Source organism: Pan paniscus, chromosome 8, assembly GCF_029289425.2.
Source record: "Pan paniscus chromosome 8, NHGRI_mPanPan1-v2.0_pri, whole genome shotgun sequence".
In the NCBI taxonomy this organism is placed as follows: Eukaryota; Metazoa; Chordata; class Mammalia; order Primates; family Hominidae; genus Pan; species Pan paniscus.
Genome location: NC_073257.2, coordinates 10,878,145 through 10,950,233, shown reverse-complemented (window position 1 = coordinate 10,950,233; position 72,089 = coordinate 10,878,145).

Sequence of the window (72,089 nt, the reverse complement as noted above, 5' to 3'; positions counted from 1 at the left end):
TTTATACAGATGGCAGTGTAGATATTTCCAAGTTTATACAGATAGCGGTGTAGATATTTCCATGTTTATACAGACTGCGGTGTAGATATTTCCATGGTTTTACAGATGACTGTGTAGATATTTCAACGTTTATACAGATGGCGGTTTAAATATTTCCATATTTACAGAGATAGCCGTGTAGATATTTCCATGTTCATGCAGATGGCGGTGAAGACATTTCCATGTTTATAGAGGTGGCAGTGTAGATATTTCTATGTTTATAGAGATATCGGTGTAGATAATTCCATGTTTATAGAGATGGCGGTGTAGTTATTTCCATGTTTATAGAGATAGTGGTGTAGATATTTCCATGTTTATACAGATAGCGATGTAGATATTTCCATGTTTATACAGATAGCGGTGTTGGTATTTCCATGTTTATAGAGATAGTGGTGTAGATATTTCCATGTTTATACAGCTGACGGTGTAGAAAGTTTCATTTGTATACAGATGGCAGTGTAGATATTTCCATGTTTATACAGATAGTTGTGTAGATATTTCCATTTTTAACCAGATGGCGGTGTAGATAGTTCCATGTTTATGGAGATGGCGGTGTAGATATTTTCATGTTTATAGAGATGGCGGTGTAGATATTTCCACGTTTATACAGATAGCAATGTAGATATTTCCATGTTTATACAGATAGCGGTGTAGATATTTCCATGTTCAGAAAGATAGCGGTGTAGATATTTCCATGTTTACAGACATAGCGGTGGAGATATTTCAATGTTTATACAGATAGCGATGTACATATTTCCATGTTTATACAGATAGCGATGTATATATTTCCAAGTTTATACAGATAGCGGTGTAGATATTTCCATGTTTATACAGATACTGGTGTAGATATTTCCATGTTTATACAGATTGTGGTGTAGGTATTCACATGTTTATAGAGGTAGCGGTGAAGGCATTTCCATGTTTATAGAGAAAGCGGTGTGGATATTTCCATGTTTATGCAGATGACGGTGCAGATATTTCCATGTTTATACAGATAACGGTGTAGATATTTCCATGTTTATACAGATGACTGTGTAGTTATTTCCACGTTTATACAGATGTCGGTGTAGATATTTCCATGTTTATAGAGATAGCCATGTAGATATTTCCATGTTTATACAGATATCGATGTAGACATTTCCATGTTTATAGAGATGGCGTTGTAGATATTTCCATATTTATACAGATAGCGGTGTAGATATTTCCGTGTTTATACAGATAGCAGTATAGATATTTCCATGTTCATACAGATAGCGGTGTAGAGATTTCCATGCTTATACAGATCGTGCTGTAGATATTTCCATGTTTATACAGATAGCAGTGTAGATATTTCCACATTTATACAGATAGCGGTGTAGATAATTCCATGTTTACAGAGATAGCGGTGTAGATATTTCCAAATTTTCACAGATTGCGGCATACATATTTACATCTTTACACAGATAGCGGGTTACAAATTTCCATGTTTACACAGATAGCTGTGTAGATATTTCCATGGTTTCACAGATAGTGTTGTAGACATTTCCATGTTTATAGAGATAACGGTGTAGATATTTCCATGTTTATAAAGATAGCGTTCTAGATATTTCCATGTTTATAGAGATAGCGGTGTAGATATTTCCATGTTCAGAAATATAGCGGTGTAGATATTTCCATGTTTACAGAGATAGCGGTGGAGATATTGCACTGTTTATACAGATAGCGATGTACATATTTCCATGTTTATACAGATAGCGATGTATATATTTCCAAGTTGATACAGATAGCGGTGTAGATATTTCCATGTTTATACAGATACTGGTTTAGATATTTCCATGTTTATACAGATTGTGGTGTAGGTATTCACATGTTTATAGAGGTAGCGGTGAAGGCATTTCCATGTTTATAGAGAAAGCGGTGTGGATATTTCCATGTTTATGCAGATGGCGGTGCAGATAATTCCATGTTTATACAGATAACGTTGTAGATATTTCCATGTTTATACAGATGACTGTGTAGTTATTTCCAGGTTTATACAGATGTCGGTGCAGATATTTCCATGTTTACAGAGATAGCCATGTAGATATTTCCATGTTTATACAGATAGCGGTGTAGACATTTCCATGTTTATAGAGATGGCGTTGTAGATATTTCCATACTTATACAGATAGCGGTGTAGATATTTCCGTGTTTGTACAGATAGCAGTATAGATATTTCCATGTTCATACAGATAGCGGTGTAGATATTTCCATGCTTATACAGATCGTGCTGTAGATATTTCCATGTTTATACAGATAGTGGTGTAGATATTTCCACATTTATACAGATAGCGGTGTAGATAATTCCATGTTTACAGAGATAGCGGTGTAGATATTTCCAAATTTTCACAGATTGCGGCGTACATATTTCCATCTTTACACAGATAGCGGGTTACAAATTTCCATGTTTACACAGACAGCTGTGTAGATATTTCCATGTTTTCACAGATAGTGTTGTAGATATTTCCATGTTTATACAGATAACGGTGTAGATATTTCCATGTTTATAAAGATAGCGTTGTAGATATTTCCATGTTTATAGAGATAGCGGTGGAGGTATTTCCATGAATATACTGATAACGATGTAGATATTTCCATGTTTATACAGATAGTGGTGTAGGTATTTCCCTGTTTATACAGATTTCGGTGTAGATATTTCCATGTTTATACAGTTAGGGTGGTAGATATTTCCATGTTTATACAGATTGTGGTGTAGGTATTTCCATGTTTATAGAGATAGCGGTGTAGATATTTCCATGTTTATACAGATGGCTTTACAGATATTTCCATGTTTATACAGATGAAGGTGTAGTTATTTCCCTATTTGTACTGATGACTGTGTAGATATTTTCATGTATTTGCAGATGGCGTTGTAGATATTTCCATGTTTATACAGATAGCGGTGTGGCTATTTCCACGTTCATTCAGATAGCAGTGTAGATATTTCCATGTTTATAGAGATGGCTTTGTAGATATTTCCATGTTTATAGAGATGGCGTTGTAGATATTTCCATGTTTATACAGATATTGGTGTGGCTATTTCCACGTTCATACAGATAGCAGTGTAGATATTTCCATGTTTATAGAGATGGCTTTGTAGATATTTCCATGTTTATACATATGGCAGTGTAGATATTTCCATGTTTATACAGATGGCAGTGTAGATATTTCCATGTTTATGCAGATGGCGGTGCCGATATTTCCATGTTTATACAGATAGCGGTGTAGGTATTTCCATGTTTGTACAGATAGCGGTGGAGATATTTCCATGTTTATACAGATAGCGGTGGAGATATTTCAATGTTTATACAGATGGCAGTGTAGATATTTCCAAGTTTATACAGATAGCGGTGTAGATATTTCCATGTTTATACAGACTGCGGTGTAGATATTTCCAAGTTTATACAGATGACTGTGTAGATATTTCAACGTTTATACAGATGGCGGTTTAAATATTTCCATATTTATAGAGATAGCCGTGTAGATATTTCCATGTTCATGCAGATGTCGGTGAAGACATTTCCATGTTTATAGAGGTAGCAGTGTAGATATTTCTATGTTTATAGAGATATCGGTGTACATAATTCCATGTTTATAGAGATGGCGGTGTAGGTGTTTCCATGTTTATAGAGATAGTGGTGTAGATATTTCCATGTTTATACAGATAGCGGTGTAGATATTTCCATGTTTATACAGATAGTGGTGTTGGTATTTCCATGTTTATAGAGATAGTGGTGTAGATATTTCCATGTTTATACAGCTGATGGAGTAGAAATTTCATCTGTATACAGATGGCAGTGTAGATATTTCCATGTTTATACAGATAGTGGTGGAGATATTTCCATTTTTAACCAGTTGGCGGTGTAGATAGTTCCATGTTTATGGAGATGGCGGTGTAGATATTTTCATGTTTATAGAGATGGCGGTGTAGTTATTTCCACGTTTATACAGATAGCAATGTAGATATTTCCATGTTTATACAGATAGCGGTGTAGATATTTCCATGTTCAGAAAGATAGCGGTGTAGATATTTCCATGTTTACAGAGATAGCGGTGGAGATATTTCAATGTTTACACAGATAGCGATGTACATATTTCCATGTTTATACAGATAGCGATGTATATATTCCCGTTTATACAGATAGCGGTGTAGATATTTCCATGTTTATACAGATACTGGTGTAGATATTTCCATGTTTATGCAGATTGTGGTGTAGGTATTCACATGTTTATAGAGGTAGCGGTGAAGGCATTTCCATGTTTATAGAGAAAGCGGTGTGGATATTTCCATGTTTATGCAGATGGCGGTGCAGATATTTCCATGTTTATACAGATAACGGTGTAGATATTTGCATGTTTATACAGATGACTGTGTAGTTATTTCCACGTTTATACAGATGTCGGTGTAGATATTTCCATGTGTATAGAGATAGCCATGTAGATATTTCCATGTTTATACAGATAGCGGTGTAGACATTTCCATGTTTATAGAGATGGCGTTGTAGATATTTCCATATTTATACAGATAGCGGTGTAGATATTTCCGTGTTTATACAGATAGCAGTATAGATATTTCCATGTTCATACAGATAGCGGTGTAGATATTTCCATGCTTATACAGATCGAGCTGTAGATATTTCCATGTTTATACAGATAGCGGTGTAGATATTTCCACATTTATACAGATAGCGGTGTAGATAATTCCATGTTTACAGAGATAGCGGTGTAGATATTTCCAAATTTTCACAGAATGCGGCGTACATATTTCCATTTTTACACAGATAGCGGGTTACAAATTTCCATGTTTACACAGACAGCTGTGTAGATATTTCCATGTTTTCACAGATAGTGTTGTAGATATTTCCATGTTTATACAGATAACGGTGTAGATATTTCCATGTTTATAAAGATAGCGTTGTAGATATTTCCATGTTTATAGAGATAGCGGTGGAGGTATTTCCATGAATATACTGATAGCGATGTAGATATTTCCATGTTTATACAGATAGTGGTGTAGATATTTCCCTGTTTATACAGATTTCGGTGTAGATATTTCCATGTTTATACAGTTAGGGTTGTAGATATTTCCATGTTTATACAGATTGTGGTGTAGGTATTTGATGTTTATAGAGATAGCGGTGTAGATATTTCCATGTTTATACAGATGGCTTTGCAGATATTTCCATGTTTATACAGACGAAGCTGTAGATATTTCCCTATTTATACTGATGACTGTGTAGATATTTTCATGTATTTGCAGATGGCGTTGTAGATATTTCCATGTTTATACAGATAGCTGTGTGGCTATTTCCACGTTCATTCAGATAGCAGTGTAGATATTTCCATGATTATAGAGATGGCTTTGTAGATATTTCCATGTTTATACAAATGGCGTTGTAGATATTTCCATGTTTATACAGATATCGGTGTGGCTATTTCCACGTTCATACAGATAGCAGTGTAGATATTTCCATGTTTATAGAGATGGCTTTGTAGATATTTCCATGTTTATACATATGGCAGTGTAGATATTTCCATGTTTATACAGATGGCGGTGTAGATATTTCCATCTTTATGCAGATGGCGGTGCCGATATTTCCATGTATATACCGATAGCGGTGTAGGTATTTCCATGTTTGTACAGATAGCTGTGGAGATATTTCCATGTTTACACAGATAGCGGTGGAGATATTTCAATATTTATACAGATGGCAGTGTAGATATTTCCAAGTTTATACAGATAGTGGTGTAGATATTTCCATGTTTATACAGACTGCGGTGTAGATATTTCCATGTTTATACAGATGACTGTGTAGATATTTCAACGTTTTTACATATGGCGGTTTAAATATTTCCATATTTATAGAGATAGCCGTGTAGATATTTCCATGTTCATGCAGATGACGGTGAAGACATTTCCATGTTTATTGAGGTGGCAGTGTAGATATTTCTATGTTTATAGAGATATCGGTGTAGATAATTCCATGTTTATAGAGATGGCGGTGTAGGTATTTCCATGTTTATAGAGATAGTGGTGAAGGTATTTCCATGTTTATACAGATAGCGGTGTAGATATTTCCATGTTTATACAGATAGCGGTGTTGGTATTTCCATGTTTATACAGATAGTGGTGTAGATATTTCCATGTTTATACAGCTGACGGTGTAGATATTTTCATCTGCATACAGATGGCAGTGTACATATTTCCATGTTTATACAGATAGTGGTGTAGATATTTCCATTTTTAACCAGATGGTGGTGAAGATATTTCCATGTTTATGGAGATGGCGGTTTAGATATTTTCATGTTTATAGAGATGGCGTTGTAGATATTTCCACGTTTATACAGATAGCGGTGTAGATATTTCCATGTTTATACAGATAGCGGTGTAGATATTTCCATGTTCTGAAAGATAGCAGTGTAGATATTTCCAGGTTTACAGAGATAGCGGTGGAGATATTTCAATGTTTATACAGATAGCGATGTACATATTTCCGTGTTTATACAGATAGCGATCTATATATTTCCAAGTTTATACAGATAGCGGTGTAGATATTTCCATGTTTATGCAGATAGTGGTGTAGATATTTCCATGTTTATAGAGATATCTTTGTAGATATTTCCATGTTTATAGAGGTAGCGGTGAAGGCATTTCCATGTTTATAGAGAAAGCGGTGTGGATATTTCCATGTTTATGCAGATGGCGGTGCAGATATTTCCAGGTTTATACAGATAGCGGTGTAGATATTTCCATGTTTATACAGATGACTGTGTAGTTATTTCCATGTTTATACAGATGGCGGTGTAGATATTTCCATGTTTATAGAGATAGCCATGTAGATATTTCCATGTTTATACAGATAGCGGTGTAGACATTTCCATGTTTATAGAGATGGCGTTGTAGATATTTCCATATTTATACAGATAGCGGTGTAGATATTTCCGTGTTTATACAGATAGCGGTATAGATATTTCCATGTTCATACAGATAGCGGTGTAGATATTTCCATGTTTATGCAGATCGTGCTGTAGATATTTCCATGTTTACACACATAGCGGTGTAGATATTTCCCCATTTATACACATAGCGGTGTAGATAATTCCATGTTTACTGAGATATCGGAGTAGATATTTGCAAATTTTCACCGATTGCGGCGTACATATTTCCATCTTTACAGAGATAACGCGTTACAAATTTCCATGTTTACACAGATAGCTGTGTAGATATTTCCATGTTTTCACAGATAGTGTTGTAGATATTTCAATGTTTATACAGATAACGGTGTAGATATTTCCATGTTTATAAAGATAGCGGTGTAGATATTTCCATGTTTATAGAGATAGCGGTGGAGGTATTTCCATGTATATACTGATAATGATGTAGATATTTCCATGTTTATACAGGTAGTGGTGTAGATATTTCCCTGTTTATACAGAGATTGGTGTAGATATTTCCATGTTTATACAGATAGTGTGGTAGATATTTCCATGTTTATACAGATTGTGGTGTAGGTATTTCCATGTTTATAGAGATAGCGGTGTAGATATTTCCATGTTTATATAGATATCGTTGTAGATATTTCCATGTTTCTTGAGGTAGCGGTGAAGGCATTTCCATGTTTGTAGAGAAAGCGCTGTGGACATTTCCATGTTTATATAGATGGCGGTGCAGATATTTCCATGTTTATACAGATTGCGGTGTAGATATTTCCATGTTTATACAGATGACTGGGTAGTTATTTCGATGTTTATACAGATGGCGGTGTAGATATTTACATGTTTATAGAGATGGCATTGAAGATATTTCCATATTTATACAGATAGCGGTGTAGATATTTCCGTGTTTATACAGATAGCGGTATAGATATTTCCATGTTCATACAGATAGTGGTGTAGATATTTCAATGTTTATACAGATCGTGCTGTTGATATTTCCATGTTTATACAGATAGCGGTGTAGATATTTCCACATGTACACAGATAGCGGAGTAGATAATTCCAGGTTTTCAGAGATAGCGGTGTAGATATTTCCAAATTTTCACAGATTGCGGTGTACATGTTTCCATCTTTACACAGATAGCGGGTTAGAAATTTCCATGTTTACACAGATAGCTGTGTAGATATTTCCATGTTTTCACAGATAGTGTTGTAGATATTTCCATGTTTATACAGATCACGGTGTAGATATTTCTATGTTTATAAAGATAGCGGTGTAGATATTTCCATGTTTATACAGACTGCGGTGTAGATATTTCCATGTTTTTACAGATGACTGTGTAGATATTTCCATGTTTTCACAGATAGTGTTGTAGATATTTTCATGTTTATAGAGATGGCGGTGTAGATATTTCCACGTTTATACAGATAGCAATGTAGATATTTCCATGTTTATACAGATAGCGGTGTAGATATTTCCATGTTCAGAAAGACAGCGGTGTAGATATTTCCATGTTTACAGAGATAGCGGTGGAGATATTTCAATGTTTATACAGATAGCGATGTACATATTTCCATGTTTATACACATAGCGATGTATATATTTCCAAGTTTATACAGATAGCGGTGTAGATATTTCCATGTTTATACAGATACTGGTGTAGATATTTCCATGTTTACAGATTGTGGTGTAGGTATTCACATGTTTATAGAGGTAGCGGTGAAGGCATTTCCATCTTTATAGAGAAAGCGGTGTGGATACTTCCATGTTTATGCAGATGGCGGTGCAGATATTTCCATGTTTATACAGATAACGGTGTAGATATTTCCATGTTTATACAGATGACTGTGTAGTTATTTCCACGTTTACAGATGTCGTTGTAGATATTTCCATCTTTATAGAGATAGCCATGTAGATATTTCCATGTTTATACAGATAGCGGTGTAGACATTTCCATGTTTATAGAGATGGCGTTGTAGATATTTCCATATTTATACAGATAGCGGTGTAGATATTTCCGTGTTTATACAGATAGCAGTATAGATATTTCCATGTTCATACAGATAGCGGTGTAGATATTTCCATGCTTATACAGATCGTGCTGTATATATTTCCATGTTTATAAAGATAGCTGTGTAGATATTTCCATGTTTATAGAGATGGCTTTGTAGATATTTCCATGTTTATACAGATGGCAGTGTAGATATTTCCAAGTTTATACAGATAGCGGTGTAGATATTTCCATGTTTATAGAGACTGCGGTGTAGATATTTCCATGTTTATACACATGACTGTGTAGATATTTCAACGTTTATACAGATGGCAGTTTAAATATTTCCATATTTATTGAGATAGCCGTGTAGATATTTCCATGTTCATGCAGATGGCGGTGAAGACATTTCCATGCTTATACAGATCGTGCTGTAGATATTTCCATGTTTATAAAGATAGCAGTGTAGATATTTCCACATTTATACAGATAGCGGTGTAGATAATTCCATGTTTACAGAGATAGCGGTGTAGATATTTCCAAATTTTCACAGATTGCGGCGTACATATTTCCATCTTTACACAGATAGCGGGTTACAAATTTCCATGTTTACACAGATAGCTGTGTAGATATTTCCATGTTTTCACAGATAGTGTTGTAGATATTTCCATGTTTATACAGATAACGGTGTAGATATTTCCATGTTTATAAAGATAGCGTTGTAGATATTTCCATGTTTATAGAGATAGCGGTGGAGGTATTTCCATGAATATACGGATAGCGATGTAGATATTTCCATGTTTATACAGATAGTGGTGTAGATATTTCCCTGTTTATACAGATTTCGGTGTAGATATTTCCATGTTTATACAGTTAGGGTGGTAGATATTTCCATGTTTATACAGATTGTGGTGTAGGTATTTCCATGTTTATACAGATATCTTTGCAGATATTTCCATGTTTATACAGACGAAGGTGTAGATATTTCCCTATTTATACTGATGACTGTGTAGATATTTTCATGTATTTGCAGATGGCGTTGTAGATATTTCCATGTTTACACAGATAGCGGTGTGGCTATTTCCACGTTCATTCAGATAGCAGTGTAGATATTTCCACGTTTATAGAGATGGCTTTGTAGATATTTCCATGTTTATACAGATGGCGTTGTAGATATTTCCATGTTTATACAGATATCGGTGTGGCTATTTCCACGTTCATTCAGATAGCAGTGTAGATATTTCCATGTTTATAGAGATGGCTTTGTAGATATTTCCATGTTTATACAGATGGCAGTGTAGATATTTCCAAGTTTATACAGATAGTGGTGGAGATATTTCCATGTTTATACAGACTGCGGTGTAGATATTTCCATGTTTATACAGATGACTGCGTAGATATTTCAACGTTTATACAGATGTTGGTTTAAATATTTCCATATTTATAGAGATAGCCGTGTAGATATTTCCATGTTCATGCAGATGGCGGTGAAGACATTTCCATGTTTATAGAGGTGGCAGTGTAGATATTTCTATGTTTATAGAGATATCGGTGTAGATAATTCCATGTTTATAGAGATGGCGGTGTAGGTATTTCCATGTTTATACAGATAGTGGTGTAGATATTTCCATGTTTATACAGATAGCGGTTTAGATATTTCCATGTTTATACAGATAGCGGTGTTGGTATTTCCATGTTTATGGAGACAGTGGTGTAGATATTTCCATGTTTATACAGCTGACGGTGTAGAAAGTTTCATCTGTATACAGATGGCAGTGTAGATATTTCCATGTTTACACAGATACTGGTGTAGATATTTCCATTTTTAACCAGATTGCGGTGTAGATAGTTCCATGTTTATGGAGATGGCGGTGTAGATATTTTCATGCTTATAGAGATGGCGGTGTAGATATTTCCACGTTTATACAGATATCAATGTCGATATTTCCATGTTTATGCAGATAGCGGTGTAGATATTTCCATGTTCAGAAAGATAGCGGTGTAGATATTTCCATGTTTACAGAGATAGCGATGGAGATATTTTAATGTTTATACAGATAGCGAAGTACATATTTCCATGTTTATACAGATATCGATGTATATATTTCCAAGTTTATACAGATAGCGGTGTAGATATTTCCATGTTTATACAGATACTGTTGTAGCTATTTCCATGTTTATAGAGATTGTGGTGTAGGTATTTCCATGTTTATAGAGGTAGCGGTGAAGGCATTTCCATGTTTATAGAGAAAGCGGTGTGGATATTTCCATGTTTATGCAGATGGCGGTGCAGATATTTCCATGTTTATACAGATAACGGTGTAGATATTTCCATGTTTATACAGATGACTGTGTAGTTATTTCCACGTTTATACAGATGTCGGTGTAGATATTTCCATGTTTATAGAGATAGCCATGTAGATATTTCCATGTTTATACAGATAGCGGTGTAGACATTTCCATGTTTATAGAGATGGCGTTGTAGATATTTCCATATTTATACAGATAGCGGTGTAGATATTTCCGTGTTTATACAGATAGCAGTATAGATATTTCCTTGTTCATACAGATAGCGGTGTAGATATTTCCATGCTTATACAGATCGTGCTGTAGATATTTCCATGTTTATAAAGATAGCAGTGTAGATATTTCCACATTTACACAGATAGCGGTGTAGATAATTCCATGTTTACAGAGATAGCGGTGTAGATATTTCCAAATTTTCACAGATTGCGGCGTACATATTTCCATCTTTACACAGATAGTGGGTTACAAATTTCCATGTTTACACAGGTAGCTGTGTGGATATTTCCATGTTTTCACAGATAGTGTTGTAGATATTTCCATGTTTATACAGATAACGGTGTAGATATTTCCATGTTTATAAAGATAGCGTTGTAGATATTTCCATGTTTATAGAGATAGCGGTGGAGGTATTTCCATGAATATACTGATAGCGATGTAGATATTTCCATGTTTATACAGATAGTGGTGTAGATATTTCCCTGTTTATACAGATTTCGGTGTAGATATTTCCATGTTTATACAGTTAGGGTGGTAGATATTTCCATGTTTATACAGATTGTGGTGTAGGTATTTCCATGTTTATAGAGATAGCGGTGTAGATATTTCCATGTTTATACAGATAGCTTTGCAGATATTTCCATGTTTATACAGACGAAGGTGTAGATATTTCCCTATTTATACTGATGAGTGTGTAGATATTTTCATGTATTTGCAGATGGCGTTGTAGATATTTCCATGTTTATACAGATAGCGGTGTGGCTATTTCCACGTTCATTCAGATAGCAGTGTAGATATTTCCATGTTTATAGAGATGGCTTTGTAGATATTTCCATGTTTATACAGATGGCGTTGTAGTTATTTCCATGTTTATACAGACATCGGTGTGGCTATTTCCACGTTCATTCAGATAGCAGTGTAGATATTTCCATGTTTATAGAGATGGCTTTGTAGATATTTCCATGTTTATACAGATGGCAGTGTAGATATTTCCAAGTTTATACAGATAGCGGTGGAGATATTTCCATGTTTATACAGACTGCGGTGTAGATATTTCCATGTTTATACAGATGACTGCGTAGATATTTCAACGTTTAAACAGATGGTGGTTTAAATATTTCCATATTTATAGAGATAGCCGTGTAGATATTTCCATGTTCATGCAGATGGCGGTGAAGACATTTCCATGTTTATAGAGGTGGCAGTGTAGATATTTCTATGTTTATAGAGATATCGGTGTAGATAATTCCATGTTTATAGAGATGGCGGTGTAGGTATTTCCATGTTTATAGAGATAGTGGTGTAGATATTTCCATGTTTATACAGATAGCGGTGTAGATCATTCCATGTTTATACAGATAGCGGTGTTGGTATTTCCATGTTTATGGAGACAGTGGTGTAGATATTTCCATGTTTATACAGCTGACGGTGTAGAAAGTTTCATCTGTATACAGATGGCAGTGTAGATATTTCCATGTTTACACAGATAGTGGTGTAGATATTTCCATTTTTAACCAGATTGCGGTGTATATAGTTCCATGTTTATGGAGATGGCGGTGTAGATATTTTCATGCTTATAGAGATGGCGGTGTAGATATTTCCACGTTTATACAGATAGCAATGTAGATATTTCCATGTTTATGCAGATAGCGGTGTAGATATTTCCATGTTCAGAAAGATAGCGGTGTAGATATTTCCATGTTTACAGAGATAGCGGTGGAGATATTTCAATGTTTATACAGATAGCGATGTACATATTTCCATGTTTATACAGATATCGATGTATATATTTCCAAGTTTATACAGATAGCGGTGTAGATATTTCCATGTTTATACAGATACTGTTGTAGCTATTTCCATGTTTATACAGATTGTGGTGTAGGTATTTCCATGGTTATAGAGGTAGCGGTGAAGGCATTTCCATGTTTATAGAGAAAGCGGTGTGGATATTTCCATGTTTATGCAGATGGCGGTGCAGATATTTCCATGTTTATACAGATAACGGTGTAGATATTTCCATGTTTATTCAGATGACTGTGTAGTTATTTCCACGTTTATACAGATGTCGGTGTAGATATTTCCATGTTTATAGAGATAGCCATGTAGATATTTCCATGTTTATACAGATAGCGGTGTAGACATTTCCATGTTTATAGAGATGGCGTTGTAGATATTTCCATATTTATACAGATAGCGGTGTAGATATTTCCGTGTTTATACAGATAGCAGTATAGATATTTCCTTGTTCATACAGATAGCGGTGTAGATATTTCCATGCTTATACAGATCGTGCTGTAGATATTTCCATGTTTATAAAGATAGCAGTGTAGATATTTCCACATTTACACAGATAGCGGTGTAGATAATTCCATGTTTACAGAGATAGCGGTGTAGATATTTCCAAATTTTCACAGATTGTGGCGTACATTTTTCCATCTTTACACAGATAGCGGGTTACAAATTTCCATGTTTACACAGATAGCTGTGTAGATATTTCCATGTTTTCACAGATAGTGTTGTAGATATTTCCATGTTTATACAGATAACGGTGTAGATATTTCCATGTTTATAAAGATAGCGTTGTAGATATTTCCATGTTTATAGAGATAGCGGTGGAGGTATTTCCATGAATATACTGATAGCGATGTAGATATTTCCATGTTTATACAGATAGTGGTGTAGATATTTCCCTGTTTATACAGATTTTGGTGTAGATATTTCCATGTTTATACAGTTAGGGTGGTAGATATTTCCATGTTTATACAGATTGTGGTGTAGGTATTTCCATGTTTATAGAGATAGCGGTGTAGATATTTCCATGTTTATACAGATGGCTTTGCAGATATTTCCATGTTTATACAGATGAAGGTGTAGTTATTTCCCTATTTATACTGATGACTGTGTAGATATTTTCATGTATTTGCAGATGGCGTTGTAGATATTTCCATGTTTATACAGATAGCGGTGTGGCTATTTCCACGTTCATTCAGATAGCAGTGTAGATATTTCCATGTTTATAGAGATGGCTTTGTAGATATTTCCATGTTTATACAGATGGCGTTGTAGATATTTCCATGTTTGTACAGATATCGGTGTGGCTATTTCCACGTTCATACAGATAGCAGTGTAGATATTTCCATGTTTATAGAGATGGCTTTGTAGATATTTCCATGTTTATACATATGGCAGTGTAGATATTTCCATGTTTATACAGATGGCGGGGTAGATATTTCCATGTTTATGCAGATGGCGGTGCCGATATTTCCATGTTTATACAGATAGCGGTGTAGGTATTTCCATGTTTGTACAGATAGCGGTGGAGATATTTCCATGTTTATACAGATAGCGGTGCAGATATTTCAATGTTTATACAGATGGCAGTGTAGATATTTCCAAGTTTATACAGATAGCGGTGTAGATATTTCCATGTTTATACAGACTGCTGTGTAGATATTTCCATGGTTTTACAGATGACTGTGTAGATATTTCAACGTTTATACAGATGGCGGTTTAAATATTTCCATATTTATAGAGATAGCCGTGTAGATATTTCCATGTTCATGCAGATGGCGGTGAAGACATTTCCATGTTTATAGAGGTGGCAGTGTAGATATTTCTATGTTTATAGAGATATCGGTGTAGATAATTCCATGTTTATAGAGATGGCGGTGTAGGTATTTCCATGTTTATAGAGATAGTTGTGTAGATATTTCCATGTTTATACAGATAGCGGTGTAGATATTTCCATGTTTATACAGAGAGCGGTGTTGGTATTTCCATGTTTATAGAGATAGTGGTGTAGATATTTCCATGTTTATAAAGCTGACGGTGTAGAAAGTTTCATCTGTATACAGATGGCAGTGTGGATATTTCCATGTTTATACAGATAGTGGTGTAGATATTTCCATTTTTAACCAGATGGCGGTGTAGATAGTTCCATGTTTATGGAGATGGCGGTGTAGATATTTTCATGTTTATAGAGATGGCGGTGTAGATATTTCCACGTTTATACAGATAGCAGTGTAGATATTTCCATATTTATACAGATAGCGGTGTAGATATTTCCATGTTCAGAAAGATAGCGGTGTAGATATTTCCATGTTTACAGAGATAGCGGTGGAGATATTTCAATGTTTATACAGATAGCGATGTGCATATTTCCATGTTTATACAGATAGCGATGTTTATATTTCCAAGTTTATACAGATAGCGGTGTAGATATTTCCATGTTTATACAGATACTGGTGTAGATACTTCCATGTTTATACAGATTGTGGTGTAGGTATTCACATGTTTATAGAGGTAGCGGTGAAGGCATTTCCATGTTTATAGAGAAAGCGGTGTGGATATTTCCATGTTTATGCAGATGACGGTGCAGATATTTCCATGTTTATACAGATAACTGTGTAGATATTTCCATGTTTATACAGATGACTGTGTAGTTATTTCAACGTTTATACAGATGTCGGTGTAGATATTTCCATGTTTATAGAGATAGCCATGTAGATATTTCCATGTTTATACAGATAGCGATGTAGACATTTCCATGTTTATAGAGATGGCTGTTGTAGATATTTCCATATTTATACAGATAGCGGTGTAGATATTTCCGTGTTTATACAGATAGCAGTATAGATATTTCCATGTTCATACAGATAGCGGTGTAGAGATTTCCATGCTTATACAGATCGTGCTGTAGATATTTCCATGTTTATACAGATAGCGGTGTAGATATTTCCACATTTATACAGATAGCGGTGTAGATAATTCCATGTTTACAGAGATAGCGGTGTAGATATTTCCAAATTTTCACAGATTGCGGCGTACATATTTACATCTTTACACAGATAGCGGGTTACAAATTTCCATGTTTACACAGATAGCTGTGTAGATATTTCCATGTTTTCACAGATAGTGTTGTAGATATTTCCATGTTTATACAGATAACGGTGTACATATTTCCATGTTTATAAAGATAGCGTTGTAGATATTTCCATGTTTATTGAGATAGCGGTGTAGATATTTCCATGTTCAGAAATATAGCGGTGTAGATATTTCCATGTTTACAGAGATAGCGGTGGAGATATTTCACTGTTTATACAGATAGCGATGTACATATTTCCATGTTTATACAGATAGCGATGTATATATTTCCAAGTTGATGCAGATAGCGGTGTAGATATTTCCATGTTTATACAGATACTGGTGTAGATATTTCCATGTTTATACAGATTGTTGTGTAGGTATTCACATGTTTATAGAGGTAGCGGTGAAGGCATTTCCATGTTTATAGAGAAAGCGGTGTGGATATTTCCATGTTTATGCAGATGGCGGTGCAGATATTTCCATGTTTATACAGATAACGGTGTAGATATTTCCATGTTTATACAGATGACTGTGTAGTTATTTCCACGTTTATACAGATGTCGGTGTAGATATTTCCATGTTTACAGAGATAGCCATGTAGATATTTCCATGTTTATACAGATAGCGGTGTAGACATTTCCATGTTTATAGAGATGGCGTTGTAGATATTTCCATACTTATACAGATAGCGGTGTAGGTATTTCCGTGTTTATACAGATAGCAGTATAGATATTTCCATGTTCATACAGATAGCGGTGTAGATATTTCCATGCTTATACAGATCGTGCTGTAGATATTTCCATGTTTATACAGATAGCGGTGTAGATATTTCCACATTTATACAGATAGCGGTGTAGATAATTCCATGTTTACAGAGATAGCGGTGTAGATATTTCCAAATTTTCACAGATTGCGGCGTACATATTTCCATCTTTACACAGATAGCGGGTTACAAATTTCCATGTTTACACAGACAGCTGTGTAGATATTTCCATGTTTTCACAGATAGTGTTGTAGATATTTCCATGTTTATACAGATAACGGTGTAGATATTTCCATGTTTATAAAGATAGCGTTGTAGATATTTCCATGTTTATAGAGATAGCGGTGGAGGTATTTCCATGAATATACTGATAGCGATGTAGATATTTCCATGTTTACACAGATAGTGGTGTAGGTATTTCCCTGTTTATACAGATTTCGGTGTAGATATTTCCATGTTTATACAGTTACGGTGGTAGATATTTCCACGTTTATACAGATTGTGGTGTAGGTATTTCCATGTTTATAGAGATAGCGCTGTAGATATTTCCATGTTTATACAGATGGCTTTGCAGATATTTCCATGTTTATACAGATGAAGGTGTAGTTATTTCCCTATTTATACTGATGACTGTGTAGATATTTTCATGTATTTGCAGATGGCGTTGTAGATATTTCCATGTTTATACAGATAGCGGTGTGGCTATTTCCACGTTCATTCAGATAGCAGTGTAGATATTTCCATGTTTATAGAGATGGCTTTGTAGATATTTCCATGTTTATACAGATGGCGTTGTAGATATTTCCATGTTTATACAGATATCGGTGTGGCTATTTCCACGTTCATACAGATAGCAGTGTAGATATTTCCATGTTTATAGAGATGGCTTTGTAGATATTTCCATGTTTATACATATGGCAGTGTAGATATTTCCATGTTTATACAGATGGCGGTGTAGATATTTCCATGTTTATGCAGATGGCGGTGCCGATATTTCCATGTTTATACAGATAGCGGTGTAGGTATTTCCATGTTTGTACAGATAGCGGTGGAGATATTTCCATGTTTATACAGATAGCGGTGGAGATATTTCAATGTTTATACAGATGGCAGTGTAGATATTTCCAAGTTTATACAGATAGCGGTGTAGATATTTCCATGTTTATAAAGACTGCGGTGTAGATATTTCCATGTTTATACAGATGACTGTGTAGATATTTCAACGTTTATACAGATGGCGGTTTAAATATTTCCATATTTATAGAGATAGCCGTGTAGATATTTCCATGTTCATGCAGATGGCGGTGAAGACATTTCCATGTTTAAAGAGGTGGCAGTGTAGATATTTCTATGTTTATAGAGATATCGGTGTAGATAATTCCATGTTTATAGAGATGGCGGTGTAGGTGTTTCCATGTTTATAGAGATAGTGGTGTAGATATTTCCATGTTTATACAGATAGCGGTGTAGATATTTCCATGTTTATACAGATAGCGGTGTTGGTATTTCCATGTTTATAGAGATAGTGGTGTAGATATTTCCATGTTTATACAGCTGACGGTGTAGAAAGTTTCATCTGTATACAGATGGCAGTGTAGATATTTCCATGTTTATACAGATAGTGGTGTAGATATTTCCATTTTTAACCAGATGGCGGTGTAGATAGTTCCATGTTTATGAAGATGGCGGTGTAGATATTTCCACGTTTATACAGATAGCAATGTAGATATTTCCACGTTTATACAGATAGCGGTGTAGATATTTCCATGTTCAGAAAGATAGCGGTGTAGATATTTCCATGTTTACAGAGATAGCGGTGGAGATATTTCAATGTTTACACAGATAGCGATGTACATATTTCCATGTTTATACAGATAGCGATGTATATATTTCCAAGTTTATACAGATAGCGGTGTAGATATTTCCATGTTTATACAGATACTGGTGTAGATATTTCCATGTTTATACAGATTGTGGTGTAGGTATTCACATGTTTATAGAGGTAGCGGTGAAGGCATTTCCATGTTTATAGAGAAAGCGGTGTGGATATTTCCATGTTTATGCAGATGGAGGTGCAGATATTTCCATGTTTATACAGATAACGGTGTAGATATTTCCATGTTTATACAGATGACTGTGTAGTTATTTCCACGTTTATACAGATGTCGGTGTAGATATTTCCATGTGTATAGAGATAGCCATGTAGATATTTCCATGTTTATACAGATAGCGGTGTAGACATTTCCATGTTTATAGAGATGGCGTTGTAGATATTTCCATATTTATACAGATAGCGGTGTAGATATTTCCGTGTTTATACAGATAGCAGTATAGGTATTTCCATGTTCATACAGATAGCGGTGTAGATATTTCCATGCTTATACAGATCGAGCTGTAGATATTTCCATGTTTATACAGATAGCGGTGTAGATATTTCCACATTTATACAGATAGCGGTGTAGATAATTCCATGTTTACAGAGATAGCGGTGTAGATATTTCCAAATTTTCACAGAATGCGGCGTACATATTTCCATTTTTACACAGATAGCGGGTTACAAATTTCCATGTTTACACAGACAGCTGTGTAGATATTTCCATGTTTTCACAGATAGTGTTGTAGATATTTCCATGTATATACAGATAACGGTGTAGATATTTCCATGTTTATAAAGATAGCATTGTAGATATCTCCATGTTTATAGAGATAGCGGTGGAGGTATTTCCATGAATATACTGATAGCGATGTAGATATTTCCATGTTTATACAGATAGTGGTGTAGATATTTCCCTGTTTATACAGATTTCGGTGTAGATATTTCCATGTTTATACAGTTAGGGTGGTAGATATTTCCATGTTTATACAGATTGTGGTGTAGGTATTTCCATGTTTATAGAGATAGCGGTGTAGATATTTCCATGTTTATACAGATGGCTTTGCAGATATTTCCATGTTTGTACAGACGAAGCTGTAGATATTTCCCTATTTATACTGATGACTGTGTAGATATTTTCATGTATTTGCAGATGGCGTTGTAGATATTTCCATGTTTATACAGATAGCTGTGTGGCTATTTCCACGTTCATTCAGATAGCAGTGTAGATATTTCCATGATTATACAGATGGCTTTGTAGATATTTCCATGTTTATACAGATGGCGTTGTAGATATTTCCATGTTTATACAGATATCGGTGTGGCTATTTCCACGTTCATACAGATAGTAGTGTAGATATTTCCATGTGTATAGAGATGGCTTTGTAGATATTTCCATCTTTATACATATGGCAGTGTTGATATTTCCATGTTTATACAGATGGCGGTGTAGATATTTCCATCTTTATGCAGATGGCGGTGCCGATATTTCCATGTATATACAGATAGCGGTGTAGGTATTTCCATGTTTGTACAGATAGCGGTGGAGATATTTCCATGTTTACACAGATAGCGGTGGAGATATTTCAATATTTATACAGATGGCAGTGTAGATATTTCCAAGTTTATACAGATAGTGGTGTAGATATTTCCATGTTTATACAGACTGCGGTGTAGATATTTCCATGTTTATACAGATGACTGTGTAGATATTTCAACGTTTATACATATGGCGGTTTAAATATTTCCATATTTATAGAGATAGCCGTGTAGATATTTCCATGTTCATGCAGATGACGGTGAAGACATTTCCATGTTTATTGAGGTGGCAGTGTAGATATTTCTATGTTTATAGAGATATCGGTGTAGATAATTCCATGTTTATAGAGATGGCGGTGTAGGTATTTCCATGTTTATAGAGATAGTGGTGAAGGTATTTCCATGTTTATACAGATAGCGGTGTAGATATTTCCATGTTTATACAGATAGCGGTGTTGGTATTTCCATGTTTATACAGATAGTGGTGTAGATATTTCCATGTTTATACAGCTGACGGTGTAGATATTTTCATCTGTATACAGATGGCAGTGTACATATTTCCATGTTTATACAGATAGTGGTGTAGATATTTCCATTTTTAACCAGATGGTGGTGCAGGTATTTCCATGTTTATGGAGATGGCGGTTTAGATATTTTCATGTTTATAGAGATGGCGTTGTAGTTATTTCCACGTTTATACAGATAGCGGTGTAGATATTTCCATGTTTATACAGATAGCGGTGTAGATATTTCCATGTTCTGAAAGATAGCAGTGTAGATATTTCCAGGTTTACAGAGATAGCGGTGCAGATATTTCAATGTTTATACAGATAGCGATGTACATATTTCCGTGTTTATACAGATAGCGATCTATATATTTCCAAGTTTATACAGATAGCGGTGTAGATATTTCCATGTTTATGCAGATATTGGTGTAGATATTTCCATGTTTATAGAGATATCTTTGTAGATATTTCCATGTTTATAGAGGTAGCGGTGAAGGCATTTCCATGTTTATAGAGAAAGCGGTGTGGATATTTCCATGTTTATGCAGATGGCGGTGCAGATATTTCCATGTTTATACAGATAGCGGTGTAGATATTTCCATGTTTATACAGATGACTGTGTAGTTATTTCCATGTTTATACAGATGGCGGTGTAGATATTTCCATGTTTATAGAGATAGCCATGTAGATATTTCCATGTTTATTCAGATAGCGGTGTAGACATTTCCATGTTTATAGAGATGGCGTTGTAGATATTTCCATATTTATACAGATAGCGGTGTAGATATTTCCGTGTTTATACAGATAGCGGTATAGATATTTCCATGTTCATACAGATAGCGGTGTAGATATTTCCATGTTTATACAGATCGTGCTGTAGATATTTCCATGTTTACACAGATAGCGGTGTAGATATTTCCCCATTTATACACATAGCGGTGTAGATAATTCCATGTTTACAGAGATATCGGAGTAGATATTTGCAAATTTTCACAGAATGCGGCGTACATATTTCCATCTTTACACAGATAGCGCGTTACAAATTTCCATGTTTACACAGATAGCTGTGTAGATATTTCCATGTTTTCACAGATAGTGTTGTAGATATTTCCATGTTTATACAGATAACGGTGTAGATATTTCCATGTTTATAAAGATAGCGGTGTAGATATTTCCATGTTTATAGAGATAGCGGTGGAGGTATTTCCATGTATATACTGACAATGATGTAGATATTTCCATGTTTATACAGGTAGTGGTGTAGATATTTCCCTGTTTATACAGAGATTGGTGTAGATATTTCCATGTTTATACAGATAGGGTGGTAGATATTTCCATGTTTATACAGATTGTGGTGTAGGTATTTCCATGTTTATAGAGATAGCGGTGTAGATATTTCCATGTTTATAGAGATATCGTTGTAGATATTTCCATGTTTCTTGAGGTAGCGGTGAAGGCATTTCCATGTTTGTAGAGAAAGCGCTGTGGACATTTCCATGTTTATGTAGATGGCGGTGCAGATATTTCCATGTTTATACAGATTGCGGTGTAGATATTTCCATGTTTATACAGATGACTGGGTAGTTATTTCGATGTTTATACAGATGGCGGTGTAGATATTTACATGTTTATAGAGATGGCGTTGAAGATATTTCCATATTTATACAGATAGCGGTGTAGATATTTCCGTGTTTATACAGGTAGCGGTATAGATATTTCCATGTTCATACAGATAGTGGTGTAGATATTTCAATGTTTATACAGATCGTGCTGTTGATATTTCCATGTTTATACAGATAGCGGTGTAGATATTTCCACATGTATACAGATAGCGGAGTAGATAATTCCAGGTTTTCAGAGATAGCGGTGTAGATATTTCCAAATTTTCACAGATTGCGGTGTACATGTTTCCATCTTTACACAGATAGCAGGTTAGAAATTTCCATGTTTACACAGATAGCTGTGTAGATATTTCCATGTTTTCACAGATAGTGTTGTAGATATTTCCATGTTTATACAGATCACGGTGTAGATATTTCTATGTTTATAAAGATTGTGGTGTAGATATTTCCATGTTTATAGAGAAGGCGGTGGAGGTATTTCCATGTATATACTGATAGCGATGTAGATATTTCCATGTTTATACAGATAGTGGTGTAGATATTTCCCTGTTTATACAGATTTCGCTGTAGATATTTCCATGTTTATGCAGATATGGTGGTAGATATTTCCATGTTTATACAGATTGTGGTGTAGGTATTTCCATGTTTATAGAGATAGCGGTGTAGATATTTCCATGTTTACAGATGGCTTTGTAGATATTTCCATGTTTATACAGAAGAAGGTGTAGATATTTCCATATTTATACTGATGACTGTGTAGATATTTTCATGTATTTGCAGATGGCGTTGTAGATATTTCGATGCTTATACAGATAGCGGTGTGGCTATTTCCATGTTTATACAGATAGCGGTGTAGATATTTCCATGTTTATAGAGATGGCTGTGCAGATATTTACATGTTTATACAGATGGCAGTGTAGATATTTCCATGTTTATACAGATAGTGGTGTAGATCTTTCCACGTTTATACAGATGACTGTGTAGGTATTTCCATGTTTATACAGATTGCGGTGTAGGTATTTCCATGTTTATAGAGATAGCGGTGTAGATATTTCCATGTTTATACAGATGGCTGTGTAGATATTTCCATGTGTATACAGATGGCAGTGTAGGTATTTCCATATTTATACGGATGGAGGTGTAGATATTTCCATGTTTATACATATGACTGTGTAGATATTTCCATGTTTTTACAGAAGGCGGTGTATATATTTCCATGTTTATACAGATAGCGGTGTGGCTATTTCCATGTTTATACAGATGGCGGTTTAGATATTTCCATGTTTATAGAGATGGCTGTGTAGATATTTACATGTTTATACAGATTGCATTGTAGATATATTCATGTTCTTACAGATAGTGGTGTACATATTTCCAGGTTCATACAGATGACTGTGTAGTTATTTCCATCTTTATATAGATGGCGGTGAAGATATTTCCATGTTTATAGAGACAGCCATGTAGATATTTCCATGTTTATACAGATAGCGGTGTAGACATTTCCATGTTTATAGAGATAGCGCTGTAGATATTTCCATATTTATACAGATAGCGGTGTCACTATTTCCATGATTAAACAGATAGCAGGGGAGATATTTCCATGTTTATACAGATAGCGATGGAGATATTTCCATGTTTAAAGAGATAGCGGTGTAGATATTTCCATGTTTATACAGATAGCTGTGTGGTTATTTCCATGTTTATACAGATAGCTTTGGAGATACTTCCATGTTTATACAGATAGCGGTGGAGATATTTCCATGTTTATACAGATAGCGGTGGAGATATTTCCATGTTTATACAGATAGCGGTGTAGATATTTCCATGTTTATACAGATAGCTGTGTGGCTATTTCCATGTTTATACAGATAGCGGTGTAGATATTTCCATGTTTATAGAGATGGCTGTGTAGATATTTACATATTTACACAGATGGCAGTGTAGATATTTCCAATTTTAGACAGATAATGGTGTAAGTATTTCCATGTTTATGCAGATTGCGGTATAGGTATTTCCATGTTTATAGAGACAGCCATGTAGATATTTCCATGTTTATACAGATAGCGGTGTAGACATTTCCATGTTTATAGAGATAGCGCTGTAGATATTTCCATATTTAGACAGATAGCGGTGTCACTATTTCCATGTTTATACAGATAGAGGTGGAGATATTTCCATGTTTATACAGATAGCGGTGGAGATATTTCCATGTTTATACAGATAGCTGTGAGGCTATTTCCATGTTTATACAGATAGCGTTGGAGATATTTCCATGTTTATACAGATAGCTGTGTAGATATTTCCATGTGTATACAGACGGCAGTGTAGATATTTCCATGTTTATACAGATGGAGGTGTAGGTATTTCCATGTTTATACGGATGACTGTGTAGATATTTCCATGTTTTTACAGATGGCAATGTAGATATTTCCATGTTTATACAGATAGCGGTGTGGCTATTTCCACGTTTATACAGATAGCGGTGTAGATATTTCCATGTTTACAGATGGCTGTGTAGATATTTTCATGTTTATACAGATGGCAGTGTAGATATTTTCATGTTTATACAGATTGTGGTGTAGATATTTCCAGGTTTATACAGATGACTGTGTAGTTATTTCCATGTTTATATAGATGGCGGTGAAGATATTTCCATGTTTATAGAGACAGCCATGTAGATATTTCCATGTTTATACAGATAGCGGTGTAGACATTTCCATGTTTATAGAGATGGCGTTGTAGATATTTCCATATTTATACAGATAGCGGTGTAGATATTTCCATGTTTATTCAGATAGCGGTATAGATATTTCCATGTTCATACAGATAGCGGTGTAGATATTACGATGCTTATACAGACCGTGCTGTAGATATTTCCATGTTTAAACAGATAGCGGTGTAGATATTTCCACATTTATACAGATAGCGGTGTAGATATTTCCATGTTTACAGAGATAACGGTGTAGATATTTCCATGTTTATACAGATAGCGGTGGAGATATTTCCATGTTTATGAAGATAGCGTTGGAGATATTTTCATGTTTATAGAGATGGTATTGTAGATATTTCCGTATTTACACAGATAGCCGTGTAGATATTTTGATGTTTATTCAAATGGTGGTGTAGATATTTCCGTGTTTATACAGATAGCGGTGTGGCTACTTCCCTGTTTATACAGATGGCAGTACAGTTATTTCCAGGATTATACAAATATCGATGTAGATAATTCCATGTTTATAGAGATAGCGGTGTAGATATTTCCGTGTTTATACAGATGGCTGTGTGGACATATCCATGTGTATACAAATGGCATTGTAGTTATTTCCATGTTTACACAGATGTAGGTGTAGGTATTTCCATGTTTTTACAGAAGACTGTGTAGATATTTCGATGTTTTTATAGATGGCGGTGCAGATATTTCCATGTTTATACAGATGGCTGTGTGGACATTTCCATGTGTATACATATGGCAGTGTAGATATTTCCATTTTTACACAGATGGAGGTGTAGGTATTTCCATGTTTATACAGATGACTGTGTAGATATTTCCATGTTTTTACAGATGGCGGTGTAGATATTTCCATGTTTATACAGATAGCAGTGTGGCTATTTCCATGTTTATACAGACGGAGGCGTAGATATTTCCATGTTTATTCAGATGACTGTGTAGGTATTTCAATGTTTTTACAGATGGCGGTGTAGATATTTACATGTTTATACAGGTAGCGGTGTGTCTATTTCAATGTTTATACAGAAAGCGATGTAGATATTTCCATGTTTATACAGATAGCGGTGTAGATATTTCCATGTTTATACAGATACCGGTGGAGATATTTCCATGTTTATACAGATGGCGGTGTAGATATTTCCATGTTTACAGAGATAGCGGTGTACATATTTCCATCTTTGCACAGATTGCGGTGTAGGTATTGCCAAATTTACACAGATAGCTGTGTAGATATTTCCATGTTTACAGAGATAGCATTGTAAATATTTCCATGTTTATACAGATTGCGGTGTAGTTATTTCCATGTTGATACAGATAGTGGTGTAGATATTTCCATGTTTATACAGGTAGCGGTGTAGAAATTCCCTTGTTTATACAGATCGCTTTGTAGACTTTTCCATCTTTCTGCAGATGTCAGTGTAGATATTTCCAAGTTTATACAGATGGCAGTGTAGATATTTCCATGTTTATACAGATGTGTGTGTAGATATTTCCATGTATATGCAGATGGCGGTGTAGATATGTCCATGTTTATAGGGATGGCGGTGTAGTTATTTCTATGTTTATACAGATAGCGGTGTAAATATTACCATGCTTATAGAGATGGTGGTGTAAGTATTTTCATGTTTATAGAGATAGCGGTGTAGATATTTCCATGTTTACGCAGATAGCATTGTATATATATCCATCTTTATACAGATTGCAGTGTAGATATTTCCATATTTATACAGATAGCGGTGTAGATATTTACATATCTATAGAGGTAGCGGTGTAGGTATTTCCAAATTTATACAGATTGCGGTGTAGATATTTCCATCTTTATACAGATGGCGGTGTAGAAATTTCCATGTTTATACAGATAGAAGTGAAGATATTTCCATGTTTATGCAGATAGTGGTGTAGATATTTCCAAGTTTATACAGATGTCGCTGTAGATACATCCATGTTTCTGTAGATGGCGTTGTAGATATTTTCATGTTTATAGAGACGGTGGTGTAGAAATTTCCATGTATATAGAGATTGCAGTGTAGATATTTCCATGTTTAAAGAGATAGCGGTGTAGATATTTCCATATTTATACAGTTAGAGGTGTTGGTATTTCCATGTTTATACAGATTGCGGTGTAGATATTTCCATGTTTCTACAGATGGCGGTGTAGATATTTCCTTGTTTATACAGACAGTGGTGTAGATATATCCATGTTTATACAGGTAGCGGTGTAGATATTTCCATGTTTACAGAGATAGCGGTGTAGTCATTTCCATATTTGCACAGATTGCCGTGTAGATATTTCCATGTTTACTCAGATAGCTGTGTAGATTTTTCCAAGTTTACACAGATACTGTGTAGATATTTCCATGTTTACACACATAGCGTTGTAGATATTTCCATGTTTATACAGACTGCGGTGTAGATATGTCCATGTTTATACAGAAAGCGTTGTAAATATTTTCATGTTTATACAGCTAGCGGTGGAGATATTTCCATGTTTATAGAGACTGCGGTATAGATATTTCCATGTTTATACAGATAGCGGTGTAATTATTTCCATGTTTACAGAGATATCAGAGTAGATATTTCCATCTTTGCACAGATTGCTGTGTAGATATTTCCATTTTTACACAGATAGCTGTGTAGATATTTCAAAGTTTACACAGATAGCTGTGTAGATATTTCCATGTTTATACAGATAGCGGTGTAGATATTTCCATGTTTATACAGATAGCGGTGGAGATATTTCCATGTTTATACAGATAGCCGTGGAGATATATCCCTCTTTATACAGATAGCTATGTAGATATTTCCATGTTTCTACAGATAGCGGTGTAGATATTTCCATGTTTATAGAGATAGCAGTGTAGATATTTCCATGTTTATACAGATGGCTTTGTAGATATTTCCATGTGTGTACAGATGGCGGTGTAGATATTTCCATATTTAAACAGATGGCGCTGTAGATATTTCCATGTTTATACAGATGGCAGTGTAGATATTTCCATGTTTATAGAGATGTCGGTGTAGATATTTCCATGTTTACAGAGATAGCAGTGTAGGTATTTCCATCTTTGCACAGATTGCGGTGTAGGTATTGCCAAATTTACACAGATAGCGGTGTAGGTATTTCCATCTTTGCACAGATTGCGGTGTAGGTATTGCCAAATTTACACAGATAGCGGTGTAGATATTTCGAAGTTTACACAGATAGCTGTGTAGATATTTCCATGTTTACAGAGATAGCATTGTAGATATTTCCGTGTTTATACAGATTGCGGTGTAGGTATTTCCATGTTGATACAGATAGCAGTGTAGATATTTCCATGTTTATACAGGTAGCGGTGTAGAAATTCCCATATTTATACAGATCGCTTTGTAGACATTTCCATTTTTCTACAGATGTCAGTGTAGATATTTCCAAGTTTATACAGATGGCAGTGTAGATATTTCCATGTTTATACAGATGTCTGTGTAGATATTTCCGTGTTTATTCAGATGGCAGTGTAGATATTTCCATGTTTATAGAGATGGCGGTGTAGTTATTTCTATGTTTATAGAGATAGCGTTGTAAATATCTCCATGTTTATAGAGATGGTGGTGTAAGTATTTTCATGTTTATAGAGATAGCGGTGTAGATATTTCCATGTTTATACAGATAACGGTGTTGTTATTTCCATGTTTATACAGATAGCGGTGTAGATATTTCCAAGTTTATACAGCTCGTGGTGTAGATATTTCCATCTTTATACAGATGGCAGTGTAGATATTTCCATGTTTATACAGATAACGGTGTAGATATTTCCATGTCTGTAGAGATAGCGGTGTAGATATTTCCATATTTATACAGATTGCGGTGTAGATGTTTCCATCTTTATACAGATGGCGGTGTAGATATTTCCATGTTTATAGAGATGGCCGTGAAGATATTTCCATGAATATACAGATAGTGGTGTAGATATTTCCATGTTTATACAGATGGCGGTGTAGATACCCCCATGAATCTGATGATGGCGGTGTAGATATTTTCATGTTTATAGAGATGGAGGTGTAGGTATTTCCATGTATATAGAGATAGCAGTGTAGATATTTTCATGTTTATAGAGAAAGCGGTGTAGGTATTTCCACGTTTATACAGATGGCGGTGTAGATATTTCCATGTTTATACAGATATTGGGGTAGATATTTCCATGTTTGCAGAGATAGCAGTGTAGGTATTTCCATCTTTGCATAGATTGCGGTGTAGGTATTGCCAAATTTACACAGGTAGCGGTGTAGATATTTCCAAGTTTACACAGATAGCTGTGTAGATATTTCCATGTTTACACACATACCGTGGTAGATATTTCCATGTTTATACAGATTGCGGTTTAGATATGTCCATGATTATACAGATAGCGTTGTAGATATTTTCATGTTTATACAGATAGCGCTGGAGATATTTCCATGTTTACAGAGACTGCGGTATAGATATTTCCATGTTTATACAGATAGCGGTGTAGATATTTACATGTCTATAGAGGTAGCGGTGTAGGTATTTCCATATTTATACAGATTCCGGTGTAGATATTTCCATCTTTATACAGATGGCGGTGTAGATATTTCCATGTTTATACAGATAGAAGTGAAGATATTTCCTTGTTTATACAGATAGTGGTGTAGATATTTCCAAGTTTATACAGATGGCGGTGTAGATACATCCATGTTTCTGAAGATGGCGGGGTAGATATTTTCATGTTTATAGAGAAGGGCGTGTAGAAATTTCCATGTATATAGAGATTGCAGTGTAGATATTTCCATGTTTATGGAGATAGCGGTGTAGATATTTCCATGTTTATGGAGATAGCGGTGTAGATATTTCCATATTTATACAGATAGCGGTGTAGGTATTTCCATGTTTATACAGATTGCGGTGCAGATATTTCCATGTTTCTACTGATGGCGGTGTAGATACTTCCTTCTTTATACAGACAGCGGTGTAGATATTTCCATGTTTATACAGGTAGCGGTGTAGATATTTCCATATTTACAGAGATAGCGGTGTAGTTATTTCCATCTTTGCACAGATTGCCGTGTAGATATTTCCATGTTTACGCAGATAGCTGTGTAGTTATTTCCAAGTTCACACAGATAGCTGTGCAGATATTTCCATGTTTACACACATAGCGTTGTAGATATTTCCATGTTTATGGAGACTGCGGTATAGATATTTCCATGTTTATACAGATAGCGGTGTAGATATTTCCATGTTTACAGAGATAGCAGTGTAGATATTTCCATCTTTGCACAGATTGCTGTGTAGATATTTCCATTTTTACACAGATAGCTGTGTAGATATTTCAAAGTTTACACAGATAGCTGTGTAGATATTTCCATGTTTATACAGATAGCGGTGTGGATATTTCCATGTTTATACAGATAGCGTTGTAGTTATTTCCATGTTTATACAGAGAGCGGTGGAGATATATCCCTCTTTATACAGATAGCTATGTAGATATTTCCATGTTTCTGCAGATAGCCGTGTAGATATTTCCATGTTTATAGAGATAGCAGTGTAGATATTTCCATGTTTATACAGATGGCTTTGTAGATATTTCCATGTGTGTACAGATGGCGGTGTAGATATTTCCATGTTTAAACAGATGGCGCTGTAGATATTTCCATGTTTATAGAGATAGCGGTGTAGATATTTCCATGTTTATACAGATAGCGGTGTAGATGTTTCCATGTTTATACAGAAAGTGGTGTAGATATTTCCATGTTTATACAGATAGCGGTGTAGAAATTCCCATGTTGATACAGATCTCTTTGTAGACATTTCCATCTTTCTACAGATGTCAGTGTAGATATTTCCAAGTTTATACAGATGGCAGTGTATATATATCCATGTTTATACAGATGTGTGTGTAGATATTTCCATGTATATGTAGATGGCGGTGTAGATATTTCCTTGTTTATAGGGATGGCGGTGTAGTTATTTCTATGTTTATAGAGATAGCGGTGTAAATATTTCCATGCTTATATAGATGGTGTTGTAAGTATTTTCATGTTTATAGATTTAGCGGTGTAGATATTTCCATGTTTATACAGATAACGGCGTTGGTATTTCCATGTTTATAGAGATAGCGGTGTAGATATTTCCATGTTTACGCATATAGCTTTGTATATATTTCCATGTATATACAGATAGCGGTGTAGATATTTCCATGTTTATACATAAAGCGGTGTAGATATTTCCATGTTTATACACATAGTGGTGGAGATATTTCCCTGTTTATACAGATAGCGGTGTAGATATTTACATGTCTATAGAGGTAGCGGTGCAGGTATTTCCATATTTATACAGACTGCGGTGTAGATATTTCCATCTTTATACAGATGGCGGTGTAGATATTTCCATGTTTATACAGATAGAAGTGAAGGTATTTCCATGTTAATACAGATAGTGGTGTAGATATTTCCAAGTTTATAGAGATGGCGGTGTAGATACATCCATGTTTCTGAAGATGGCGGTGTAGATATTTTCATGTTTATAGAGTTGGCGGTGTAGATATATCCATGTATATAGAGATAGCGGTGTAGATATTTCCATATTTATATAGATAGCGGTGTAGGTATTTCCATTTTTCTACAGATGGCGGTGTAGATATTTCCATGTTTATACAGGTAGCGGTGTAGATATTTCCATGTTTACAGAGATAGCGGTGTAGTTATTTCCATCTTTGCACAGATTGCCGTGAAGATATTTCCATGTTTACGCAGATAGCTGTGTAGATATTTCCAAGTTTACACAGATAGCTGTGTAGATATTTCCATGTTTACACACATAGCATTGTAGATATTTCCATGTTTATACAGACTGCGGTGTAGATATGTCCATGTTTATACAGAGAGCGGTGTAGATATTTTCATGTTTATACAGATAGCGGTGGAGATATTTCCATGTTTATAGAGACTGCGGTATAGATATTTCCATGTTTATACAGATAGCGGTGTAGATATTTCCATGTTTACAGAGATAGCAGTGTAGATATTTCCATCTTTGCACAGATTGCTGTGTAGATATTTCCATTTTTACACAGATAGCTGTGTAGATATTTCAAAGTTTACACAGATAGCTGTGTAGATATTTCCATGTTTACACAGATAGCGTTGTAGATATTTCCATGTTTATACAGATAGCGGTGTAGATATTTCCTTGTTTATACAGATAGCGTTGTAGATATTTCCATGTTTATACAGATAGCGGTGGAGATATATCCCTGTTTATACAGATAGCGATGTTGATATTTCCATGTTTCTACAGATAGCGGTGTAGATATTTCCATGTTTATAGAGATAGCAGTGTAGATATTTCCATGTTTATACAGATGGCTTTGTAGATATTTCCATGTGTGTACAGATGGCGGTGTAGATATATCCATGTTTATACAGATGGCGCTGTAACTATTTCCATGTTTATACAGATGGCAGTGTAGATATTTCCATGTTTATACAGATATCGGTGTAGATATTTCCATGTTTACCGAGATAGCGGTGTAGGTATTTCCATCTTTGCACAGATTGCGGTGTAGGTATTGCCAAATTTACACAGATAGCGGTGTAGATATTTCCAAGTTTACACAGATAGCTGTGTAGATATTTCCAAGTTTACAGAGATAGCATTGTACATATTTCCATGTTTATACAGATTGTGGTGTAGTTATTTCCATGTTGATACAGATAGCGGTGTAGATATATCCATGTTTATACAGATAGCGGTGTAGAAATTCCCATGTTGATACAGATCGCTTTGTAGACATTTCCATCTTTCTACAGATGTCAGTGTAGATATTTCCAAGTTTATACAGACGGCAGTGTAGATATTTCCATGTTCATACAGATGTCTGTGTAGATATTTCCATGTATTTGCAGATGGCGGTGTAGATATTTCCATGTTTATAGAGATGGCGGTGTATTTATTTCTATGTTTATAGAGATAGCGTTGTAAATATCTCCATGTTTACACAGATGATGGTGTAAGTATTTTCATGTTTATAGAGATAGCGGTGTAGATATTTCCATGTTTATACAGATAACGGTGTTGCTATTTCCATGTTTGTACAGATAGCGGTGTAGATATTTCCATGTTTATACAGATCGCGGTGTAGATATTTCCATCTTTATACAGATGGCAGTGTAGATATTTCCATGTTTATACCGATAGCGGTGTAGAAATTTCCATGTCTATACAGATAGCGGTGTAGGTATTTCCATATTTATACAGATTGCAGTGTAGATATTTCCAACTTTATACAGATGACGGTGTAGATATTTCCATGTTTATACAGATGGCAGTGAAGTTATTTCCATGTTTATACAGATAGTGGTGTAGATATTTCCATGTTTATACAGATGGCGGTGTAGATACATCCATGTTTCTGAACATGGCAGTGTAGATATTGTCATGTTCATAGAGATGGCGGTGTAGATATTTTCATGTTTATACAGATGTCTGTGTAGATATTTCCATCTTTATGCAGATAGCGGTGTAGATATTTCCATGTTCATGGAGATGTCGGTATAGTTATTTCTAAGTTTATAGAGATAGCGGTGTAAATATTTCCATGTTTATAGATATGGTGGTGTAAGTATTTTCATGTTTATAGAGATAGCGGTGTAGTTATTTCAATGTTTATACAGATAACGGTGTTGGTATTTCCATGTTTATAGAGATAGCGGTGTAGATATTTCCATGTTTATAGAGCTCGTGGTGTAGATATTTCCATCTTTATACAGATGGCAGTGTAGATATTTCCATGTTTATACAGATAGCGGTGTAGATATTTACATGTCTATAGAGGTAGCGGTGTAGGTATTTCCATATTTATACAGATTGCGGTATAGATATTTCCATCTTTATACAGATGGCCGGGTAGATATTTCCATGTTTATACACATGGCAGTGAAGATATTTCCATGTTTATACAGATAGTGGTGTAGATATTTCCATGTTTATACAGATGGCGGTGTAGATTCATCCATGTTTCTGAAGATGGCGGTTTAGTTATTTTCATGTTTATAAAGATGGCGGTGTAGATATTTCCATGTATATAGAGATTGCAGTGTAGATATTTCCATGTTTGTAGAGAAAGCGGAGTAGGTATTTCCAAGTTTATAGAGATAGCGGTGTGGATATTTCCATATTTATACAGATAGCGGTGTAGGTATTTCCTTGTTTATACAGGTGGCGGTGTAGATATTTCCTTGTTTATACAGGTAGCTGTGTAGATATTTCCATGTTTATACAGATATCGGTGTAGATATTTCCAGGTTTATACAGAGAGTGGTGTATATATTTCCTCGTTTTACAGATAGTGGTGTAGATATTTCCATCTTTATACACATAGCGGTGCAGATATTTCCATGTTTACACAAATAGCCGTTTAGATATTTCTATGTTTACACAGATAGAGTTGCAGATATTTCCATGTTTATAAAGATAGCGGTGCAGATATTTCCATCTTTATACAGATAGCGGTGTGGGTATATCCATGTTTATACAGATAGCGTTGTGGGTATTTCCATGTTTATACAGATAGCAGTATAGATATTTCCATGTTTAGAGAGATGACTGTCTAGCTATTTCCATGTTTATACAGCTTTCCGTGTAGATATTTCCATGTTTATACAGATAGCGGTGTAGATATTTCCATGTTTATACAGATAGCTGTGTAGATATTTCCATGTTTATACAGACAGCAATGTAGATATTTCTATGTTTATAGAAATAGCGGAGTAGATATTTTCATGTTCATACAAACAACAGTGTAGATATTTTCATGTTTATGGAGATAGAGGTGTAGATACTTCCATTTTTATAGACATAGCGGTGTAAATATTTCCAAGTTTTTACAGATAGCGGTGTAAATATTTCCGTGATTATACAGATAGCGGTATAAATATTTTCATGTTTATAGACATAGCGGTGTAGATATTTCCATGTTTTTAGAGATAGCGGTGTAAATATTTCCATGTTTATACAGATAGCCGTGTAAATGTTTACACGTTTATAGGGATAGGGTTGTAGATATTCCCACGTTTATACAGATAGCGGTGTAGATATTTCCCCGTTTATAGAGATAGCGGTGTAGATATTTCCACGTTTATACAGATAGCGGTGAAGATATTTCCACTTTTATACCGATTGCGGTGTAGAAATTTCCAAGTTTATACACATAGCGGTGCAGATATTTCCACGTTTATACACATACCGGTGTAGATATTTCCACGTCTATACAGATAGCGGTGTAGGTATTTCCACATTAATACAGATAACGGTGTAGATATTTCCAGGTTTATGGAGACAGCGGTGTAGATATTTCCATGTTTCTACAGATAGCGGTGTAGATATTTCCATGTTTATAGAGACAGCTGTGTAGTTATTTCCATGTTTATACAGAGAGCGGTGAAGATATTTCCATGTTTATACAGTCAGTGGTGTAGATATTTCCATGTTTAAACAGATAGCCGTGTATATATTTCCATGTTTATACAGACAGCGGTGTAGATATTTCCATGTTTTACAGATAGTGGTGTAGATATTTCCATGTTTATAGAGATAGCGGTGTAGATATTTCCATGTTTATAGAGATAGCTTTGTAAATATTTCCATGTTTATACAGATAGCGGTGTAAGTATTTCCATGTTTATAGAGATAGCGGTGTAGATATTTCCATGTTTATACAGATAGCGGTGTAGATATTTCCACATTTATACTTATAGCGGTGTAGATATTTCCAGGTTTATAGATTTAGCGGTGTAGATGTTCCCACGTTTATAGAGATAGCGGTGTAGATATTTCCATGTTTTTAGAGATAGCGGTGTATATATTTCCACGTTTATAGAGATAGCGGTGTAGATATTTCCTTGTTTCTAGAGACAGCGGTGTAGATATTCCCATGTTCATAGAGATAGCGGTGTAGATATTTCCATGTTTATAGAGACAGTGATGTAGATATTTGCGTGTTTATAGAGATACCATTGTAGATATTTCCATGTTTATAGAGACAGTGGTGTAGATATTTCCATGTTTATACAGATAGAGGTGTAGATATTTCCATGTTTATAGAGACAGCAGTGTAGATATTTCCATGTTTATACAGATAGCGGTGTAGGTATTTCCATGTTTATAGAGATAGCGGTGTAGATATTTCCATGTTTATAGAGATAGTGGTGTACATATTTCCATGTTTATAGAGACGGCGTTGTATATAATTCCATGTTTATACAGATAGCGTTGTAAATATTTACACATTTACAGAGATAGCGGTGTAGATATTTCCACGTTTACAGAGATTTTTTGAAAAGTTATTTCATGAAGACTAAACAAGTCATTGGGGTACCTACCTTATGGCATTTTTTACATTGAGAGTGTTAAAAATACCCCTACCCTAACCAAAACCCTGACAAATAGAGCCAGGGAAGGCCATGCAATAAAGGATTCTTGGGCTTGTATGCCTGATAACAAAAACTTATCACAGAAGACTGCAAAAAACACAATCTTGCACAAAGCCCATTGCAACTTTGCACACAACAATGCTTTTGAAGGATATTTGCCCAACAACTGCCTGTCCAACCTGTGCTTGGCATCACCTTTGTTATTGATCTTTGTAGCCAAGGACAGTCATTTCCAAATGATCATATAATCTTCCTCATTTTTTCTTTTGTCTTCCTTTACCTCCGTGAATATGCATATAGTTTACTCTGGCTTGCCTGTTTCTATTGCAAGGCTCTGTTTCCAAACGAATATCTTTTTCTTGTGGAGAGCCTCTCTCTGTTTTTTATTTAGGTTGATAAGAGAAATGGGAACATTTGAGAGCTGAGGTAAAAGACCTTAGTCTACAGTGAAACTTTTTTGCACCCTTAGATGCTTACTTCCACTACAACTTGCAGGTGGGCCTTGAAAAGTTCTTGGAATAAGTTTGAGCTTTGGTCTTCTCCGATTCATTTAGCATAGATTCTCAAAATGTGGTCCCTGGACCCACAGCATCAGCATCACCTGGAGATTGTTAGAAATGCAAATCATCGGGCCTCATTCCAGACCCTCAGCTGGAAACTCTAGGGGCATGGCCAGACCCTCTGTAGCTGAACAAGCCATCCAGGTGGTTTTGATGCAGCTAAAGTTTTGGAACAACTAATGTAGCCCCATTTGGAAAACTTGCCTCTACAGGCCTCCCTAGCTGGTAAGCTGCTAGCATTTTTTGTTTGTTTGTTTGTTTGTTTTGATACAGGGTCTTGCTCTGTTGACCAGACCGTGACCTCCTGGGTTCATGCGAGGACTCAGCCTCCTGAGTAGCCGGGACTACAGGTATGTGCCACCACCATGCCCAACTACTTTTTGTATTTTTTTTTTGTAGGGATGGGGTTTTAGCCCAGGCTAGTCTCAAACTCCTGGACTCAAGCAATCTGCCCACTTTGGCCTCACGAAGTGCTGGGATTATAGGCATGGGCCACCACTCCTGGCCTAAAGTTCATATTTTAACTACTAACCTAAATTATTATAAAAACAAAATTCTCCTTGGACTCAAACCAGGTCAGAGTGACATGATCATGTGCCTGTTTTGTGCAGGGTGAAGTGAGATTATTATCTAGGAAATAGCTGAAATGTCCTGAGGGTGACAAAGAGGAGCTGTGTTTTCAGCCAAATATCAGAACCAGGGCCACTGCCTGCCGCTGAACCCCAGCGGGGACCCCTACTTTGTGTTTATCTGTGCTGGCTACGCTTGCCCACCTGGGTGGGAACCCCGAGAATGACTCCAGACTTTTCCAGGGACTGCATGCCAGGGTATTTTTACAATTTATGTGTAGACTTTGTTCGGGTGGAAATGTTATTTTATGAAGACGAAACAAGCAATTGGGGTACCTACCTTATGGCATTTTTTACATTGAGAGTGTTAAAAATACCCCTCCCCTAACCAAAACCCTGACAAATAGAGCCAGGGAAGGCCATGCAATAAAGGATTCTTGGGCTTGTATGCCTGATAACAAAAACTTATCACAGAAGACTGCAAAAAACACAATCTTGCACAAAGCCCATTGCAACTTTGCACACAACAATGCTTCTGAAGGATATTTGCCCAACAACTGCCTGTCCAACCTGTGCCTGGCATCACCTTTGTTATTGATCTTTGTAGCCAAGGATAATCATTTCCAAATGATCATATAATCTTCCTCACTTTTTCTTTTGTCTTCCTTTACCTCCGTGAATATGCATATAGTTTACTCTGGCTTGCCTGTTTCTATTGCAAGGCTCTGTTTCCAAACGAATATCTTTTTCTTGTGGAGAGCCTCTCTCTGTTTGTTATTTAGGTTGATAAGAGAAATGGGAACATTTGAGAGCTGAGGTAAAAGGCCTTAGTCTACAGTGAAACTTTTTTGCACCCTTAGATGCTTACTTCCACTACAACTTGCAGGTGGGCCTTGAAAAGTTCTTGGAATAAGTTTGAGCTTTGGTCTTCTCCGATTCATTTAGCATAGATTCTCAAAATGTGGTCCCTGGACCCACAGCATCAGCATCACCTGGAGATTGTTAGAAATGCAAATCATCGGGCCTCATTCCAGACCCTCAGCTGGAAACTCTAGGGGCATGGCCAGACCCTCTGTAGCTGAACAAGCCATCCAGGTGGTTTTGATGCAGCTAAAGTTTTGGAACAACTAATGTAGCCCCATTTGGAAAACTTGCCTCTACAGGCCTCCCTAGCTGGTAAGCTGCTAGCATTTTTTGTTTGTTTGTTTGTTTGTTTTGATACAGGGTCTTGCTCTGTTGACCAGACCGTGACCTCCTGGGTTGAAGAAAGGACTCAGCCTCCTGAGTAGCCGGGACTACAGGTATGTGCCACCACCATGCCCAACTACTTTTTGTATTTTTTTTTTTTTGTAGGGATGGGGTTTTAGCCCAGGCTAGTCTCAAACTCCTGGACTCAAGCAATCTGCCCACTTTGGCCTCACGAAGTGCTGGGATTATAGGCATGAGCCACTGCGCCCGGCCCTGCCAGCTTTGTATAAGCTGAGGAGTTTTTAAAAATACCTAGACTCAGGGCAAACCCCAGACACTTAAGTCAGATTCTCTGGGAGGTGAAGCCCAGGCACTGGTATTTTTAAAGTCTCTACAGATGGTTCTAATGTGCTGCTAAGTTAGAGAACCGCTGATCTATACCAGGCCTTTTCAAACTTAATGTGCACGTGAATTACCTGGACCTTGTTAAAATGCAGATTCAGTCTGCATAGGCCTGCGGTGGAGCCTGAGCTTCTGCATTTTTAACAAGTCTCTAGAGGATGCTGCTGCATCTGGGCTGCTAACTACACTTGGAGATAGGAGGTTCTGGAGAGCAGAGGAAAGAGCATGAACCATAACCTAGGGGCTGGTAGTCCTGACTTCCGAGCCAAGGTTTGCCTTTATGTGGCTGGCAACTTGCTTGGACTCCTACCTCAATTCTTTGGGCCCAAGGTTTGTCCTGCCTCAGAAGGATGTCAAGAAAATTGAGTGAGTAATGCAGAATTGTTTCTTAAAGTGTGTGCAGATGCTCCATGAATTTAGAGAGTATGTGGATGCACATTAGTAAATTTTAATAGTTGTTACCATCTTGTTATGAGTACTTAGAACAAGTAATAATGGCTTTTGATGTATAGTAGTAAGAAAGCTTCCTTTTAAAAGGCATGTATTTAAGTTTCAAAAGTGGGTCTATTTAAAAATATATGAAATAAATAATAGTAGATGTAATTGACAGATCAAAATTAGGAAGGCAGGATGAGAATGACTCAAGTTTGGGAAATGCTGAGAAAGCAGATGCCCAAGGGCTATGAAAACTTAAAAAAATAGGTAGCACTTGATTTTGATTGGCTGAATGAGATGATGTGTTTGATTATTTATGGGGTTGGCATTTGGCAACATGCACTGGGTGGCTGGGATCACTGTTTATTAAAAAATATTTGAGTCTCCACTTTGCACTAGATACTCTTTTAGTCTCTTGGAAAAGGGATTGGGGGGCAGGCAGGATAAAAACAAATCATTTATGCCCACAAGAAAATTGCAGGAAGATAAAAGTCATGAAATAAACTCTATGCTTCTAATTTAATATTTTTTATAGATTATGAGAAAAAAGTTTTGCTCACTATCAGCTAGGAAAGCTGTCTTAGCACAACCATTCATTCTTGCACAAATCAAAATCAAGACGAGCCAGATTTAATTTAATATTTTTTCACAGATTATGAGAAAAAAGTTCTAATTTAATTTTTTTATAGATTATGAGAAAAAAGTTTCGCTCTCTATCAGCTAGGAAAGCTGTCTTAGCAAAACCATTCATTCTTGCACAAATCAAAATCAAGATGAGCCAGAAGGCTCCATTCTGACAGCTTCTAATGGAGAAGCTACATTTACTGGACATGGGGAAAGTTGCTGGGCTCTAAGGACTGTGCATTTCTTGAACTAGATAAATGGTCTTGGTGTAGCATAATACCAAAACTTCTTGTCGCAGCCCGTAAGGACAGAACTCAATCAGCCTGAAAAGGAAGTCAGTGACTCCGTCTCAACACAGGAATGTTCTGTGATTCCTAAAGAAGGATGTAGGAGTGTGGCACAATTCAACCACAGTCTGTGGCCCTGTGCCTCTGCCTTGACATGAGTGGGATTTCCCAGCTGGTCATTTTCTTCTTATCTAAGACATTGGGAACAAATTACTTGACCTCCTCTGGGCTTCAGTACTCCCACTCATCAAATTAGAGGACTGGCAGTCGCTAGGCTCTCTTTAGGCATCATATTTTAGTTTCTGTGATTTTAAATTTGAGAAGGGGTGTCTAAGGGAGAATACATAGGGGAGGGGGAAAGGCTTATTAAAAGTGTAGTTAGACACTGAATGTTTAAGAATTGCATTTTGTAATAATACCTTTACCTAATCAGGACTGACAATCTTACCTGATGACAGCACATGGAGGAATGGCTGCATTCAAAAATAAAAATGAAATAAAACAAGACCTTATTTGAACTTAGCAATAATGCTGATTCCTCTTTTTGATTTGAGGAGGCTATAGCTGTTGTAAATGCTTGAATTGGGTCTGCCCAGGCAAAACAGAGTCAAGAGTCCATGTCGGATGAATTTTAACAATGTAGACAATAGAAAGGGTTGCTTAAACTGCCCCTCTTTTACCAAAACACATTTACAAATGAAAGAACAACACTTCCATTTTTTAAAAACATTTTTTGAGATGAAGTCTTGCTTTGTCACCCGGAATGGAGTGCAGTGGTGCGATCTCGGCTCACTGCAAACTTTTCCTCCCGGGTTCAAGTGATTCTCCTGCCTCATCCTCCCGAGTAGCTGGGTCTACAGGCGCCCACCACCATTCCTAGCTAATTTTTGTATTTTTAGTAGAGACAGGGTTTCACCATGTTGGCCAGGCTGGTCTCGAACTCCTGACCCCAGGTGATCCGCCGACCTCGGCCTCTGAAAGTGCTGGGATTACAGGCGTGAGCCAACACGTGTGGCCAAAAAATTTCCATTTTTAATTGCAGGGTCTGGGGAATTAAAATGCATCCGTAATTTCTTGCATCTCTCCGCTCGGGCTTGCATGAATGCAGAGGGATGGGGAGGACTTCTTGAGGCAAGCATCCCCCTCTTGTCGCCTGCCATCTAGAGAGAGAGGGCTGTGATTTATCTCACTTTAATCAGGAAGGACCCGATGTGTGGATGGAGAGGTCTGACGGCTTTGTTGCTCCATGTGGGAAAGAAACGGACAGAGTGAATTTGTGTATGATCCCTAAGGAGAAAGCGTCTTTGTGCTCTATTTCTTTTTGACCTGGAGCCCCTGAAAGCAAGCTAGTTACAAGTTGAATTAGGCCGTTTCTAAAGTGTGATTTTGTTTGTGTATGAGCCTTGATTACAAAGGGGAAAAAAACCCGCTTAATTTACATACACCACATGTAGTGCAGGATCCCCTGGGCTGTCTTTTCAGGTATCAGGGAACTTTGATGAAAGTTGCTTGTCTCATCTAGGAGTCATTTCATATTGTTTAGCAGAGCCTGGTATTAACATTTCCTTCCAACTGTTTACTGGAATCTGTGTGTTCCCTTCAAGTGATGCATACTAGGTGCACAGGCTTCCTGCCACTGTCATCCTAATCTTTCCGTGCAGACAGGAGCAGAGGGGAGAGCGCTGAGCCAGGCCCCAGCTTGCTTTTCTTTCCTGACACAGCCCGGCTCCACTGCACTTCTCAGCTCTTGTTCTAGGTGGTGCTGTTTGACCATTTTCTTCATGTGACCCTCCACTCGGTAATATAAATTCATTCGGAGGATGACCTGATATCAAAAAAAATTCCTTTTGATTAGTAGAATCAACTTGTTTCTTCACACGATACTCTTCCCACTGAGACACATGGAGACAATTCTGACTCCAGGTTTGCAACCTTGAGATTTCTCTCAGATGCAATAAAGAAAACAAAAAAGCATTTTGAGTGGCACAGTGATGCCTAGTGCATGATCATGTTTGTCTGCTCAAACATTAAAGGGAAACTTGTGGGTTTGAGGATGCCCAGCAGCACGACAGCTGCCAATGTAAATGAGCCGTATAGAGAGAGAGGGGGCGGGAGGGGACTACAAACTTCAGAATATGAGCTGATCGTTTATAAGTTAAAAAAAAAAAAAAAACCAAGTCAAAAGGGAGCCCAGGATGGTGCAAGAAAGAGGAGAAAGGAAGGTTTTCCTTGCAGCTAATCAGGAGAGTTCATAAGGGCTGATTACATGAGTGGAAGCCTTAAGTTCTTTTTTTAAAAAAATGTGAAAATTTGCATGTATGTATGTATGTATGTATGTATGTATGTATAGCTTCGTGTATTACCATTATTATTGCAATCAGCAAATGGATTTACTTCCTTTATCTCATGGGCTCCTTCCCACTCACTTCTGGCAGCACATTTTCCTTTCTCCTTCATCCCAGAACACCAAAGAACAGATGCGCTTCCTAACCCTGGCTCCAGGGGACTTTATACAATGTAAACAGTGCACCTCTAACATGGTTCACTGCTTAGAGAACGTGTGTCCCATTTTAAAACTGTGACTCCTCTATATTTTGCAGTGCTTATTTTAATAAGAGACATTGGACTTGTGACTTATTTTTCATGGAGGAGTGAGCTTAATGGTTGAAAGTAATCGATAAACTTGTTTTTCCTCTGATGCCATCAGCCAAGATCCTATGGCAATAGTAAGAGGATGACACTGGGCTGGCATCCCCTCCATAACATATTTGGACCATGTTTTCCCCCCAGAATGCACATGCAATAGCTTTGGTTTGGTAAGAGAGAGATGGTGTACTTGGTTTCCTTCTGTCACACTTTTGGTGAAATGAATTAGACTATTAAATCAGGAAATTCAGCGAGATGAGTTAAATTTTTACACAAGAGCAGTGGAGGACTTCCAGCTGGTTGGGGGAATGATACGGAAATATCTTGCTAAATCAGGGTCTGGTGGAATGCTGCTCCCCTGGCAGGCTCCTCTTCACAGGGAGCAATCTGTGGGTTGCTTATAGAACAGAGCGAGCAGGAGGCATAGCATGGTCTTGCTCAGGGGAAGACCCGGTGTTCAGATGTTTGTCATTAGGAACTGAGTGTGGGCTTTTTCAAGTTAAACTGAAGCAGCAGTTCTATTAGGAAGAGCCTTCCAGATCAGCATCTTCTGTTTCTGGATACTCTCCCTTTGAAAAGCCAGATTTCAGCAAAAAGCTTTGCTAATGGTGAAATTGCACAACTGAAACCCTATGGGAGCAATGGGAAAGATGGAGAAAGAGGTGGTTATATCATGTACTTCAACAGTATATTTAGAGGCTGTTGACGTTAGAATAACAAGCCAAGACAAACAAAAATACTCATTTTGGATGAAAATATTGTCTTTTCCTGTTATTATAGATAGCTGAGTCCTAAGACTTCTACAGAAACACATTTTCCTAATGAGTGGCTGATTTTTCTGGTTGTGCAAGTAATATCCAAATTATTGTACAAATTTTTGGCTCAGGAGCAAACATTGTATTGTATATTGAGCTAATCACTTGCCCTTTCTAAGGTAAGCCCTTACCTCTGCTTTCCCTTCATCTTGTCATTTCTGTTTGTTGGGTACAGGTTTCCTGTTGGTTCTTTCTGTTGGCTCTGATGTAACATGAATGAAGTTCTTAACATCCTTTCAGACATAAACACAACTTAGCTCATTGTTTCTGAGTTCATATAGAGGTTTTATTGCCCCTGAGACTTTTGTGTCAGACAGCTGGATGTTGCTGTGTTCAAGGCTCTATATGTTGATTTTGTATCCTACAACTTTACTGATATCACCTATCAGTTCAGTTCTAACAGTTTTCAAATTTTATTTATTTGCTTTTGTTTTTTAAATATTGCATGTTTCATTTTAGAGTCAGGAGCGTAGATGTACAGGTTTCTTAAACAGGTATATTGCATGGTGCTGAGGTTTGGGCTTCTAATGATCCCACCACCCAAGCAGTGAGCATAGTAATCGATAGGTAGTTTTTCAACCCTTGCTCCCACCATCCTTCCCTCCCACCTTTGGAGTCCCCCAGTGTCTATTGTTCCCTTCTTTGGGTTGAGTTCTAACCTTTTTTTAGTGAATTTTGTAGGGTTTTCTATATATAACAAGATCATGCCCTCAGTAGAGACAGTTTCACTTCTTCCTTTCCTATTAAGATGCCTTTTATTTCTTTCTTTTGCCTAATTACCCTGAGAAGTGGTGTCTGTGGGCATCCTTGTCTTGTTCCTGATGGTAGAGGAAAAGTTTCAACTTTTCACCATTGATCATGGCGTTAGCTATGGGTTTGTCATATATGGCCTTTATTTTGTTGGGATACAGTCCCTCAATACGTGATCTGTTGGGTGTTTTTTTTTTTCACCATGAAAGGGTTTCGAATTCTGTCAAAAACTTTTTCTATATCTATTGTGATGGCCATATAGTTTCTATCCTTTATTTTTCTAATATGGTATATTATATGTATTGATTTGCTTATGTTGAACCATGACATGATCATGGTGAATGATTCTTTCAATGTGCTATTGAATTTGGTTTGCTAGGATTTTTGTTGAGGATTTTTGCATCTATGCAGATCAAGGATATTGGCCTGTCATTTTCCTTTCTTGTAGTGTTCTTGTCTGGCTTTGGAATCAGGGTAATGCTGGCCCTGTAAGATGAGTTTGGAAGTATTCCCTCCACTTCAGCTTTTTGGAAGAGTTTGAGAAGGACTGGTATTAGTTCTTCTTAAAATATTTGGTAGAATTAATCTGGGAAGCCATCTGGTTTTGGGTTTTTCATTGATAGGAGACATTTTCTTACGGATTCAACCTCCTTGCTTGCTATTAGTCTGTTCAGATTTTTAAATTTCTTCATGAGTCAATCTTGGTAGGTTTTATGTGTCTGGGAATTTATCCATTTCTTCTAGATGATCCGATTAGTTAGTGTGTAATTATACCTAGCAGTTTCTTAGGATCCTTTGTATTTCTGTGATATTGGCTATGATGTTTCATCTTTCATTTCTGATTTTATGCTCTATTGAAAACATGAGGCATAGCAGGTAGGGGGCACTGGTCAGGACTTGGGGTATAAACTGGCAGATGTTAAGGTGGGTGATTCTGGTTAACTCAGAAACTCCGAAGTCCCGTGTGGAAGAATTAACTGCCTGTACTCACCTAGTAATGTATATCCTTGGTCAAAAAAGATCCAGCTGAGAATGTTGGATGAAGGGACCAAATCAATATTCATCATTATATTGAAAACAAGTCAGATTGGCTGTGGTCTTTTGACAGCAGGTCAGTGGCTAAGTCTATTTGAACAAAGTTAGGGCAGGTTCAAGGGAGAATCCTGAGATCGGTATTCTTTGTTCCATACAAACTTGCCTTTCAGTTTCTTCTCCCCATGCCTCCAGGATGTCCCTGCACAGCCCGTAGGGCCCCCTCCTTCAGTACCTTGCCTTACGAAGGGGAGAAAATGAGTTTTCCAATGTTAGCATATATTTAGCCTTCCAAAATTTTCTATTTCTATTTTAGGGGAGCTCTAGGAAAACAGCAGATTACTCTAAATCCCCAGGTAAAAATCTGAAATGGTGGAATTTCATATGACCAGGAGACATATTTTGGGGCAAGTGGGCTTTTCACAATCACTTGGACATGAAGGCATCTGCTTCTTCTATGCCTAAAATAGTCCTTCAATTTAGTAGTTTAATTCCTCTTCCTCTTTTTCAAATTTCAAGACAATACATGTAGTGACTGAACAATTTGGATCCAAGTTTCACTATTTAACTGCCAGTGTGACCTTGGGCGAGTCACTTAATCTTTTCAAGGCTCAATTTCATCATGCAAAGTAGAAGTACAAACAATCCCTGACTTAGAATATTTTGACTTATGATTTTTCAACTTTAAGATAGTTTGAAAGCAATAAACATTCAGCAGAAGCTGTACTTTGAGTACTCATACAACCATTCTGTTTTCCACTTTCAGTACAGTATTCATTATATTACATGAGATATTCAAAGCCCACTTTATTATAAAATGGGCTTTCTGTTAGATGATTTTGCCTAACTGTAGGTTAATGTGAGTGTTTAAGGTAGGCCGAGCTAAGCTATGATGTTTAGTAGGTTAAGTGTATTAAATGCATTTTCAGCTTACAATATTTTCATAAGTTTATTGGAATATAACCCCATTGTAAATTGAGGGGTATTTGTAATAATGATATCTCTTCAAGGAGACTTTGTGAGCCTCTCATAGGAAAATGCATACACAGATGCATATAAATATATAATCTTTCTTTTCCATACATATGATATTCTTTAAGGATATTCAAAAATCTGGAAACAGTTGCCTCCAGGGAGATAAATGGTAGTGGGTTGGGAAACTTTTAACTGCATAAGCTTTTGTACCTTTTGCATTTTGAATCAGATGAATGTATAATCTACATAAAATATTAAGATTAAAACATCACCGAATAACTTATCAGGAGTTTGGTGAACATAAGGGAAGGCCACCTATGGTGGCTGTATTTTATTCAGTGTTGGTCACTGTTGGGCACTTCATAGAGCTTATTTCATTTCATCCTTACAAGCGCCGTAGGAGGAAGGGGCCCCAGAGGGATTCATGGTTAGAATAGCAGAGTAGGAGCATTTGGCAGCTATATTCTGTGTAGGTGATAACTTTAAAGATATTTCTGTTATAAAATGTTTCAAACATACAAAAAATATAGAGAAGCAGTTTTCTATAGTTATTAAATATTCTTAATGGGTAGTCACAGAAATTATAATCCAAAGTGGGATATTCTTGAGAGAAAAAGGAGGTTCTATTTATAATTATGGTGGGATAACAAACTTAAGAGGAACAGCTCTTGACAAACTGGGTTGTATGGTTCCTGGAAAACAAGGATTACTGTAAATGTGAGTCCCGCCTTGTGCTTCTCTCTGTCCCACCAAGAAAATATGATCTTGATACAGATGTTCATTGTGTCAAGGCAACCATGGCAACCATGATCTAGATACACTGTTCAAGTTTTATGCTGATCCTACATATATATGTCTCAGGAACTTTCCAGAGTTTCCTTTGAGTGCTTCTAAATTTTGCATAAATGGTATGTTGTCCCTTGTCTCTTTTTAAAACCAGTAAGCCATTTTCCCTTCTTTTCTTGGAAAATTAAAGGAACAAAGACCAGGAAATAACAATGTATTAGCTAAGGTTCTGTTGATTGAAAGCAACAGAACCTAATTCTGGCTAGCTTAAACCATGCTAGGATTTAATGGAGAATACTGCAGAATCTTAGATATCTTATGACTGGGAAAGAGGAGGTTCAGGCAGTTCCTGGGATGTCAGCAACAGGTAGCGGTCAATTAACTGCCCCCACACCACCCACTGCTGCCGTCATCAATATAGCACACCACGATGGCTCCCAGCCTCTGTACGTCTGGGTTCCGGTGTTCAAATTCTAGAGACAGCAAGAGAAATCCCATTGAGTCAGGGATCCTTCCCTGGGTCACACTCCCTGCATATGGTCAGAAATGCAGGATTATGTACTAAAGACACAGCTAAAGAGGACCCACTTCACTGTTTTGGGACCATTTGCAGGGGAGGCAAAATTATGAGCTACTCACTTAAAGAGGTGATAACCATAAGTTTGCAGGAAAAAAAAAATTGGAGAAGAGAAGGATAACACTATCCTACGGTTTCTTCTGAAAATGGACGAAGGGAACAGCATTTCCATTTGGAAATTCTCTCCTGGCATTTCAATATTTATGGATTCTGAATTCTGAGAAAAATCAGTTGAGAAATTAGGAAAATGGGAAGGAACATTCTAATTTTCCTGTGAAAATTACAGCTTAATAGTCAGTATAGAGAACTTACTGGCTTGAAGAAATGCACTGACTTCAAGTCAAGCAAGATGAGGAAGCACTGACATGTGGAGATGAAAGTTAAGGTGAACAGGACAGGAGCAGTAAAGGAGCCTCAGTCAGACTTTCTTGTATCTGTTGCTGTGTTACAAGTGTGTGTTCATGGCCTTGTCCACTGCTAACAGTGAACCATTTCTGCAAATAAATATTAATGTGTTCATAGGCATAGTATACGTTTTACAAATCCTATGAGAGGTTTTCTAAGAAATGCCAAGTTTTAAAAACAAAATATACCCTTAAATCGGCAATTTTGACAGTTGCTTCTTTCTAGTGATATTCATCTTGCCAGGAGATCAGAATGTTATGTTATTTAAATGGTATTGGAGGGGATGATTGATGCCTTGTACAACAATGTCATGTAAACAACGGTTAAAGCATTAAGTATTTGTGGTGTTACCTTTCAATCTTTAAAGGACTTTTCTTTAGCATTTTTTTTGTGATAACATTCATTTCTTTTTAATGTTTTCTCTATTAATGCTATTGGATTTTATAATCTTGTTACAATATGTTGGCTCATAATAATAATAAATCATCATTTGTTATCATATCTCTTTAAAACAGAAGACTACTAAAACTTTTCATATAATCCTGTTACAGAAAAAAACGACTATTTGCTTGTTATTATAGTCACTTATTATTTTTCAAAAACTTGTAAGTGAAGTGTTATGAAAATCATATGAATTTGGGAATTCCCAAGCATTCTCAGAAATTCTATTTCCTTGTTCCCAAATCCCAATGATTAATATCTGCCAGGAGTCGGAAAACAGTGAAAGGAAGTAACATCCTATGTTGGATACCTGGTAGGGTTAGTGAAGAAACGTTATTGCTGAGCTCTGTGTTACGCTCACGAATGATGCCATTGAGGAAGTCACGCTTGTTGAAAGGAACGCAGATACACAAAGAGTTTTGCTGCTGTCTGTTGGATAAGAACCCCCTGGTCGATTTCAGCTCCTACTGCAAGTTACAAAAATCAATCCAATGATAAATGAAAAGTGCCCAGTGTGCTGGGAAATAACTTATTTTTTGGCTTCAGAGGAAATTTTAGAAACAGTGTCAAGTGAAATGTAAAAACAAACTACGAAGACGTTCATGAATTTCCCTCTGAAGCTGACAGCCGTATTTTAGCAGATGGAACTCCTACTATTAGCCCAACTCTTGGGTTGAAACAGTGTGTCCAGGAAACCCTATGTTAAAATGCAATGTGTTGGGGATATTGTTCCTCTATTTGCTTGAGTTAATTTTCAAATTAGTGTACTCTTGCTTAGCTGTGCTCTGAGGGAATGAACAAAAGATTGGTAAACTCTGATGGAGAACACTGGTCAGGCAGGGCACATAGAATCCCTGGGGATGGTGGTTCCTGGCAAATGGGGGAGGAGGACCTGAGCCAGGCTTGGGCTGGGCTGGAGGAACATGAAGATGGGATCTACTCACAACCCCCAAAACTGAGGGGTCCTGGTAACATATTATTTCACCCTCAGCCATGCAAATTCATTATTTTTATGGATAAAATAGTTTTAAAAAACTAATTTACATTGAAATGTTAAAATATTTATATAGAGATTAGAAATATTTATATAGAGATTATTGGGAATCCCCTCCTAAAGCCAAACATAAAAACTACCAAAAAAAAATTCTGTGTAGGCTAAGATTGCAAATGACTGATGGAATGTCATTTAAATTAAACATGGAAAATATATTTCCTCTTTAATAAAGATCTAAATTCTATTCTTTTTAGGAGCCTTCAGAAATGAAATTCAACTATTAAAAAAAGTATAGAGAAGCCTTTAGAAAAGAAACTTTTCTTTTGCTGTATTATATATTAAAGAACTTTGATGAGAATAGTTCTAAAGTGTTTAATAATCGATTCCACTGATGTTTCTAGGTATTGTGGGGAACACCTAGAAATTAAATCTTCATCTTTGGCAGATCAGAGGCCTATTATTTTTAGGTAAAACAATTAAAATCTGCTTTTAATAAATCACAAATTTTGCAAGTTAGCCATTAATAGTAAGTGCTTTTCAAAGTTTGGCCCAATACGTGAAAAAGCCAGAAAAACATACCTGCATTAGTTTTGCCCATCACCTTCTTATGCTGGCCTCAGGAGATTTATTAACAGCATTCAATATTTGAGGTAGGCTGGATGTGGTGGCTCATGCATGTAATCCCAGCACTTTGGGAGGCTGAGGTGGGATGATGGCTTGAGACCAGGAGTTCAAGACCAGCCTGGTCAACCTAGTGAGCCCCTCGGTCTCTCTGAAAAGAAAAAAAATTTAGGTATCCTGTGGCTACCTCCAAAAACAAACTCCAGAGGAACTGAATTTTCTTTTTTTATTTCATGTGTTGGGATAATGGCTTCTTTTGCAGTTACTTACGAAGAATTGAAGGGTCAGTAAAAATATTTTTTCATCCTTAATAACATGAATTCTCTAATTTGTCTGTGATATAATGCTAGATATTGTGCCAAAAGTGTTACATAGACATAATCCATGCCCATTTTCAAAGATAATACTAATATAGAGAATAAGAATCATTATTATTGTAGTAATTATTATTTTAGTAATAGTAGTAATAATCAAAACAATTACATCAAACACTTATTAAACCCTTATTATATGATAGGTACTGTGTAAGCAATTTCCACATATTAGCTCCTTAAATGTGATCACTAACCCCATGAGGTAGGTAGCATTATGTCCATTTTATAGATGCAGAAACTGAGCTTTGAAGAGGGAAACAACTTGCCCAAGGCCATGCAGGCAGTCATTCATAAGGGTGGGGAGCGAGAAGTTGAAGTCTGAGATGTAAGTTCACAGACACGAGTACACAAACACGTACAAGATACTCGTATGACATGTGGGGTTGCTTGAAATATGGAATTGACTTTCCCCAGCACAAGAAAGTGTTTGGACAGATTTCAAAGGGATCTAACACTTCCTCAGAGGACTGCCCTACGACATTTTTCCGTGTGCTTTTCTGCCTCTTGTCCTATACTTTTGGCATTTCTTCTGCTCTTAGAGGCAATGAGTCAACAGCATATTTTTAGCACCTCCTGTGTGCATAGAAGTGGCCCCTGACTCAATGGGAGTGTATAACTACCATGGGCCAAATCAGTGTGCTTTCGTGTTAGCCAGGGGATTATAGAAGAAAAGCTCCCCTGATTCCAACAGAACTTGCTGCCACTCTGATGTCTTCATTGTAAGGCCTCTAAATGAATGTTCAAGAAATTCATGTTAAAGGCACGTGTCATATGTGTGACATGTAAACATTTGTGTACTTGTCTCTGTGTCCTTACACCTCAGGCTTCAACTCTTGTTTTTACCTTTATCAATGACTACCTGTGTGCTGTGTGGCTTTGGACCAATTGCTCACCCCCTCTAAAGCTCAGTTTCTGCATCTGTAAAATGGATATAATGCCATATATACATAGATATAGATATACATACACCAATATATATACACACATATATATGTGTGTATACATATATATACACACATATATATGTGTGTATATACATACATATATATGTGTGTATATACATATATATATAATATACAAACTGAAATATATAGTTATATAAATATTTCAGTTTAAGTTTCAAAAATCACTGGAGGGTATTTTTATAATACCCTTCAGCAATTTTACCTGCTGCCTTTGCACATTCTGGTGAATTTCTAATTGGAAGTCTGATAGAGATTAATCTTTTAATGCATCATAAATAAAAAAGAAAATCACAGAATGATGTAGCTGGAGAGGACCCTGGGGATCTAGTGTTTCATGAAAGATTAATGTCCTTGATCTGTTTGTAAGTGTTTTGGAAAAATCTTCCATGGTCAAATAAAACTTGGCAATGTTGGATTAAAGTTAAATAGGTTTTTTTTTTCCTGCAGAACTTCATAGTCTTTAATATGCTAATATGTTTTGTGAATCTACAAGGAATGAAGTGTTTCAATGCTTATTTTACCCAGATTCTCATTTTGGGACAGGCTGGTCAAGCTGAGTCAGATAGTATATTCTCTAGATGGAGATGATGGCTGATTCCTTTTTGAGAGCAAGAGAGTCCCCAGGGGAAGCAAGGGTATATCAGTTGCTCCATTTCATGCCAAGGATCCTCAGTCTTTAGAGGCTCAGAGAAGGCTGAAAGGCTACTCTAGGCTATCAGGGCTACCATTCATTGTGACCCATGCTACAGAGAAGCTTTGAGCTCAGTGCAAAGGAGTGACCAGCCCTTGAGAATCAGGAAAATTTATTTATTCCTGACCTAGTCCACTGAGGACATACAAGGAATGGGGCAGGGGAGTGTCACCAGCTATGGTTACAAGCTAGTCTGATTCTCTTTCATTAAGAAAACTGGTCCCTGTGAGTTTAGATTGGGAAGCACCAGGTTAAAAAAATTTTAGGCCAGGAGTGGTGGCCACTGTACTCCAGCCTGGGTGACAGAGTGAGAATCTGTCTTAAAAAAAAAAAAATTTAAGTGATGTCTTCTGTTGAGGACCTCTCAGAACTTTTAATATGAAAGTGTGCATTGTGAAGAATGGGAGTAGGGTGTACAGGAGTTTTAAAAGCTACTTGGTCATGAACCTCTTGCTTTGTGCAGGATTCGAGGGGCACTAACATTCTGAGGAAAATATTTTGGGAAACATTGATCTAATCCAAACTTCTCATTTTACCAGCAAACAACTGTGGGGCCCTCTAAGTTTCCTTTCTCCATCATTGTGACAAATTCATTGGAATTAATTCAATTAAACCTGGGGTCAGCTTTGAAGAGATTTATTTAGCAGGTAAATCTGTTTTGTACATTTTGAGGGAGTTCTGAGTTTCCATAGTCAAAAACCACAGATCAATTTAACCAACCTTTATGGAATATCACCTATGGCCCAAAGACCCTTTAGCTACAGTGATGGTCTACAAAAATATAAACTGTAATTCTTGCAATACAGGAGATTAGTAATAATGGTAAATATAATGATGATGACACCACGAATAGCTAACATTTATTGAATGCCTTTCTATTAGTCAGGCACTTTACTAAGTATTTTAATCCTCCCAACAATTTATGAGGTAGGGATTATAATAATTCCCATCTTATAGTGAGGACACTGAGGTTAGGAAATTATCCTAGCCTAAATGTTAAGTATAAGCATGAATAGAAAGGTGTTATCAGCCTATAAGACATTCCTTTATGAGTGATACAAAGTCCTATGTGAATTCAGAGAAAAGAAAAGTGGTTTTAGAAATCCTTGATCAGTGAGTGTGAAGCATGTGGTGGCCCGGTTACTGTTTGGTTGCCCATCTGTCCTCCCTCTGGGATCAGCACCCCCTTACTTTGGAAGAATTGTTTTCCTTTTCACTGTAAGGTTCTTTCTGGCTATGCGATGGGGCACATTGCCTCAAACTAGCCCTGTTCCAGTCTTTGAGAACCTTGAAATTGGAACCAAGGGAAGAGGATTGCCTCTTGAATGGTAATTCTCTAAAATCTAGTCTGAGGTGCTGGTGCCTAATCCCTGGGTCTGTGGAAGGAGCTGGGCTGTGAGAGGGGAGAATGATGTTGATGTCAAGAGAGAGGCAGGTGCTAGGAGCAGAGAAATGGAGGCCTGGAGCGTTTCTGGGCTTCTCTGAGGCTTAGGGTTTGGATCATTGTCTTCGTTACTGGAACAAAGGATTTACCATACCTGCTCTTCTGGGAATGAAACTGTCCTGCTTTGCAAAATAAAGTGTCATTAGAAAGAGATCTTAAAAACCCCACACCATAGACAGGTGCACAGATCCGTAGAAGTGTTAAAGTTCTGTCTGTTGGATGCTAAGCCAAGACTCTTAAGTATGTTCTAAAGAGAAACTGGTGTGTGTAGGCTGTGCACTCCCAGGGAGATAAAAAGTTAGGAACTTTATGGGTTGGGCTTGGTGGCTCCCACCTGTAATCCCAGCACTGTGGGAGGCTAAAGTGGGCAGATTGATTGAGCTGAGGACTTCGAGACCAGCCTAGGCAACATGGTGAAACCCCATGTCTACAAAAACTACAAAAATTAGCTGGGCGTGGTGGCATGTACCTGTAGGCGGGAGGATCGCTTGAGCCCAAGAGGGAGAGGGTGCAGTGAGCCATGATTGTGCCACTGCACTCCACCTGGGTGACAGGAACTTTATGGGGAATGGGATCTTGGAGACTGAGTAGAGACTAGAGGAAAAAAAAAAAAAAAAAAAAAAACTACCTCCCCAACTGGCCACACTATTCTTTTAAAAAATGTTAATTGACAAATTAAAATTGTATGTATTTACGGAGGTATAATGTGATGTTATGATATATGTATACATTGTGGAATAATTAAATCCAGAGAATTAATAGATTCATCACCTCAAAACCTATCTTTTTTGTGGTGAGAACATTTGAAATTTATTGTCTTAGCAATTTTGAAATACACAATACTTCATTGTAAACTACAGTCACCATGCTGTGCTGTAGATCTCAACAAAATGTATTCTTCCGGTCTCAACTAAAACATTGTACTCTTTGACAACATTTCCCCATTCCTCTCACCCCCTCCAAAAACACCCATTCTTTATGTTGAAGAGAATGGCTAAAAAGTCCCAGCAGGTTTCAACTGACGGCTTCAGTGGTTGTCCCATCACACTTCAATGTTATTAATAGAAAGGGGAGGGGCCATACATAATTTGGACAGGCGGAAAGTACCACTGTAACCACTTTCCTGACTTCACAGAAAAAGTCCTCTTGTTTTCATCTGTAAAATGGGAACTGCGTGAATACCATTCTTCTTTTCTTCAGCCTCCAAAGAAAAAACAGATGCAAAGCCTTTTATCAATTGCAAAACAGTATACAATGTGTGTTATTACTCACAGTTGTCTTACTGTGACCAAACACTTTATAAGCCTGTGGCAAGTCAGCCTTACTCTCAGGAAGTGGACAATATTTGGGGAAGGAGAAGCAGCAGGATCTTTCAGGACAGTAGCCTTGGTGGGTCCAAAAATTCCTTGAGCGAAATGGGAGACAAAACTTTCTTCCTGCTTTGGGGTTTATCCTGTTAGTCTTTTCTCTCTTCACTCCTATTTTCTATGGAGAATTTCCTGGTTTTGGAGTTTGGGTGCATTTTATGGAGAGGAGGCAGAACATCTTTAGCTCCAGCAGAATGAAAGGATACATGCAAAGGAACCTAGCACAGTATGTGGTACCCAGTTCCCCTTTAACTTGGCTTTATTCATTCACTCCTGGTAGGGCATTAATAAGGGATTTAGCCCCCTCCTATTGAAAACGATTAATTCAGGGAAGAGTTCAGGCAGTGTGGACAGATACAGTGTAGGCCAAGCCTGTTTCTAAGGCAGGAGCTGGGTAGGGAGGGTGAGAAGGGCGAGAAGAATAGGGAAATATGTGTCGTCTGTGTTGCTGCTGTTGCAACCACCAAAACAAACAAACAAGTGAAAAAAAAAAAAAAAGAATTGTCCATACCGGAAAGTGTGCTGTTTTGGAGGAGGCTGGGGAAAGTGTGGATGGCTCGAGTGGGTCCTGTTGGATTGAAGTCTGACAGTGGTGATTCCCTTCAACAAATGGTCGGGGTGGGAGGGTACACACACACATACACACACACACACACCCCACACGCAGCACCAAGCCTCCGATTTCAGCGCTGGCAGGAGATAACCATTCTTAGCTTGCCTTTCCAGGGTTATTTTTGGCTGAGGCTGTTCGCTGATGGCAAAAGGTTTCAGCCCCCTCCCAAATCCCTCCCCATGCTTGTAATAAAGAGAAACTGGTGCGTGTAGGCTGCGCACTCCCAGGGAGACAGGGAGACGGGCCTGGCGCCGGAGAGGAACCCGGACTCTGCCCAAAGTCTCGCCGCCCGCCGGCTGTTTTCTGGCGGAGGGTGTGCCCCGGAGGGCGGCGATCGCGCGTGAAGGCTGGGGCCAGGCGCGGGTGCAGGCGTCACCGGGGTCGGGCTAGCAGCTCCTGGAATCAGGCTTTTGGGACACCCCGAAAGTGAGTCCAACTTGGGGAGAAACTGAGGACACCTCGGGCGGTCTGGCAGCGGAGAAGGTGGGCGGGAGAAAACTTTACAGGAAGGCAGAAGCAATCTCCGCCGAGGGAGTCAGCGAGCGGCCGCGTGGAGAGGAGGGGCGGGCGGTCCCCAGGCGGGCGGGTGCAGGGCGCAGGGTGCCGACCTGCCGGAGAGGGGGCCCGGGCGCGAGGCGGAGTCCCGGCACGCGGCCAGGCTGGCGGAGGCCCCCGGCAGGCTGCAGATTCCCTCCGGCCCCGGGAGCCACAGCAGGACCGGCCAGGGGGCACCACGGAGGGGAGCCCCATCCCGGTGCTGACAGTGCCCACCGTGCCCTACGAGGACTCGCGGCGGGCCGGTGGCGGGGTTCTGCGGCGACCTACCGGCCTCTTCGAGGGCCAGCGCAACTACCTGCCCAAATTCATCCAGAGCGTGCTATCGTCCATTGACCTGCGCGACCGTCGGGGCTGCACCACGGTGGTGGGCAGCGACGGCAGGTACTTTAGCAGGACGGCCATCGAGATCGTGGGGCAGATGGCCGCGGCCAACGGGGTGAGTCTCCAGATGCCCCTCGCTTCCCGCCGCGCTGCCGCCATGCCCTCTCCTAGCCCTTGTCCCCCTGCTGCCTCCAGGCCCAGCTGGGAGGCCCCTGCCCGGCCCAGGCTTTGCTTCCTCACTCCCGCGTCCTCACCCTCCAGCGCCCCACTCCCACCGTGCTTGCAGCCTCCCCGGCGCACCCCGGACACTGGGTTCTATTAGTACCCACCGCCCCCAAAAGCCTTGAGGGGTGTCCGTCGTTCCTGGAGCCACTCCGGGCGCCCTGGACTCTTCTCCGACTCTGCACACATCCCGCACCTGCTCATTTTTCTTTCGGACATTCTCTTACCCGGCCCTGTAGATTCCAAGGCAGCTCCCAGTTTTCCATATTGTTCCCAACGCGTTCACTGCCCACAGTCCCCACACAAACTTCTTTCCCAGGCTCACAACATAGTCCCTCTGCCCCGTGCCCTTTTTGCTATAATCTGCCAGTCCCCTAAGTCTTAGCTCTGCCTATTTAACAGTAGTGGTGTCTCAGAACACACACACACACACACACACACACACACACACACACACACACACACACGATCCCTGACATATTTGGCAAGAGTAGGCCCTGAAGGTTTTTAATATTTTGGTTCTTTAACCCAGTGGAATTACTGAATGATTTATTTAATTAGGGTAGGGATGGAGTGGATCCATTTGTTTGATGCTAAACAGCCTGAGCTCGCAGTTCCCAGGGGGCATATCTCTAAATGGTCTGAAATGAGATTTGCAGTGGTTTTCTTAATGCAATTCCCAACTTCTCTCCAAATGCCTTTTGACATTTGACAACATTTCATGCCTCTTCCCCTTTCGCTTTTCATCCTTGTTTTCTCTCCCTTCTCCCACGACCTCGGTAGTCTTCTGCAATCCAGATTCTCAGACCTCGGGTTTTTCTCCCTCTGCCCCTTTCCTCTCTGTCCTATAACTAGAAGCACCTTTTGGCATAGACCCGTATCCCAGTTTCCTCTTTCCCAGGTCCAGCAGCATCTCAAGGACATCTATAAGAGGGATACCTAACTTCAGGGGTCTCTGAATGATATGTGGGAAACATCGTCTAAAAAAGTAATTTTATCCTTATTCATGCAACCAGACCCACACTCATAGAACTTTTCTTTAAGGGGAGTGTCTTGCAGATGTATAAATGAGTGTTAACATCTTTAAAAGCGAAACTGCACAATTCCCTGGCATTTGAATTCCCTCCTTCCTTCCCAACCCTCTCCTTTTCATTTTCTCATTTATTATTAAAAACATTTTTAAAGGATCTCCATGCTTCATATTTATCTACTATAATTCCTCCTTCTCGGTGTTGCAGGGATGGGGAAAGAGGATTTTTTAAAAAACACAATAAAAAGCAATTGGGAGAAACAGGGCCAATGGTGTTGGGGTGGGTAGTGGAATTGTGATTTTTGACTCCAGTAGACAATGATGCTGGATATATGGGGTTTGATTTCTCTCTGGCTCCTCACTTGAGATTGATGAAGTTTGGCTAGAATCAGGGAGTTGAAGAGAGGTTGACAAATGGTCTTTCACTCTTCTCTGACAGGCTGTTCCTGTGGAGTGATGGAGAATAATGAGCCTTGGGAGAGCTATGGGAGCTCTCATACTCCTTCCCGAGCCAATTTTTTAGGGAGTGAGAGAAACATGGCCTGTCCAATACTTGTTGTGGGTCAAGATATTTTTGAAGCTACGGTTGTTGATTTGCATGGGAAAATTATTATGTCTTATTATTTCTTGTCCCACTTTACCATAAGGGCTCCTCAGCTTCTTACTTCAATGGGTCTTCCATGACACACACACTTTATTAACTCTAAGAGTGGAATTTATTTTAACAGATAATTAGCATAGGTCAATATATGCTGAAAATAGAGTCAAATTAAACCTACTAGCTGTTATAAAGGACAGATGACAAAATCCACATAGAAGCATCGACTCTTAAATAATCTGAAAGTACTACTTCTAAGAGGGGCGGGCATGGGTGAAGGGAATGGTGGACATGTTTCAGAATTTCAAATGCCAACTTTAACCAATCGTTTCCTCATTTTGTTCACCTTCTTGGGGGCTTATGCTAAAGTGAAGTGAATAGCCATAAGGCTGGCTTCAGGAGAAAGGTGGTCTAAAAGAACTGGATAATTATAAGCAAAATTTGTCTCGAATGATTGAAAATTGATGAGAATGTGCTTGTCTCCTGATTTGGCATCCTGAGTTAGACTCAGGAATACTGAACATGGATCCCAAATGCTTTGGTCTTTTTTGATATCCTATTGGATAATCATAAGCAGGCTAGAAAAATAGGAAACTAGAATTTATTCTCTTTGAACTGACAGATCTGACCAGTGGGCTGCATTCTCTATATCTGAAAAATCTTGGTTTTGATTGAAAAAGTTAATTTTACAAAGCAATTTTCTTTTTTTCTATTAAATTTCATTATTTTTTGACACAGGGTCTCACTTTGTTGCCCAGGCTGGAGTGCAATGGTACAGTCTTGGCTCACTGTAGCCTTGACCTCCCCAGATTCAGGTGATCTTCCCACCTCAGCCTCCTGAGTAGCTGGGGCTATAGGTGCACGCCACTATGCATAGCTGATTTTTGTGTTTTTACTACTCATAGGGTTTCTCTGTGTTGCCCAGTCTAGTCTCAAACTCCTGATCTCAAGAGATCTGCCTGCCTTGGCCTCCTAAAGTGTCATGAACCACCATGCCCAGCCTACAAAGCAATGTTCTAGGAAAAACTACAGTTACTCTTTGATTATGTAATTGCTGGAGAAGAAAAGCATGGCATTTCTAAAATGATGAACTATATTACTTATATTTTAATATCTCATAAAGTTTGAAATAGACATTTCAAACATAAACATGTATAAAAATTTTTATAAATTATAAAATCAAAAACATTTTACAATTATTTTATTATAAAATTATTATAGAATCAAAAACATTATAATTTTAAACAACTTTTTTAAAAATTTATTTTGGGATTTCCCATGGAGTGATGGAGAATAATGAGCCTTGGGAGAGCTATGGCAGCTCTCATACTCCTTCCTGGGCCAATTTTTTAGGAAATGGGAGAAATATACCCTGTTCAATGTTTATTGTGGGTCAGGATATTTTTGAAGCTATAGTTGTTGATTTGCTTCAAACTTTAAAAAAATTATTATAAAATTATGGGATGTAAAAAAATGTATTATAAAACTTTGAAATTTTCAAACTTTCAGAAAAGCAGAGAGATGAGATTAATGGCACTCACAGGCAAGCATAGAACATAGATTGTAAACATTTTGCTATATTTGTGTCATGACTATTTTTTGCTTGTGTTTGAAAGTATATTAAAGAAAATGATATTTTACCCCTAAATTCTTTAGTACAGATTTCTAAAAAAAAAGAACATTTTCCTGTATAGTTACAAAATCATCTTTTCAAACAAAATAAAAAATGGCTTTTTTATATCATTTATTACCCAGTCCACATTCAGATTTCCTCAATTATTATGAAATGTCCTTTTATTTTTTGAGACAAAGTCTTGCTCTTTCACACAGCCTGAAGTGCAGTGAAACAATCATAGCTCATTGCAGCCTCACACTCCTGGGCTCAAGTGATCTTCCTGCCTCAGCTTCCTGAGTAGCTAGGACTAGAGGTGCACACCACCATGCCCAGCTAATTTATTGTTTTTGTAGAGATGGAGGTCTTACTACGTTGCCCAGGCTGGTCTCAAACTCCTGGCCTCAAGTGATCCTTCCAGCTTGGTCTCCCTGAAATATCTTTTGTGGCTGGTTTGTTCAAATTAGTTTCTTCTCATCAAGGGATACACATTGCATTTGATTATTTAGCTCAAGACTTTTTTAACCTGGAAAATACCCATACTCTTTGTTTATGTATTTATTTAGTGAAATTGACTTGTTGAAAAACTAGTCAGTTGTCCTGTAGAATATTTCCCCTTCTGGAATTTTCTGGTTGCTTTTTATGGTGTCATTTAACTTTTCACTCTGTTTTTTCCTGGTTAACTGGAAGTTAGTTCTAAAGGCTTTTAGGCCTGCCATAACAAAATACCAAAAACTGGATGACTTATAAAGAACAGAAATTTATTTCTCACAGTCCTAGAGGCTAGCAAGTTTAAAATCAAGGAGCATGTGGTTTTGATATCTGGTTAGGACCAACTTTCTGGTTCATAGATTGGTCTTCTTGCTGGGCCCTCACATAGTGGGAGAGACTAGCTAGCTCTCTGGGGCCTCTTTTATAAGGGCACTAATTCCAATCATGAAGCCTCTGTCCTTATGATCTAATGACCCCCTAAAGGCCCCACCTTTTAATACCAGCACCTTTGGGGTTAGGATGTCAACATATTAATTTGGGGAAGACATACACGTTCAGCCCATTGCAAGGTTTAGTTAGATTCAGGTTCAACTTCTTTTTTTAAAGACTATTTCATAGGCAATAATGTGTATTCACATCCCATCATTAGTGATGGTGAGATGATCGCAAGGTTAGGGTGATCACTGCCTATCTCCTCTGCTATATTCCCCCTTGGGTCAAGCCAGTAGTCTGTGACGTGAACTTTGTACCATGTGTATATTCAGTTATATTCTGTATCAATAGTTACTTGATTGTTTTAGCATTTATTAATGATCCTTGCTTGAGTTGATTATTTCATTAGGGGTTTCAAAATGGTGAATTTCTAATTCTCTAATTCTATCGACATGTTTTAGCTGGCATTTTTCTATAAGCAGACCATTTTCTTCACAACTGGGTTATTTGGCTACCCTGAAACATAGTTCCTTCCGGGAAGGCAGAACATATGTTTATTTCTGTCTTTTAAAAATTACTGGTGTTTGGAGTGAAGATTAGGTGAGCTAACTACCTCCACAGGTGACAAATGAATTTTGTTTTGTCTCACTTTTGCTTTTTTGAATATCACTGTGGCTGCTTGGATTTTTATATTTAATTTGAATGGATTAGGGAATAAATGAGAAGATAGGTTTTATCTGTTTCTGTAGTTTTTATGTGGCTGTGTGAACTTACTTTTAAAAATTCCCAGAAATATTTTAATTCCCCTTTAAAGATATAAACTATGTCATACTACAAAGCAAAAGAAAAACCAATCATGTGAAGAGTAAATAGTATCGTTTAAACGAATTGTGGTTAAGCTTAGTTTGTAACTAATTAGTTTTTTATTTTCTTTCTACTTTTATCTGCTTCAGAGCCTCTTCAGTGGTTTGGATCTTCTATGTGTCAAATTATTCTAATCTCTTAAAAAGTTTAAGAGCTAAAATACAACACAATGACTACAGGAATGCCCTTGTCCTTTTCTGGGTAGGTACACCTAAGGCAACTTCTTTTTCTCTTCTTTGTTCTCTTCTTCTTTCTGATTCTTAAATCATCTTCAATATTGGACAGATGACAGCACTATGCCTGCCTCAAGATGTTTCTGGCTTTTTCTTTTTCTTTTTTTTTTTTTTTTTGAGATGGAGTCTTGCTCTGTCACCCAGGCTAGAGTGCAGTGGCACAATCTTGGCTCACTACAACTTCTGTCTCCTGGGTTCCAGTGATTCTCCCAACTCAGCCTCCTGAGTAGCTGTGGTTACAGGCATGCACCACCATGCCTAGCTAACTTTTTGTATTTTTACTACAGACGGGGTTTCACCATGTTGGCCAGGCTGGTCTTGAACTCCTGACCTCAAGGGATCTGCCTGCCTTGGCCTCCCAAAGTGCTGGGATTACACGTGTGAGCCACTGCACCCGGCCGTTTCTGACTTTTTCTAAAGTCTTCTTTCTCTGGAGATGACATTATATAATAGCACTGTTCAATAGAAGTTTCTTTGATGATGGAACTGTTCTATAATCTGCATTGTCCCAGCCACTAGCCATATGTGACTACTGTAACACTTGAAATGTGGCTAGAGCAACTGAAGAACTGAATTTTGCATTTTACTGAATTTTAATTAATTAAAATAGAAATGCAAATAACCATAAGTGGTTAGTAGCTACCATACTGGACAGCAAAATCTATAATTCAGCATTTAAAATCGATTTTGTTTTGTTTTCAAAAATGGAGTCAGACTGTTACAACCCAAAAGAACTGTAGGTTAAATTAAGGTAAATCCCCAAATACTACATACACATTTGGGAAATCCAAACCAGATTTTTTCATGTGGTAACCACACCCTCTTTTGACTTTAGCCTTGGAGGTAATGGAGTATGGCAGAAAAAACCCTGTATCAGCAGCTGGAAGACTCACCTTCTTTTCCTAGCTCTGCCATGTATTGACCAAAAGAGTCAAAGTCCATTCAGATGGTTGAAGGGCCTTGGAATTTTGTTTTTGGTTTTCACATACAAGTTGGAGGGCAGATGCGTTAGCCTCTTGAAATACCCAGAAACCACTTGTTTCCTCATCTAAAAATCAGGTATGACAGGATCATTTAATTATCCTGGAAATCAGATGAAGCACTGCATATGAAAGCACTTTGTAACATTGATAGCACTGGGAAATGTAAAGACCTTTTACTGAAATATAAAGGTGTATGGTCAACTGAATATATCTCAGATAGTTATGATTTGACTGTATATATTGAATATAACCTGTAGTGGGCCCCTTGGTAAACAGCTTACAGTTTTGTTGCAAGTTTTAGCCAAGAGAAAATTTATTTGTTGACTAGTCATGCCCTTTATTGGCCACATGATGAGCAGCCAAGATATTAACACACAGTGCACCTTGCAGAATTCAAGAATGTCTCAGTGTCTTGTGAACTAGGAAGCTGAAATGCAGTGGTATGCAGAAGGCTGGCTCAGTAGGAGCCTTGGGAGTGTCCTCCAGATAGATGTTTGTGCAGGTTGTGTTTGATTCCAGTTGGCCATGAAAAGCTGGTTGCTCTAAAGAATGAGAATATACTTGGTTTTGCATTTACTAGAACTATCTGGGGAACAAATCTTGGGGTGGAAGAAAGAAGGGAGGGAGGGAAAGCTGTGCTTCAATACCTAGGGCTTCTTTCCTGGAATGGATCTGAGAATCTGGGATTGGGTGGCTAATATCTCATCTCTAGAAGGGAGAAAGAACTGGGTGGTGATGGCTTTGTATTTTCTATTGGAGTTCACTAGAGAATAGGTGAATGGAATGGGCTGCTATGATCCAGACATTAGGGAGGACAGGTTTGTGATACATTAGAAAACTTGAATGAGCCCTTCTATGATTCTCTCTTCCCTCTTTCTGCTTCCCGTTCTTAATCACCATCCGCAGGTTGTGGAATTAGCAAATCTATTATGTGAGCAATAGCAAACTTACAGGAGCCCTTGGCTCCATCTATCTCCCTGTTTGTGTCAGTTCCTTCTGGATGCTTTTAGTCTGTGGTCTTCATTCACTCTTTTTCTGGGGAAGTAAAAGGAGTGGGACAGATTATGAGAACAGCTGGGTCCTCCCAGTTGCTGGGGTGGTTATTTTAAGCTTTGTTTAATGTGTCCAGAGACCCAGATGGCATTTTTAACTAAGCTGCTTTATTAAATCTTGTGATAAAGCATAGTGATGTTTATTGAAAAGGCAGACACGCATCAGCAACATTATGCGTGAAACTTGCTCTAAGAATTTTCTATAAAACATCTGTTCTCTTTGAGCCTTTTGTGAACTCTGGAAGTTTGCTAGTTTCTATACAGACTTGAGGACAAGAAGTTGGAACCCACTTTTGGAGATGTCCAAGCATAGGTATTGGAATCATTAATCCTAACCCTCTCAGTTTTAAGGCCCCGGATACCCTTCTGTTAGACAACAGTAACATGAGCAAGCACTGTAATAACCTTTAAACAAGATTATTTGGAAATAATGGACAAGAAAAATTAGTATAAATTGTTTGGGGATTTTAAAATTAAAGATAAAAAGCTAGGGCTTCAATGACCTGTGCCAGCCTATAGCCTTAAGAGTCAATTTGCAAACACTCAAGATTTGGCCAATATGCCTCTACTACTTCTACTTAACACAGTCAAAGGGAAATTTTTAGAGTCTTTCATCTGATTTGACTCTCTTAGTTACGAATAAGAGGATATCTAGAATATATATGTGACTTGTTAAAATGAAAATCCACCTTCTCTGAGTCTTCAAATATCTTTCATATCTTACATTTTTTAGTCACATCAACTTTTGAAGTCATGTCCGTAGTTGTATGAAAAGAAAAATTTCAGGAACATTCAACCTCAAAAGTTCTTTTTCTTAGTCTGAAGTCGTAGAAGCATTTGACTTTTACTTTCTCTTTTTAAGTTTGTACTAGTAGGTATTTTGTATAAATATAATATTTAATTATTGCCTTTGTATTCTTTTTCTCTAGTAAACATCCTGGTTTTTAGCTATCAATATGTAGTTTTACATTTAGGGATTTCTAATGGAAAGAGAAAGGAATCTGAAATCAGAGGACGAGAGTTTATTCTACTTGACCAAACACATACACAATACTGGAAGGAGAGTTTTACAACAAATATTTAATATCTATGACATGTAAAACGTTTTTTGAAATCAAGAAAATTCAAACAATTCAATACAAATATCATCAATAATAACACATGAACAGGTGGACAACCTTATTAATAACCAGAGAAATATAAATTAAAACAATCCATCAACTTGTAAAAAAGATGAAATTACCCAGAGTTGGTGTAGGTGATGGAAAATTGTCATGTTTGTATACTGTTCATAGAAGTTAAATTGACATAACTTTTTGGTCAGGCAATTTGGAAGTATATATCTAAATTAATAGAGTAGTTTTCTAATAACCTGGGAATCTCTTAATCTAAGAATCTTTACTGTAGATTTTTCTAGAACAAATGTACAAACATCTGTGTACAAGGGTACTCACTGCAGCATTTTGCTAAGGAAAAACTCAGAAAAAATCTATATGTTCAACAGAGAACAGGTACATAATTTATGACACAACTGCACAATATACACCACTAAAATAAAGGATATAAATTTATATGTAGTATGAAAAAGATGTGAATGATAGCTTGTTGGTGAAAAACAGCAATGACTGGAATATTGTGTGTAACGTAATCCTGCTTTTCTGTATATAATGTAGGCATAGAAAATAGGATTGAAAGGACATACTCTAGTCAACAGTGTATATAGCTTGGGTGGAGGGGGTGTATAATGGGGAAGGAGAGTCCCTTTTCCTATCTATTCCATATCCATCTCTGGATTTAAAAGATCATACATGCATATGCATTACCTTCAAAATTAAAATGATAAAGACAAAAGGAGAAGCTTTGGATTTGAATCATGATACTACTGTTTGCAACTTCTATGACCGTGGGGAAGTCGCCTAGCCTCCTGGGGTTTATTTCCTCATTTATAAAAATAGGGAAAGTAATAATACTTGTCTACATATCTTCTAGGGTTGTTGGGAGGATTGAATGTGATAATGGGTTACAGCATTATGAATTATTTATTCATATAACACAATTATTATAAAAATATTTTACTCTGATTAAAATAAAAGAAGGACGAGATCGTGTGTGTTTTTCAGTCCCAGTAGCTTTACTAACCAGAAAGCGCCTGCTGATGTGGTGATCACAGTTGCTTTGGTGCAGCTTCCTGTTGACTTTTGGCAATTCTCCACGCTGCTAGCTAAGGCTGAGGTGGCGACTGTGGAAGGTGTGATCTCCTCCCCCTCCCAGCACACATTTGTGTGCATACTCACACTCATGCACACACAAACACACACATGCACACTGTATCACAGTACATGAGGTGGCAGCAGCTGCTCCGGCATAGACTTTCACACAACATAAAGGGCTTTTTTGGTGTGGTCTGTGCATTATTTCCTGTTAAGCATGAGCTGAGTCAGTGCCATGCTTTTCCATCTGAAACCTTTCTGAGGCTCAGGCTGTGTTAAGAGCAAACCCTCTCCCCTCCATGCCCACCCCATGGCCCTCTACTGAAGCCAGATCATAATCTGCTCATTTCATGAGGATTTTCAAACCGAATGGACTGGGCCATGTGAGAGATCACTGAAAGGAACAGACCAAGCAGAGGCTAAGAGACTCCACGCTAATCTGCTGAGTCATCTGAAAATGCACAGCTGTGGGAGCTCACGGTGCTTTAAAGTACTTTGGCAGGATGTTTGTTCAGGGGGCCTGTTCCTGCAGCCCTGCTGAATGTTTGGTTAGGAGGCATAATCATTTTTTGGACAGGATCTCCCAAATGTAAGGTGATAGATGCTAATGTGGAATATAATACAGAAGATCCAGCTTGGATGTCATAAATAACAATAAATGGTTTAATCTTGCTGAGTTGTAAATATATGATTGCCAGAGGTCTTTAGTTCACTGGAACATAGTATGGGGGCAGGGGCACTTAGCAAATAGGCAGTTATTATTTTCCAACCAGACAGAATCTGGTCTGATGAAATTTATCTAAAAAGGCATACACATGTATTTTAATTAATTGTGACAATTACTCAGAGAAAACACATGGCCCTAAAGAGGCTGAGGGTTTTTTTGTTCTACCAATAAATGTATATGTATATTCACCTATATTCTACCTATGTATAAGTAAGAGAATGAGTTTTTGTTTTGGGGATATATATTTATACGTATCTATACAGACAGATATACACATACTTAATTTCTGTGTACCTATTAAGGTGCGGTGACAGATGGAAAGTATTTTTAAGCATTTAGATAGCTTATTCTATAGCATATGTGTGCATATAGCCCCCCCATAAAGCTTTGTCTCTTTTCTGGATATATTTAACAAGAGGCTAGAACAGAGTCCAAAATGTCAGAAATGTTTGAACATTCCATAGAAATGAAGGAGGTGTTTCCAAATGACCTATGTTTCTATGGCAATAAATAGAACTTGTGCTGCATTGGATGGGTCAGGAGTAAGGAATATAAACAGTGTAAGTATGGCTATTCCAGGCAGAAATCTACCTTGTAAGAACAGCTTTGTGCAGTGAGCTCGACAACATTGATCAGTTAGCAGTCCGGTTCAGTACAACATTGATCAGGTAGCAAGACGGTTCGGCAGTGCCAGTCGGAGACACAGATGGGGACAATCAAAGAAGATGCAGGTCAGGACAAGGATGCAGACATGTACCTGTCACTACCATGGACTTCAGCAGCTTCGTAGTGAGCAGGTTTCTGATCAAAGAAGAAAGACATCATTGATATGTAAGCATGTTACAATTAATTTGCTGTTTAGTTACTAGCAAACTACATCCAGTTTTTAGTTTTTAGGTTTTATTTTCCTTTTTCTTTTTTGAAACAGGTTCTTCTTCTGTCATCCAGGTTGGAGTGCAGTCGTTATCCAAGCTCACTGCAGCCTTAAAATCCTGGGCTCCGTGGATCCTCCCACCTCAGCCTCCCAAGAAGCTGGGACTACAGGTGCACACGACCATGGCCAGCTAATATTTCTAATTTTTTTGTAGAGATGAGGCCTTGCTGTATTGCCCAGGCTGCTCTTGAGTTCCTGGCAGTGTAGATATTTCCATGTTTATACAGATGATGGTGTAGATATTTCCATGTTTATACAGATGAGTGTGTAGATATTTCCATGTTTTTAAAGATGGCGGTGTAGATATTTCCATGTATAAACAGATGTCTGTGTATATATTTCCATGTTTAAACAGATGGCGGTGTAGATATTTCCTTGTTTATTCAAATAGCGGTGTAGTTATTTCCATGTTTATACAGATAGCGGTGTAGATATTTCCATGTATATACAGATGGTTGTGTAGATATTTCCATGTTTATACAGATGGCTGTGTAGACATTTCCATGTTTTTACAGATGACTTTGTAGGTATTTCCATGTTTATACAGATGGCGGTGTAGGCATTTCCATGTTTATAGAGATAGCTGTGTAGATATTTCCATGTTTATACAGATAGCAGTGTAGATATTTCCATGTTTATACAGACAGCAGTGGAGATATTTCCATGTATGTGTATGCTATATACACATAGCGGTGTACATATTTCCATGTTTATAGAGACAGTGGTGAAGGTATTTCCATGTTTATACAGATAGCGGTGCAGATATTTCCATGTTTATACAGATGACTATGCAAATATTTCCATATTTAAACAGAGGGCTGTGTAGATATTTCCATGTTTATACTGATGGCAGTATAGATATTTCCATGTTCCTACACATGACTGTGTAGGTACTTCCATGTTTATACAGATGGCTTTGTAGATATTTCCATGTTTATAGAGAAAGCGGTGCAGATATTTCCATGTTTATACAGATAGCGGTGTAAATATTTCCATGTTTATACAGATCGTGGTGTAGATATTTCCATGTTTATACAGATACCAGTGTAGATATTTCCATGTTTATACAGACCGCAGTGTAGATATTTCCATGTTTATAGAGATTGCGGTGTAGATATTTCCATGTTTGTACAGATGGCGGTGTAGATGTTTCCATCTACACACAGATTGCCGTGTAGGTATTTCCATGTGTATACAGATGGCATTGCAGATATTTCCATGTTTATACAGATGGTGGTGTAGATATTTCCATGTTTATACAGATAACTGTATAGAAATTTCCATGCTTTTACAGATGGCATTGTAGATATTTCCATGTTTATATAGATAGCAGTGTAGATATTTCCATGTTTATACAGATGGCGGTGTAGATATTTTCATGTTTATAGAGATAGCGGTGTAGATATTTCCATATTTATACAGATAACGGTGTAGATATTTCCATGTTTATACAGATAGCAGTGTAAATATTTCCATGTTTATACAGATCACGGTGTAGATATTTCCATGTTTATAGACATAGTGGTGTAGATATTTCCATGTTTATACAGACAGCGATGTAGATATTTCCATGTTTATACAGACCGCGGTGTAAATATTTCCATGTTTATACAGATAGCGTTGCAGATATTTCCATGTTTGTACAGATGGCATTGTTGATATTTCCATCTATACTCAGAGGACCGTGTAGATATTTCCATGTTTATACAGATGGCGACGCAGATAATTCTATGGATATGTCGATGGCGGTGTAAATATTTCCATGTTTATACAGAAAGCGGTGTAGTTATTTCCATGTTTATATAGGTAGCGGAGTAGACATTTCCATGTATATACACATGGCTGTGTAGATATATCCATGTTTATACAGATGGCGGTGTAGATATATCCCTGTTTATACAGATAACTTTGTAAGTATTTCCATGTTTATACAGATGGCGGTGTAGATATTTCGATGTTTATAGAGATAGCAGTGGAGATATTTCCACGTTTATACAGATTGCGGTGTAGATATTTCCATGTTTATACTGATCACGGTGTAGATATTTCCATGTTTATAGAAATGGCGGTGTAGTTATTTCCATGTTCATAGAGATAGCGGTGTTGATTTTTCCATGTTTATAGAGATAGCGGTGTGGATATTTCCATGTTTATACAGATAGGGTTTTAGATATTTCCATGTTTATAGAGATGGCGGTGTAGATATTTCCATGTTTATACAGATCACGGTGTAGATGTTTCCATGTTTATACAGATCATGGTGTACATATTTCCATGTTTATACAGATCGCGGTGTTGATATTACCATGTTTATAGGGATAGCGGTGCAAATATTTCCACATTTATACAGATAGCGGTGTAGTTATTAGCATGTTTATACAGATAGCGGTGTAGATATTTCCATGTATAAACAGATGTCTGTGTATATATTTCCATGTTTAAACAGATTGCGGTGTAGATATTTCCTTGTTTATACAAATAGCGATGTAGTTATTTCCATGTTAATACAGATAGCGGTGTAGATATTTCCATGTATATACAGATGGCTGTGTAGATATTTCCATGTTTATACAGCTGGCTGTGTAGGTATTTCCATGTTTATACAGATGACTTTATAGGTATTTCCAAGTTTATACAAATGGCGGTGTAGGTATTTCAAGTTTATACAGATTGCAGTGTAGATATTTCCATGTTTATACAGATCGCGGTGTAGATATTTCCATGTTTATGCAGATCGCGGTGTAGATATTTCCATGTTTATACAGATCGCAGTGTAGTTATTTCCATGTTTATACAGATAGCGGTGTAGATATTTCCATGTTTATACAGATAGCGCTGTAGATATTTCCATGTTTATACAGCTGGCGGTTTAGATATTTCCATGTTTATAGAGATGGCGGTGTAGATATTTCCATGTTTATAGAGATAGCGGTGTAGATACATCCATGTTCATAGAGAGAGCAGCGAGGATATTTCCATGTTTATACAGATAGCAGTGTAGATATTTCCATTTTTATAGAGATAGCGGTTTAGATATTTCATATTTATACAGATAGCGGTGCAGATATTTCCATGTTTATACAGATTGCGGTGTAGATATTTCCATGTTTATACACATGACTGTGTAGTTATCTCCATGTTTATACAGAGGGCTGTGTAGGTATTTCCATGTTTATAGAGATAGCGGTGCAGATAATTCCATGTTTATACAGATAGCGGTGTAAATATTTCCATGTTTATACAGATCGTGGTGTAGATATTTCCATGTTTATACAGACCGCGGTGTAGATATATCCATGTTTATACAGATCATGGTGTACATATTTCCATGTTTATACAGATCGCGGTGTTGATATTACCATGTTTATAGGGATAGCGGTGCAAATATTTCCACATTTATGCATATAGCGGTGTAGTTATTAGCAT